This window comes from Cygnus olor, chromosome 19 (assembly GCF_009769625.2).
Source record: "Cygnus olor isolate bCygOlo1 chromosome 19, bCygOlo1.pri.v2, whole genome shotgun sequence".
Classification (NCBI taxonomy): Eukaryota; Metazoa; Chordata; class Aves; order Anseriformes; family Anatidae; genus Cygnus; species Cygnus olor.
Genome location: NC_049187.1, coordinates 2,899,540 through 2,960,487, shown reverse-complemented (window position 1 = coordinate 2,960,487; position 60,948 = coordinate 2,899,540). Strand labels below are relative to the sequence as shown.

At 44.4% G+C, this 60,948-nt stretch overlaps 1 protein-coding gene and 1 long non-coding RNA gene across 5 annotated transcripts; one reads left to right on the top strand and one right to left on the bottom strand.

The window, feature by feature from the left end:
- Positions 1-9,104: 9,104 nt before the first annotated feature.
- Positions 9,105-20,881, bottom strand: LOC121057495. Of its 2 annotated transcripts, XR_005813810.1 has the most exons (4): positions 20,730-20,881; positions 14,289-17,918; positions 10,328-11,424; positions 9,105-9,465 (listed from the first exon to the last, which is right to left on the bottom strand). It is a non-coding gene; the product is annotated as an uncharacterized LOC121057495 (long non-coding RNA). The 2 variants fall into 2 exon arrangements; XR_005813811.1 differs by lacking the exons at positions 9,105-9,465; positions 10,328-11,424 and having other exon boundaries at positions 15,003-18,102.
- TNFSF8 (TNF superfamily member 8) lies at positions 20,881-41,896 on the top strand. 3 transcript variants are annotated; one of them, XM_040531784.1, is made up of 5 exons: positions 24,331-24,481; positions 25,814-26,618; positions 31,971-32,016; positions 39,837-39,908; positions 40,285-41,890. In XM_040531784.1, the coding sequence occupies exons 2-5, from the start codon at positions 26,424-26,426 to the stop codon at positions 40,680-40,682; spliced, it is 711 nt and encodes a 236-aa protein (XP_040387718.1). In that variant the 5' UTR covers positions 24,331-24,481; positions 25,814-26,423; the 3' UTR covers positions 40,683-41,890. The 3 variants fall into 3 exon arrangements, with proteins under 3 accessions (XP_040387717.1, XP_040387718.1, XP_040387716.1); XM_040531782.1 differs by having other exon boundaries at positions 24,361-24,481; positions 24,616-26,618; positions 40,285-41,896; XM_040531783.1 differs by having other exon boundaries at positions 20,881-26,618.
- The last annotated feature ends 19,052 nt before the right edge of the window (positions 41,897-60,948 follow it).

The window sequence follows — 60,948 nt, the reverse complement described above, 5'->3', positions numbered from 1 at the left end:
GGGCACACCAAATGCCTGTCTGGTTAGTTTGTCAGCTTAAAGAAAACATCACTTACATGACAAAGCAATTTGGGAGCCTCAAGGGGGCAGGAGGGGAAGGGTTTCAAAAATGTTTGGGCAGCTAGACTTAAGGTCTCAGAGGTACTGAAGGAGATATTTTGGGGAAGTGAATGGGATTCATGGGGTTAGGCCAGTATCCATAAGGGGTGTTTTTGAGACATGTAGGTGGCAAAGCATCTTTTTCAGCTCCACTGGACTTAACCTCCCTCCTTCAGTCCAGGTGCATGCCCAGCCCTGCAGAAACCCCTTGTCATACCGCAGCCCCAATCTCAGACTTGGATTTCGTACTCAAGCTTGGGTGAGTTGGGGCCCTCGAGCCAGCTGCTGAAGCTTTGGGCAGAAGACAGCTGGATAGGGCATTTTGGGGAACTGAGGCTTGAGGTGATGGCAGCTTTTAGGTTACTAAATCCTCTGGCTTGCAGTGGGACTCGGACTACTAAATGCTGCTTTTTCTGTACCAAGCATGAGTGTGCAGCCACACTGACTGAGTGGCTAGAGCCTTCTTTTGTGATGTGGGAGATGATGAAACCTTTAATTCTTCTGTTTGCGTGAACCAGAGTAGGACCTCGATGCCAGCTCAGTTTGACCCCAGGAGAGCACCCTCTTCAGCTACACTATCTCTAGGTGGAGCTCCCTTAGCTCTCTTCCTGACTCTTTTCCATCTTGTTTGTTAATCAAGGGCATTAATTGCATCTATTGCTGGGCTAAATGTAACCACAAAACCAGGGCATCTTCTCTGAGCCTGCATTAGTGAACAAGTAGCCCAGACTATTGGAGTGACCTGTAACAGAAGGCACCTTCGGCTTCCCATCTTTCCTGTACAAGGAGGTCACTTCATTCGAAATTACAGTTTTGGCTTGCTTTACTTTAAGAGCACTTGGGTATAACCGGGGCTTGAAGAGCACATAAAACTAGCAATCAAGTACAGAGTGGTCCAGTGGCTGTCCCAGCTACCCCTTTGGCCTCAATTTTCACTAATCGAATCCAAAACTGCAGCCATGAAAAACCTTCTTGCAGCTGCCGCATTAACTCTGAGGGCTGTTAAACTCTGCAGGAGTGGTACTTTTTTTTATTTCTTTTTTTTTCTTTCTTTCTGTATTTTCATTTTATTATTTTTTTCTAAACATTCTGTGTGCTTAACGTAATGAAACTGTTCAGTCAGATCCTGATGAGTAGAAATGTAAGTTGAATAGAAATGCTTAGGTGTCACCTGTAGCTTGGTCTTCCACCCAGAAAAATGGTAAGGAGCTGTACTGTCTGCTTAGGGCAGAGTGCCGGAGGAGGAAGAGCCTGCTCTGAGCCCCTGGGTATGAAATATCTGGTCTTGTGGCATCAGCCTCATATGTACCTTGCTATACTTCTGCCTCCCAGAGGACACAAGCCTCTGGAGCAGAGCTGGGAGTGCTGAGACGGTGCTTGGCTGCTTGCTGCTGCTTCTCTGCACTTGGTCAGGAGCTACAGACAGATGGGAAACGGTGAGCAGACAGGAGACACCACCATATAACATTACAGATATAAGCTCTCCTATGAGTTATCAATCAGACAAAATAATTAAATGTATTTTATGGGAAGTGGGGGAAAAAATGGTTCGTGTAAAAGAAAGGAAAGAAGACACAAACCCCTTAGCAGCACTAGTGTTCCAGGTGGGGATACCCCTTGTTCAGGATTTCCTTACCATTTTCTTTGAAAAATGTCTGCTTAGAAACCCTCTTGTCTTTAGTCTTTGTTCATATGCCTCCTTCTTGGGTATTTCCCCAGCAGCCTCAACAGGTAAAGAAATCTCAGCCTGTAGTGCCATAGCAGCTTTGTGTGGGCACAACATATGTTTGTCCTGATAAACAGGGAGTGGTTGTCACCAAGAGACTGTAAGCAAATATCAGCAAAAGCTGCACATATGATGATTGTTCTTGGAAGGCTGACAGCCTCACTGTAAAAAAACACATCTTAATCAGACCTTCAATCTAGAGAATAACATGACCTCTCTGTGGTAAAGAAGAAGCTGGTTTAGGTGAGAGAGAAAGACAATTCTCAGAAAAAAAAAAAAAAAGGAAAGAAAAAAAAAGGAAAGAAAATAAAAGAAAAAAAGACAATGTAAGAAGAGCTCTGGCTTTCTGGGTCATCCTCAGATGCTCACAAACTCCTCCTGGCTCCAGCCCAAGCAGCTTAGGAGCAGTAACACAACCCTGATGATTGAACATTGAAGAGGTTTTCACTTGACTGGCAACCTTGGTGAGGAATTTCCATGGGGTTGAGAATGAGTCTCCATCCGGGCTCGTATCAATCATGTTCCTTCTGCAAGATGAATCAGGCCTATTTCATTCTGCAGTAGAAATGACATCCGAAGTGGAGGACAGGGCAGGAAAATAAAACCACCTGCAAGCGTTTCAACACCTCTGTAATTTGAAGGATGGTTTTATGGAGCTAGTAGGAGTTGGAAAAGAAAGACAGAGGAAGATGTTGCATAGTTAAGCAGAGGAGCTGATCTACCCAAGTATATAATCTCTATCTTTCATCCCTTCTACTCCTACATTTCGATACATGCACACTAAAAAACCCGCTTAATTGTAGTCACTTTTAAAGTATGGGGAACTTGAGACCTCACTGAGATTGTATCTGAAAAGTTACTCATTTGTGCCCTTTTGGGTGACATTGAGGCTATTTTTTTTAAGGTAAAGTCCCTCTTCAGGATCTCTGAAATTGCAACATTTCAGGCTTAGCTTTTCAATGGAGCCTTGTGATGTAGGAGGTTCAAGTCACAGCTGCTCCCCAAGCTTGACTTCCAGAAGATTGTAGAGTGGAATAGAGGGGACAGACCTGAAGTGGCAGCTATGGTGATGCTGCGCAGCGAGGAGCTCGCAGCCTGCCTCCTCCTGCCCACAGCTCCCAGGAGCCAGCCTGGCAGCCTCACTTTGCAGCCTCTGGATACGAAGATGAGCTTCCAAAGCACCATTTGCAGAATGAGTAGTAGTGATGGAGGCAGTAATGGTTCAGAGGTTTGCTGGCACAACAGGCAGTGCCACTAATAGCTGCTGGCATTCCCAAATTGAGAGCAAGCTCTGCTTAGGTTGCTGCGGGGAGAAGCTGATGCCTGGTGTGCCTCCAGGCCGGCCTGCCTGGGCAAAACCACTTGAAAGGCCTCTGCTGTGAGGTAGCATCTGGAAACCCTCAAGGATACATGGGTACCGATGAAGTCAAAAGGCACGATGATTTTACTCATTCACCTCTTTGTCAGGTACTTTCCTCAGAGGAAATCATTCAGCTTCCTGTGTTTTTACTGTAAATTATATGCTGTGAAGAGGAAAGAGAGAGCAAGACAGACAGACAGATTGGGGAAAAAAACAAAACAAAACAAAACCCCAACAACCAACACAAGGGTGGTTTCAGTACAGACAATCCCTTTCACTGCCACTTTTGCGGCTCCCTTTGCCGAAGGTGTCCCCCTGCTTTCTGGTTGTGCAGAAGGGGTTAAAAACAACAGCGAACCTGAAAGTTTGTCCACTGCTTAAAGTGAAACTACTTTCAGGACTGAAAGTGCTTGTTTCCTCCCCGCCCTTCCTCTGCCTCTACTTTTACTTTACTTACTGCCTTGCCCTTCTATTTCTGTAACTGGCAAAGGGAGAGGAGAAGCAACATGAAATAGGCTCTTTAATCCACGTGGAAGAAAAAATTCCTGGCTATGTCACTAGAGAGCAGAACTACCCAGATTTATTCTTGCAGATAATTTCCACTTTTTCAGCAACCCGATTGTAAAGGACTGAGCTTTGGGAAGAGCTGGGACTTTTTTATTAATAAGATGTTGCAGGTTTCCATGCAAACGGGGTGCTGCTTGCAAGGAAGGCACTTTGCCAAAACAAACAAACAAAAAAAAACTATCTTCCCTAGAAAAAAAGTTTTGAAGGGAAATTTTGAAGTAGCCCCCCTCCCGAAGTTTCTAGCCCATTATGACAGATCCATGAAGTGTAACTGGCTGAGATAAAGTGAAAAAAATCCATCATATTCTGAGTATGTCTATACCCTGAACCATTTGAATTTTCCATAGCAAACAAATAGTAAAAATGAGCTTCAACCCCAGATATGTCAAGTTTAATGTTCTAAGTACAAGCTGTGTGCATCCTCTACCTTGTAGTTTCCAGGACAGACTGCCTGGAAAAAAAAAAAAAAAGGCACCACACTGCAGTGCTGGCACATCAGTCAGATTAATTGCAGGTGTTTTTTTTACTAAGAAGCTCATCAGAACGAGTAACACAGGAGGCACCTCACAGTTTGGCAGCCACCCATTAGCCGAGAGGCCAGGAGACACCTTTGAAGCTCTGAGTGAATAGCTTCCAGCCATGGCTGTACCTGGATACTTGGGTCCTTGGGAGGGAATTCCCCAGGTTCACGTGTGTGAGTGCATCCGACCAGCCCGACTTTCCTTTCCAAAAGCCTTTCCAAGCGATCACAGTGCCAGCCACTGCCCTGAACTCTTCTCACTGAAACAAGCTAGTTTCTCAGTTGCCAAAATTTCAGGGCCCCTGAGCAAAGCCATAGTTCTAAGCTGTCCTTCTACCCCTGCCCCAGACTCTTGACCAGGATCTCTTCCATGAAGTGCCACTTCCACACCACGGCAGGAGAGCAGCTCCCAGCTGCAAGGGGACCGGGATTGCGCCTCGTACAGATTGCAACACTCACGTATGCGAGTGCAGATGGAAGTGTGCGCGCCCTTTAGCTGTGCTGCCGTACATACGACTGCCATCATGCCATCAGACCATTGCAAGAATTCAGGCAGGAAACTCCCCTGGTAAAACCCCAGGTGCTGGAGGATGTAATAAGTCACTTTAAGTGACACATCCCTGGTCACTTCTGCACCGCCCCGCAGTACAGTGCTACGGGTACTGTCCCTTTTGCGTTTTCTTTCCTGTTTGCCTTGCACAGGCTGGTGTGGGCTGTTGTGGCTTTGTCGAGGCCTTTGGGCTGTGCTTCTGCCTGGGCAAATGCTTTCCCCAGCAGCTGCGTGCTGCAGTTAGCATCCTGCACCCAGGCAGCCTTTCTCCCTCCGCAGCTTGGATGATGCCCCAAGTGCAGGGGAGCTCTGCCGTGAGCTGCCAAACAGTTTCAGCCTCAAGGCAGCTGTATTTCAACAGCCGATGTGTATGTGTATGTATGCATGTGTGTGTATCTATGCGTATTCAGGAATTCTTTGTCTGGATATGCACTTGCCCACAAATGCAGCTCCACTAGTGTGTGTGTGTCGTTGTTCACTGGAGTGTGTATACATACACATGGACAACATGCACCTCTAAATAAAAATGTGCGCACACACATATATATTTACTTATGTAATCATTGCAAGGCTGGTATGTGTTCAGCTCAGTGTCATGGGTATAAAGACCAGAAAGTGCTAACAGCTCAATATAAATTTCAGCATTTCTTCTTGCAATGTACAAAGGGAGCAGAAACCCTTTTGTTCCTGCTGCCTTCTGATACAGGAGCTCAGCATTGGCCCTGGTGGGCTGACAGCAGCCACTTGTGGCTGCAGCGTCCCCGCAGTCCCACACTTACAGCAAACAGAAATTGCCAGTACTCTAAAGCGGTCACATTTGGATACTTCCTTCCACTCCACTGTTAGTATATGATAAAATCACATTTATTTCATTATTATAGATTTTATTATTGTTATGGTGTGTTTATGAGTAGGTATTTTCTGATTTCTGTAGCAATCACTTCATTTACTTGTGTATATGCTTATATTTCGTTCACTTATGTATAAGTACATTACAGAAGAAGAAAGGGAAGGATGAACCAGAGAGGTGTCTCTGTCCTGGGAAGGATCTGTCCCAGACCAGAGCTTCCTCAATGAGCCTAAGGCCTGAGCAGGTGGGGAACATAATCAAAGTAAACACAGTAGTCATGTAATTGTAGCTTTGTTTAATGCTTCCCTTTGCTTCTCTCAGGGAAGGATTTAACGTTTGGTACCTTCAGAGCTTCTCTCCTTGTTACAGTTTGGCAATTCCTGTCAATTCTCATCTCAATAAAGCAAGGATTTGGGAGGCTTTGTAGCACGCTCAGTTCTGGAGAAGTCTGTTTTCTTCATCATAGCTAAACTCTCAGTAAACACCACCAGATCACGTTACCTATGTGGCTACCCAGGGAACCCTAGAGTATAGCAGAAATGGAGACACATGGCATCTCTGAGACAAGAGACCAGCTTTTCGGTTAAATGGGAGGCAGTAAAAAAGAGGATATCCCATCGGCTCTATCACAAAGGCAAGAAAACCAAAGGCAGCTGCAGCTAATGGGCAGTCTGGACCTAGCGAGCAGGAAGAAAGCAAAACATGGGCGTGTTCAGCTGACAGAACAGTCAAAATTGGATAACAAAATTGGATGACAAAATCGGATAACAGTCAAAATTGGATCAACAGTTAAATTGGATACATTGTGCGCACACTTGATTTGACGATGGATCTGGGGAAGAAATAGCTGGAAGGATAAAGCTTGGCTGACAAGTGACTTTGATTCCAACTGAAAAATCAAACTGAACACGCGATCAAGCCTAGGGCTTCTGTAGCAAAGAGAACTGAGCTCCACATACATTATTGGCCAAAGAAACCTCAACTGCTTTAGTTTCAAGTGGAAGGCTGCGAGATAATCTGCAGGAGGAGAACCCATTGTTGGGACCCTGCTCCCTCCCAGGTGATCACATTTCCACAGTGTTGAAGGTACAGCAGATTTCAGCAGGGGCTGTTGTGCACCTGGCTTTTTTGGAAATAAGCGCACCTTACTACATGAGCATCTAGAGATGTAAAAATCTGCACTGAGCGTCTTGTTTTATGATACTTCAGTATTGAGATAAGTACGTATGTGCATACAGATTAGGAATCAGTTTAAGAATATATGTATGTACCTTGAATCTATCTAATTGTTTGTGTCATTCCTGCTAGGAAATCACTTTATTTTAGACAAGTAGGTATATAATGATAGTTTTTAAGTTTTGGTGATCTGCATGTGTGAATATGAGTGGGTATGTGTATTATCTATATATGTGTATCCCACAGAAAGATGTCATCTCCTGTAAATAACTTGGCAAGAAATAACCCATCGGCACAAATGTATGGTGACTGATCCTTCGGAGTTAACAACAGTGTCTAAAAGCAAGAATATTCCATGGCATTTTATGTTTCAGTGCAAACATTTCACAGAAGGCTTCTATTATTATTATCGTTATTTGCAGTGCACTATTTCCTAGAAGCCCTGATGGAAGAGATAGCTTTTAAGGGGAGCATTGTACAAGCACCCAGCACCCCATCTGGCATTCAGCCCAGATGCCCTCTTCTCAGTACAGGGCCTTCAGAAAACAAAGGTTGGGCATCCTGAGTGTGCCATCCCTTAGCCCATGCAGGCATCTGCGTTTAGATATTTTTCCACTGACAAATCAACTGAACGTGACACTCCTACATTTCTTTGAAAAACACCATCCCCTTCCTGGGATGACATCTGATGTCAGGGGCAAACACAGGCGAGGTGTTTGCAGGGCAGCAGGGAGCGCGGCGCCCATCGCAGCTCGCCCCAGCAGGAATCAATAGGGAAGCTGGAGGGTGCTGGCTTCTGTATGGCAAGGCGAGAAAATAATAAAGGGAGGCAGGCTGTCAAAGAGGATTTTTAGCAACCAGTACTCACGTTAATCCTCTGACCTAGTTTCTGTAAGGCCTATATAAGGAAGAATACTCTTCGCTGCACAGACAGCTAATAAGCAGTGCCAGCATTTAAGACTTTGGAGTGCATCAGTTCTGAGATTCAGCTATCTCTTCCTGGAAAAAAAAATAAAGCACAGAAAGTAAACCCTCTTCAAAGAAAATGCCACCACCACCACCCCCCAGCTATCTCTAACAAAAGCTTTGCATCTTAGCAGCGTTGTGAGTTGGCACCACGGCCCCAGAGACAGTTCTGTGTTTGCCCACTTGCGTGTAAGCTGCCAGATGGACTTCATCATCAAGGAAAATTCCTCCCCTCAAATTACCACAGCTTATTTCAGTGGAGTTACTGCAGTGATACATCACTTTGAACCACCTGTAGATAACTCCAAGCAGCCATGAGTGCAGTCTGGGCATCACCCCATTGCATTTCCCTGGTAGACTCTTTCTTTATGGTTTAAAGCTGCTGACAGCCTGAAGCCTACAGCCTGTGGAGGTCCAAGCCAGGCAGAAAGAGCTCTCACTTCAGGCAGCCTGACCACTCTTTGGAAGTCACCTGTGATGCTGGGGGCACTCTGTTCCCATGTGGCCAGGTTTGGAGGCTTCTTTCCTCAGCTGCAGGACCTTCCCTTTGACTGCCAATGGGTCTGAAGATACTCAGCAAATCAGTACAAAGTTCATCAAGGTGGACTTCAAAAAGATTGATACGTGGAGCTGTTGTCCAGATCTGATCATTTTTAGCCAGTTTTCACATCCGAAGCATATTTCCCTGCTTACGTTGGTTTAGCTGAGTGTACAGCAATAAATGGCCCAGGTGCTTTTTCTATTTTAAGCCAAAGGATACATAGTTAGTCCTTGTAAGAGGCACAAGATTTTCTTGTCATTGTCCTTTCAAGAGCTGGTTTGTATGTTCTAGAGTAAGAGACAGGATAGTGGTTTAATTCTTCTTACCCACCAACCAAGAAAGAGGTATATCAGCAACTACACAGAAGTGCCTTCCCTAGTGAGAGCCGCAGCCTGTTTTTATAGCTTGAGGTACAGAAACGTTAGCCGAAACAGTCGGCTCCTAAGGCTGAGGATGTTTTCAGGGCCATTGGGAGAAAGTGAAAACCCATTGTGTGGTGCTGTGGTTGGGGAGAGAAAGATGGTTTGGTTCATAGATCATCTATTATCATTGATACTCTAACTTTCTTGCTTTCTTCTTAGATGAACACTTATGGGAGAAGGCTACCCTTATGTCTTTGCTTGTATAATTGCAAGAAAGCACAGCCACCAATGTGTGTGCTCCAGGGGCACGTGGGCATGGGGAAGAGTACAAAATAAGAGCTACTTACTGCCACTCTCTATTTTAAATATTTTCCTAATCTTTCTTCTTCTTAAGTTAATTTTTTCTTCTCAAAGAGAAACCTGATGGAAAGCACTTCCTACTGGAACCCCTCAGATGTGCTAAGGGATAGTAGCCCCACAGCTCCAAACAGGGATTTCCATTTTATCTGTGTCAAAACCCAAGCAGCGAGGCAGTAAATGCTGGGTTCGATGCATACAAATGCCAGAGCCAGAAGCATCACCCTCCTTCCTCGACTGCCATCCCCTTGCTTTAACCATGCAAGCATCTCCTCTCCTCCTTGGTGCTCTCCTCCTGCAGGCACAGGGATCAGGATGAGCTCAGCACGCAGACAGAGGGTGCAAGGCTCTTTCCTACAATGCCATTGTAATAGTTTCCACTGAATGTCCCCTGTGAATAGAAAGAAAAGAAGAAAAAACAAAGAAATCTAAAGCTTTTATTTTTTTTTTTTCAGAAATAAAATAGCGAGCCGGAGGGGAACATATGACACCATCACCTCCCTCCTCCTGCTCTGTCTGCGTTGACATGTGCAGATTGTACACTGCCTTGTGGGAGGACCTTTGAGAGGAATTTGCCACAGGTGCTAGTAAAATCTAACCGCATTTTTCTCGCAGCTTCACAACCCTCTGCCTCGTCAGTATGGCGAAATCCCTTGGCGCGGCGTGCTCACTGCTGCTGCAGGCAACCTCAGCGCGGCTCTGCCAAGAGCGGCGAGGGGTCAGGCGATGAGCCGGCCGTGGCCGTGCTACAGTTTTTTTTTGCCCCTCTTTAACCTTTCACAACACCTACCTGTTTATTAGGTCTTCGTAGCACTTAGGCATACTTGTGGGTTTCTGAAAAATTGCAAAACAACAAATGGCCCCTGATTCGCAGGAAACCATACAAAACCACACCAGAAATCTGTCAGCTAGTCTGAAGTGTGTTCGCACCGTGCCTCGCTAGGGATGGGGGGACTACTACAGATCAAAAGAAAAACTGACCTGGCCTCAGCTGAAACAAAAACAAACATAAAAATCTGCTTCAGCTATTTTACAGTGTAAATATTGTTGGTTTTTTTTTTTCAGTTTTTCTTTGCAAGTTTGGAGTTTTCTGCTCTTGGATAAAGCTGGTGATGAAGGAGCTCCCGAGCTGCAGCAGGGCAGCTCATCTTGTCCCTGCCTGGTGCACAGGGGCAGCCTTGGGGGGTACACGTGGGGGTCCTGGGCTTACTCCCAGGGACCCATGCCAATGCAGTCCCCTGCCACTTTTATACCTTTTGCACCTCCTCCTCCAAGTGCAGACACAGGCACAGACTCGTTGTCCCCTGGGTGTCACCAGCAGCCACTGCTGGGGGATGCTCTCCTTCTGGTCTCGCTGCCCTGCAGGATTCATGCTGGGGAGCACACCTTGCTTTTAGGCAGTCCTTATTCTTTCCCATGGGCTGGGACTTCAGGTGGGTGCTCCTCCACACAGCTGGGCTCTCTGTCCAGACATACCAGTGTGTCAGGGATGGAGCGCCCCTAGCAAAAACGACAGCAGCTGAGTCCCGGGAGAAAGCCAGCAGCTTCTGTACGAAGCACCCAACCAGGTACATAGCATGAGGTAGGCAAAAGTTTCTGAAAAGTGCCTATTTCTCTCTATTAATTACAAAGTTGAGTGCAATATGCAGATAAGTCCCACTGCAGATGTCTGCTGATGCTGTCGCTGCTGTCTCAGCCCTGGTGGAGTGGGATGGGTAGAAGGGGACTGGGCAGAGGGGACAGCACAGAGCTTTAGAGGATGCAACAGATTCTGGGCTTTGCCATCATCCCTAAGAGGGGAAGTATAAAGGAGCACTGGAAAATATTAAACGTCATGGATGCAGTGAGCCAGTGGTGAATCCCCCATTGTCACAGAATCATTGAAGAGCCCAGTTTGGAAGGGCCCTTGAAAGATCATCAGGTCCTGCCCTTTGTGGGAAAGGGAGAGGAGGTGAGCTTATCTAGCACCCTGCCCAACCACATCTTGAAAACCTCCAGTGACTGGGATTCTGCCACATCCCTGTGGAGGTTTTTCCTGTTGGTCTCACTATAGAAAATTTCTTATATCAAGACAAGATCTGTTCCAGTGCAACTTGTATTCGTTGCCCCTTGTCTTCTCCATGTGGGGCCTTGTGAAGGGAGAGCTTCCGACCTCTTTCTAGCCACCCTTTAAGTACTGGAATATTGTGGTGAGGTCCCCACCCTGAGCCTTCTTTTCTCTGGAGTGGAAAGACCCAACTCCTTCAGTCTTTTTCTCACAGGCCAGGTACTACAGCCCTTTCATCATCTTCATGGCCCTCCTTTGAACCCCCTGCAGTCATGTCAAAGGAGTACTCCAGGAAAGCAAGCCCTTCAAAACATAAAAATAAATGAAAGGAAAATTTGTTTTGTACGTAGCACAATTCGATTATGGATCTCATTGTCACAGTGTGTATCTGGACTAAAATAGAAATTAAATAACTCAGATGAATGACTGCTATATTTTGTCTATTGCTTATACTCTCGCCCAAGGCATCTGATGACTGTGCTTGCAGATGGTGTATTGAGCTAGATGAATATTTGGTCTGAGTCAGAACAGTGCTCTGACTCACTCCAGTGGCCAATGACTGTGGGTGGTGACCTCTTTTAATGCTTTGTTAAGTGTCCCTTGACAATCTGCATCTGCTTGCTCCAGAATGGTTTTATGTACATATGGGTCACACCTTTCCAGTGCCTATTGCTGCTGTTTCTGGCGTAAAGATAAAATTACAGTTGTCTCCCTATCCAACTAATACTGAAAACTAATAGTGTTGATCTCCTGCAAGGTCCGGGTCATGAACGGCTGAATTCACACTTATTTAATAGTTACGCATCCTATTAAAGTGAGTCCCAGGGAGGGGATTTTAACGTGCAGTTTTCAGGAAATTATTAGCAGATATTTTCCTACTCTTTCATTCTGCTTATGGTATTCTGATTTGTGAATACTATTTAATAATAATTTTGTGAGGATGGGAGAGCATTGCTCAAATCTGTGCTCTGAATTAGTCAGAGAGGGAGATTATATCTACAGTTATTACAGTGTGCATTAGTATCTTCATGAGCCAGTTAATGAATGAGGAACAATGTTTCTATCGCCTACCTCAAGTTTTGGCAAGAAACAAACTTGTCAGAAGTGTCAAAACAATTCAGCTTGGATCTGCCTAGAACACTGTTTAATCTTGCTTAATTCCAGTATTTCAGTACTTCCAGAAGTTTTCAGCACTTTGTCGTTTCACCACAACCATTCAGCAAAATTCAACTCACATTCATGAGTTGGCTTAGCCAGCCTGAAACTGCCTTTTCCAATGAACTGATGATTCATTGAGCCATTTTCTCCCAGCTTTCGAGCTGCAGCATTTCATGGAAGCTGGCTTTTTGCTCAGAGAGATGACTATCACAACCAATTCCACCGTAGGAGTGTTGAAAGCGCGGCCCGTCTAGAGCAGCCGTCTAGGAGTATCTTCTGCGGTAACCTGAACACTTGTGGTACCTCCTCCTCTTCTTTCAATTAACCTAACAGGTTTATTACCATCCAGCTACTCGGCTCACTATTTGCCAGGGTTAAACTTATCAGCCTTCACAGTATCCTTATGATTGGGATGAGCTTTGATTTGCAGGCCTATCTCATGAGCTGTCATTTTGCTTTCTGCTTGGCTGGTTTCCTTTCCATTATGCCACGCAGTCAGCTGTAGGTCAGGCTAAATATTTAGATTTTGACATCATATAGAAAGGGAGGAAAAAATTCTCCTCTGTGCCCTATAGAAATTTCCCCTTTGTGCGGAGGAGCTGTCACAGCTGCTGGTTTTATTCAGAAAAAATGGTTCCCAAGCCAAGAATTCCCCCCCGACATAAAGTGTGGTCACCAGTGGCCGTCTGCTGCCCCACAGGAGCAGTTGCCCCCATCCCTGTGGTCACCCATGAGGACAGGCACCTGCTCCTCCGGCAAAGCCCGGCCGTGCTGTGCCCTCCCCTCGGCCATCTCCATCCCTTCCCCAGCTTGGAGGGGTGTGGAGCAGACCAGAGCCTCACAATCTCTCCATCCTTGTCTTGCCCCCACCTTGAAGCTCATCCCAGGCACCCCCTTGCCCCATCTCCCTCCTCCAGCTCTCCGTCACTCTCAAGTGCTGCAGCGAGCAGGGAAGAAGAAGTGCTCTTGCTTAGAAGGTAGCTCCATCTCATCTTGCTTTAATATAGTCACCAACAGCACCACAGTTCCTCTGTGGGGTGTGTGGCTGTGCTGTGAATAGCCATCCCCTTTTGGTAGCCCTACACTTCTCAGTGAGGCCCAGTGCATTACAATGCTCCTAAATGAGATTGAGTGGTGGCAGAGGTAGGGAGCCCTATTCCCATGGACCCAGGGATTTAATCTTTCAGTCTCACAACCCCTCTCCAATTGTTACTGCTCCTTACTTCTCCTGCAGCTCTCCCTGTGTCCCACCTGCTTTGCCTGTCTGCTGGTCCCTGACCCCTTGCCCCGTGTCTTTGTGCAACGTCATCTGGCCCTTATTACACCGAGGTGTAGAAATGTGTCACAAAGCAAAAGTCCCTTTCTCCACCACCAAAGTGTTGCAAATGGAGATCAAAGGGCTTGATTGTTTCCCAGAGTTTCGAGCTGAATAAATACATTGAATAAATAAAATAGTATCAAGTGAAGTGTTCCAAAACAAAACATTTTTTTAGAAAAATGAAATCATTCGGTTCTCAAAATGCTGAAATGGTTTCTTTCAAATTTATTATTTTCTTAAATTTTCCGAACTGTTTTATCAGAATGGCCATCTTTCTGATAAGGAGTTTTGCTTTCAACAAAACAGCATTGTTTAGTGATGGGGAATCTACTGAATCCTTCCCAGCTGGTTGCACCCGTTTTGGACCACGACTCAGAAGACCAGTCCTGGTGTGGGAGCTGGCACAGACCAGCTGACTGTCCCAGGTCACATCCTTCAGGACAGAGCCACGCTGGTAACCAGGGCTGCCCTGAAGGCCACTCTAAAGCCTGTACTGGCCACAATAGCCACATATGGAGCATGGCACCCAGGACTCTCCCATGGGATGAAGTTTCCCCTTGTGTTTGGTGAACCTACTGGCATGTACCTACCAGCTATCACTTGCTGGGACTCCCCACCCTGCCTGGAGCCCACATGCCTGTGGGTGCCCCAGGACCTCCATCCAAGGAATCCCCACTCAGGTCATCCCTACCTTTCCCTCTCCCCGAGGCCAGACCGGTGCGTCACGGGACAGTCCTTCATCCCCAGCCCTGATGGGTTTTGCTGCCCGTCACCAGGGATGCTCCAAGCAAGCAAGGGCAGTTCATGCACTTCAGGCTGGAAGACGAACAGCCTGATATAACACGATAACCCGAGCTCAGTGCTTGTGCTTCCTATCAGACCTTGTATCGCCTGTTTAGACTGCAGATTCACAAAAGTGTCTTGTAATGTGCTTGTACAGCAACCAATACCGCACGTTTCCACTGCTAGCTGTTACCATGACACAAGCAGGGCTTTGTTGAGGCTAAAAAGCTTTCTTAAACAAGTGCACTGATAGCTCTGTTCAGCTGCTTATTGATGGTTTTATGTCTCATTGTTAGTTTAAGCCCTTGAGGTCTTTTGTGTCTCTGCTTGCCTTTTGGCACACAAAAAAAATGTGTATAGCGATACAGATAGTATCGCAAAGCAAGAATAATCACAGCTACAGATTAGTGGTTCGCCTGTGCTCTGTCCCCTTCGTCATAGATGTGCTTGAGTGAATGACCTATATTTGGTTTGTGGCTATCCCATACCCGGTGCATCGCAGACTCAGGCGCTACCCTCTGGTTCTTCATATTGACTAATAATAATAACAACAACTTCTTTGCAAGCTGTTTACCACCCACATGCACCTACCCCCAAAAAACCCAGAGGAAATAACGAAGTAGCATTCTGTTTCTATTTATAATCAGAAAAAAAAAAAGATGATTCCCAGTAATAAAGCAGATAGATGTTTATCTGCTACGACAGAAATGTTGAGTCGATTTTTTGAAATTCCAAACTTGAAGTTTCCTTTGCTTGTGTCAAAGCTGTTTCATCTTCTCTCACAACCTACACCACCTCCTCCTCTTTCTCATTATCTTCACCAGACTCCTTTCCTCATTCCTTGGCTTGCCCAGCCGGCAGAGACTGCCCGTGGGCACGTGGAGCCTTGGCCCCAGTGCCATTTCTGCAGGCTGGCTGAGTTCGCAGTAGAAGCCCCAAGGATCTCGTTTTCAAAAAGCATCTGGCAAAGGCTTCACAAAGACATGTGATGTCCCTGATGCATTAGTCACTTCTCCAGCTGCTGCCTCAGTTTTTCTGTCTGTAAAGCAGCAGAAATTATGTAGATCTTTCTTGTAAAAAGATAAGAGCTCTGGGGTGGAAAATGCCGGAGACAGGCACGCTGCTATAGACCCGAAGGCATTAGCACGTCCTGCTCACTGCTGGGTTCAAACCTGTCTCCTTGCAGAACAAGCAGACAAGTTCAGAGAGTGCACGGCTGCCTTTCCTTGCAGAGCGTTCATTCCCTCACCTCCCACCCTTCTTCCCTTCTGCTTTTGGCCTATGAAACTAAGGCAAAGTCACCACCATCTCACCTAAAACAATTCTGCTCTTTCAAGGGATGTTACCAGACAGTGAAGCCGTATGTCGGCCTGGGGGAAGTGTGCTGCTTCCCTCCCTGTGCCGCCGGGGAAGGGGACACAGGGAGTGACATGGCACTGGTCACACAGCGAGGCTGTGGCACAGCCCGGATGTGAAACCAGATTTCCTTTCAGCATGAGTTTTACCAACAGGCCAAACTCCTCCAGAAAATAGCTAAAACAAAACAAAACAAAACAAACCAGCTTGTCAAGACACATCCTGAAACTGCCTAATTACATTTACATTTGCCACAGAGGTACGGGATATTTTTGCATCTGAGTGGGTGTCTCTAACTTTCAATTGTTTGCTGTGTGTTCTTTTTTTCATTCGAAGCACTACTTGAAGTTGCAGTTTCCCATCCTGCATGTTCTGAGAAAAATCCTCTGTTACAAGTTTTCCCTGCTAAATAGTTATAATGGTATGAGGGAGTATATGATCAAAGGTCTAGAAGACGCCTTTACTTAGAGAAATTTAAGCAATTTGGTCTACTTATTTAATCAAACTGAGGAATGAAGAAAATTTGATGCTGGGTCCATGTGAATTTAACTGGGAAAAGGAAAGTTTGGACCACTGGAAGTGAGGGTTAATGATGGATGAGGTGAACAAACCCCAAGGCTTTCCTTTTTTCTATCTTCCTATCTGTCTGCTTCTGTCAACCCCATAGGAGAGAGAGAAACAAATCCATGAGGCTGAGCTTACTTAAATACTGGCATGACTCCTTGAAAGAAATGGCAACTCCATCATGGCTTGAAGTCTTTGAAATGAAAGCTAGATGTCTTTTAAAATGAAATCTTCCAGTCTAGTTGAGTTTCCTGGTTCAGTTGTGCTCAATAAGCTAGTTCCTATGGAATTCAGCAAGAGAATTAGTTCTGATGTATTCTAGATGACAGAATTGGTTCAGTAGGTGAGACACAGCCTTCAGAAATGTATCCAGAAAAAAAAATACATTTGCTTATGTATCACAGAAAATGCATTATATCTTGTGACAAATTTTCTATAGTAAAATATATGTCTCTCAATGTCTTCACCTCACTGCTATTTGCTTTTGTCTGCTGTTTGACTATCATGAGTTTGAGACTAAAACTATGTTAATTTGCACAGCCCCTGTTGCACCACACTTACACATGTATGAGTAGCTGGAGCTACCAAATGCTTGATGAATTTCCTGGCCTGACTTAAAAATGATCCAAGCTTTATTCCCTGCTGGAAGAAACCACTGTCAAGCAATAAGAAAGAGCACCATTGGAGTCTCAGTATTTTCCAAGTCTCTTTAAACCCAGGGATATTCTTTACTCTAGAAAGCATAAAAGATGCAGACTTGCCTATGCTGTGCCTGCAGCATCCATAGATTTCCCACCATAAGAGGGAGAATTCTTTATTTTTCTCTTCCAGGCATGTATTCAAGGCTGAAGCTACACTAACAAGCCCAACACAAGGACCAAACGCAAGTCCAAAACCTAGGAGCTAAGGAGGGTCAGTAAGCCAATCCATTTGCACTTAAAGCAAACTGGGGGTTCACACGGTGCAGAGAACCATCTCTTTGCAACCAGTTATCTTGACGTTGGCTGATAGAAAAAATACGCACTTTCAATCATTTTATTCTCAGAAAACAGAAGTGTAGATAGCAGTTCAAAGTGCTTTTGGGACATTAAGCTGCATGCTTATTTTTTTTCTGACTCCATGAAAATTTCATAATGAAACCCCCAAAAAACTAGGTGAAATATATGGCTTGGTCTGGAAACCATGAGCAATTCTGTGGTTTTGCTTGGGTTTGTACTGAAACCAGTCAAAACTAGGTAGTTTCTTCTCACTGAATTTTACCTAAAGATTTTGAATTCATTCATACCTGAAACTGAGAGTGAAATTCAGGGGGCATGAACCCATGTAGTCTAAAAGAAGGAAAAAGGGTTTGTATGAAACCGCAGGTCAGGTTTGCTAACTGAGCTCAGCACCACTTTGAGTTGCTCGTCATTGTGTTTGCTGCTGACTCATTGAACCATGGCTGGTGTTTGGTGGACTCCATGACTCTCTGGCTACTTGTGAATTGTACCTGTTCTGCTGTTTTCAAGGTAGCACCTTCAAAGGCATGGCTGAGCCTCCACTTGCAGAATTCCATCTGTTTTGTTCTCATCAGCTGGATACCCTTGTGTTGGCTGGCAGGTCTCCATTGTGAAAAAGTCTGGGGAAAAAGTATGGAGAAGTAGTATTGACAGAAAACCACTTGCTGTTTGATACAGTTGTTCATGTTGATGAGTTTTCTTGATTGTCCTTGGAACATCTCAGTGTCTAGCTCTTCTGGACAGGATGAAAAAACTGCTTTTCCATCATAAAAACCAGTGGAGTGCTGTAGACCCATTGAGGCACTGAGATATTTGCATAAAGGCATCAAAGAAAGAAAAAAAAAAGAATTTGGTGAAAAAAAATCAAGAACAGACAGACAAGATTAAAATTTTCAGCCTAAGCCTGCATAAATTGAGACTGACATTGCTGAGGTTCCTGGGTTACATTAATTCAAAGGAAGCTGAAGTAGAAATGATCTGAATATCAATGGAAATGTACAGAGCTTTTGTATGCAGTGACTGAAATCAAAGACAGAAATACCAAATTTAATTCCAGGGAAGGCAGACAGAACCGGATCCATGTTGGAGATGTCCTTCTTGTGGATAAGAAATACAGCTTTGATAAAAGCTTTGGACATTTTTAGGGTAACTGTTCTAGTGAAAATACTGTCAGATGCATTATTTTGCCTGATATTTACCTTCTTACGCACAAAAAAGGACTGTAGCTCAAGGCTATGGTCTTTTTAATTTTGCTTTTTCATTCTCCAATGACTCATACATTTTCTCTGGCTTAAGTAAATGGACAAGCAGTTTTTTCCAGAGGCAATTACACCCTGGCAGTTCCAGGGCAGCCCCAGCTGCCTTGTGACACAGCAATGCCATGATTTCCCCATCCTCCTGGTACTGCTCCTCCCTGGATGCACCAACCCGAGGTAGCTGTCCTCGATCCCTACATCATCCCTGCTTGATAATGGCCTTTTATCATTTCATTCCTAAATGTGGTGTGTTTTCTTTGATTGGGCTGCCTCCTCAGAAAGGTGGTGTTTCTCCCACATAGTGGGTGTGATTTTTCACAATTCCAGTAGTTAGACTCTCATCTCCTGCCTGCTCATGGGGCTCATGATCCTACATCACAAGATCCCCCAGTCATTTTTCTTAGAGTTAGAAATCTGACAGGTACTTAGACCAAACAACTTGTCTAGGCTGTTTCTATAATCTCTCCATGATATTGGCTCGGAACACAAGCACTACCAAAATGATTCACCCTGTATAACTCAACTATGTTTGGCTGGGGTGAAACACCAAGGAAGCACAGTCTAGCTCACACTGATGCCTGTCTTTGGGATTGACACAGTGAGCCCAGATGCATTTTTGTCCAATGGGTTTCTGAAAATCTTGCGCCTTGTCAAAAAGCAGAGCTTGTGAGAACCAAGTTTGCCTGATGCTAAACAACTCTGAAAATTCACTGAAAAAGCAATGCTCATCTGGAGATGTAAATGAACACAACTGTAAATTAGTGTAATTGTAAATAAGTAGGGCTTGACTCTGAACATCTCCATTTACAGGTGCTGATTGCACACAAGGGCTATATGGCTCCAAGGAGGGACTGTGTTGTTCTTCTTACGGGGGTTTTCATTTTTAACTATGGGAGACTAGAAAGCAGCTGCTGCCTGATAGTAACCAAAAGCTGCCAGTGGCTTCAAGCTGACCTTGTTGAATAAGCCACAAATAAAAAGCTCCATATTTCATCATTTAACGATTACTGAAACATCCTTCTTGCCCCATTCTTAGGATTTCTACAATTCCACATCCTGAGAAAAAATGTGGCCTGGTGGTTAGGTCACTTTCTGAGGAGATAGAGGCTTTATTTCCTTCTTTTACCACCATTTATTTTTTTACTTTATTTTATTCATTTATTTTATTGTTTACATTTGGGGGGGAGTAGCATGTATGTACAGTATGTATACAGTAGCATGTACTCCACAGTGTGCCTACAGTGGAGTAGCAGCATTTGCAAACTCTTTCCTTCCTCACGCTATAGGGACTGGAAAAACATAAACAACTTCCCAGGCTCCTCTTTGAGAAGATGAGTGATGATATTTTACTCTTTTGAGAAGGGTGAACTACAGAAGTCTTTCAGCTTTCCAGAATTATAAATACGCTTTCACAATGCAGTTATGCTCCTGTTGTGATATATGAACTGTGCTTCAAGCTAGATGTGACTTTGACTTTTCCCTGGTTCACATATCATTTCCCAATAGGGTTTAATGTACAGATGCCACACCGAGCAAGTTATGTATATTTCCCTTTTTATAAGACACAGGGAGATTTATTAGCCATCAAATAAAGACCAGCTTTCACGTGGTCTTTATTTCTAATTTGTGTATGTTACACTATCAGCTAAATTCAGGTGTGATGTAATTCTGCCCTTCTAGTGAAGTTTAACCAGAGATGATTTGATCCCCCGGAACGTTTCACTATTTTTCACCTGATCTCCAAATTACTCATCTCTCCTCAATCAAAAGTTTTCGATACGCTCTTCTCATGCAAGGAACACAAATAATAATAGTCTTTGACATAATGCAGACCAACTAATCTTTAGTTCAGGATTCAACTTCTTAACAGTTACTAAAAGTTTCATGTTCATGTTCATATTCATACACAGGAAAATTCCTGTTCTTGCAGACTAAACTTTCCAGAGCAATGCCCCTCCTAGGGCATTTCCTCCCCTAGGCCCTTATGTCGATGTCTCCAAAGACACCTCAGTTCCCCTTTCCATCTAAGTGGCACTGTCATCATTACCAAACCCATTGTTCACCTGCAGCCTCAGTTGTCTATGTGCTTCACCCTTCTTTATTTTGGGTGGGATGGCCACACGCAACTGCAAAAAGCTACTTGAGTGTGATCCTGTCCCACAACTCAGCTCTCACCTGATGTTTCTTTGCATGGCTCATCAACCTGATTCTTTTTCTTTTTCTTTTTCTTTTTCTTTTTCTTTTTCTTTTTCTTTTTCTTTTTCTTTTTCTTTTTCTTTTTCTTTTTCTTTTTCTTTTTCTTTTTCTTTTTTCTTTTTTTCCTGAAAACAAACAAACAAACAAAATAACCAACAAGGTATTTGGCCGATATGAGAATGACTGAGTAATATTGTATGGCCTTCACCTGAATAGCATGCCAGATTATATGATCTAATGGCCCCTTTCTGACTTAAAAGCTATGAATCTATTATGTATGTTGACTGTAAGATCCTTTTCTAAGATGCCCAGGTCTCAGTGCTGCATCTCTCTGCCAGCCCTGGGATGTCTGGATGCGGCGAGTTGCAGTGCTGCCTTCTCTTGCAGCACAGGGTCAAAGCATGTTCTCTGCAGACCTCATCCAAAAGTCCTTCAGTGCTGCAACTTTCAGTGCTTACAGCTATTTCGTCCTGCCATGCAAAGTGATACACTCCTCCTTCTTTTAAATGTAGACTCCAGAGTAGGCACCCAGAGCCTGCTCTGGGTGGCTCCATTTTTGATTATGCTGGTCGAATCACTCAGAAATGGCCTGGTGTTCAGGAAGTGATGAACACCATGCTGGGCATGAAGATTCTTCCCGTGTTTTTCACTGAATAATTGGAATTTCAGGTACCTGAAATCTCCAGACATGCTTGAAAAAATCACATTCTAAAGAAGTCTGTTCTTTTCATTTAAGCTATGTTTTTAATCATCCTATTTCTTACAGCTTTGTGATTCATCCATTACCTCCTTCCTGTCACTCCCAAGCCATTCATCAGAATGCAGAGGGGATTAGTACTCCAAAAAGAACATTTCTGTTTTGATTGACTCTTGACAGCAAACATTGCTGAAAGATACCAAAGATTTTCCAGGACAGTAGGCAGCTCCTTTCTTTCGGAAGGATGCTACATGGGCAGAACTGGTACTATCTGGGAAGAGAATAACTCCTACTGAGCAAATGCACTCTCTGACAAATCTGTGGAAGTTATTGTACTTCTATAACTGTTCCATTTGTATTGCTTTATTACTGCATTTTATTATCTATCTTAACACCTCTGCTTTCTACCTGCACTTCGAGAGAGATGGATGGTGCATATCACCTCCAGTATAAAAAGATGTTTTTCCCCCATAGCCAATTTTCAGCTAATTTAATATACCTGTGTTTCTATTGCCTTACAAGGCTGAGTGATATAATTCTTTTGAACAACAAAGACAGTTGCACAGCATGAATAAACACTATGTAGCTTCCCGAGGAGATAATACTGTGCAATGGCAGTTCTAACCTTTTTTATTTTCTCTTATTTTCCTACTGTCTGATGTCTATTTTTATTCAGTAATTTTATTGGAGAAACAAAATGAGAAAAGAACGTTGCTTTTCTTGGAAACCTTCCAATGTGTTGCAAGAGCAGAAGAAGGCCTGGATGAGAGAGATGCAGCAACTCCCTCAGAAGACTCTTTTATGGCAACTGCCAACAATATCATCACAGCAGTATTAGTGTGATACTGGAGTGTCATTTACTTCCTTCTGTGACCAGCCTTGGATCAGGATCACACAAACAGGCACAGTTTTTAATAAATACTGTTTAAAAAAAAATCTTTCTCAATCCTTGAATTGCTGACTTTCAATGGAAATTAAGCATCACTGGGATTTTGAATATCCTCTTAGTTCCTCACCCTGGTGGAAGCTGGTGGAGGGCAGAACAGTTCTGGAGACGCCCACAATAACCTGCCCATCTAGCAGGGTACATACTTTACCATGTCTCAGTAAATGAAAGGCAAGGTGGACCAGACCTCTGCTGATCCATGTGCTACTCCTGCGGGATCAAGCACTGAAGCATTTTTCAGGAGTGAGGAGTGCTCAGCAGAAGGACCCTGGCCCAGGCACCCATCTCCCTCAGCTCAGGCTGAGATGAGAAGTACAAACATAACACCAAAGCACAATACAAGAGAATGATTCATCGGAGGAAACTTAAAAACCTGTGATTCATACCTTGAGTACTAATGATGTTTTGCAGTAACCTCAGTTTACTGATGTTGCATTTCCATTTCAAGTGATTTACAATTTAGCTAAAGTCAAAGAGCTCTTTCTTTAAGAGGGTCTCTTTGAAGGTACGAGCCCAAAAGCATATTTGCTATCTAAAACCCTTAATTAGGGGGATGAGGTGAGGAAACATACACAATAATAAAAGATACATCATGGTACATATTCTGAGCTCTCTTAGATCGTGGAAATCTAAAGACAAGGCTCTGGCACTAAACTATATGGGCGAAAACATGATTAATGGTTTTGATGAGAAACGGACTCAGTTCCCACTGAGGATCAAAACAGAAACTGCTAAAGGCATTTGTACTCTTCACGCCTCTGGATTTTAGTGGCAGCTGGGCACATACATGTCTCTGAAGAATTGGCTTTTAATGTCTTTCAGAAAAGTTTTCAGTTCTCACAAACTTCAGTCAAAGGTGAATTTCCATTGACCACATGGATGGGTTTTCAGTTCTCAGTAAGTTTGTTTGGTTCCTTTCAGTGGAGGAGTAAATAAATAAATATTAAAAAGGGGGCTGGGATATTTCATATTTTTCTGCTAAAGACACTCACTTGAAAACTCTACCAAGAAATCATTAGAATTGCTGGTTTTGTGGTTCACTTGTTTTCTCCCTCTTTGTCCTTTTAAGCAAAGCTCTTTACTGCAGAGGATGCGGCAGGTGCCTCATATTAGAGAGTCAATGCAAACGCAGGGCAAGCACCTGCTATTTAGCCTCTCAACTGGAGCTTGTGAGAATGGATGCAACATTGTTCAGAAGGCATGAAAACAGTGAGCTGGGCTCTGGAAATCAGGCATAATCAGGCAGCTGGCATGATGGGGTTTGTAGAGTGAGGTTGTTGGACATAAAGGGTAACAGCATTGCACTAAAGTTATGTCTGAAAGTGTATCACCACCCTCAAGACAGGGTACACGGCCACTTTACCCCAAGAGCAGCTATTTGACAGGGGGGTGAGGTGGTTTATTTACTGCCTAAGACAAAGCTACAGTAGCAGAAGCATCCACTCAACCTGTGGTGTTTTCCTGCTGTAAAACTACTGGCTACCTTAGCTGTACATCTGGCTCGGCTGAGCAGTATTTCCCTCTGACAATTCAAGGCATTTCACCCTCCTTGGTGAAAGAAGGGGAATCATCTGTTGATCCTGCTGTTACCTGGGGCATTCTTAGGTGTTTGCTGTCTTGGAAATCTGTACTGCATGATATCATTGCATGAGTAGAAGCTCTGTGCCTGCCATATATTTTGTATGTGACCTTCCCAGCAGATTTCAGCATTGCTGGCTCACTAAACACTGCAGCATTCAAGTGCCATGCTAGTGGGCTGACTGAATTTAGTCTAGAAAGTAACAAGCCAAATTTAATCTGGTTTGCACCTGCTTGCACAGAGGCTGAACTTTTCCCATTTTCCTTTAATGGCCTTCATTGATCTCATTTTATTGTTATCACCACTGCAGTATCTGATTGTCTACTTATACGTAAGGTTAGCACAAGTGTTTTACATTTGCATGAAGAGCTGACTATGCATATCTGTGTGCAGCCACAGACACCTACAAGTTCACAGAGGACAGTACTCTCCTCATGACACTGAAGATGCTGGGACATTCTTAAAACTACAACATCATTACTCTCCTGCAAGTCATCTTCCTTGCTGAGGTATGTATCTGCTCTACTATGAGCAAGAGATGCTTAATGTCTTTTAAAGTATAATAGATGCCGTCAGTCACTGCAAGATCTTTGCCGTTTGGATCTTCCTGCATTTCACAATTGTCACATTTTCACATTGCTAGGGAGCAATGATGCTCTTTGGGAACATCTCCATGCTCTGCTTTCCCAAAGATGGGTTTGAAGCTCTGCAGGACTGGCTGCTGGAAGGGGTTAAAAGAGCCTTCAGGAATGTGCAATTCTTTTCCTTGCAAATCAAGACTAATTTCCAGTGCATAGCAGGGTGATTGAGAACCACTGCTTCCAGGTGCTGTCCAAAATGTTTGCTGCCATGAAACAGGACTGACAGGGTGAAGATCCACCTCATCCAACCTCTCAGGCTTGAGTGACAGACTTCCTGAGGAAGCCCTGACCAAGTATCTTACTGTACCATCTCGTCTTTCAGGAGAGGAGGCTTCTTCCCTTTTTCTCTGATTAAAATAGACTGTGCCTGTTTCCACAGTGATAAGAGATGCTCTGAAAAACACTGTTTGGAAACCTATACAAGCTTTTGTACTGCTGTGCTCTGGTGATATTTTTTAAAGCTAAGTAGTAATAACAGTAAGATGCCAGGACTCCTTACTGTCAGGGGTATAAAGCAGAATTGGATTAAAATAGAAAGGTACCACATCTGGTTTGGTAGTCCCATAAGCCAAAATCAGAGGAACCTGGATAATTACACTCAGTAAATAACTTTACCTGCTTTTTCTGTTCTGATATCTTTCTCAAGGCATTTGTTGTTGTACTCTACTGAAAGCAAGCTGTTAAGATAGATGGACCATTGGTAAGATCCTGTTTGCTCATTCTGATGACCTTATATCACTGAACTGGGAATAGCTAAGATAAATAATAATCCTAGTCATCCTGATCTGTTACACAAGTTATTTGGTTTCCGTAGTTATGAATCAAAAGAGGACATGCATCTAACTGTGAAAATTTTCAGAACACCAAAACGTCTTTAGAGTTGGGCTAGCCAGAAAGCAAGGAGTCATCTCATGTAAAAAACGCAGGGTTAGGTACTACTGGTGATTCCACGCTGGAAAGGAGTGGCGGTGCTTCCAGTCAGAGAAGTCTCGATTGGGTTTGGTGAGAAACCCCATGGCTGGGTGCTAGACCAAGCCTGGAATAGAGAGGCTTGCGGGCAAGGGATAAACCAGGATTAATTCAGCAGCTGCATATAAGTCAAGGCATGGAGGCAAATACAGACACGCTCTGCGGGCACATCCTGACATCATGCTTTCAGTTACTTTCGTGTGACCACTTTCTGTCTATGCCTTTGCCTAGAGCTTGCATCCTGCATCAGAGACATCTTCCTGACAATTTCTGTGAAATGTTCAAGCATAATCTCACCCAGCATCTGTAGACCTTCAGAGGCAGGAGGAACAGCCACCAGACACAAAGCCCAGGTCATGCCTGAATGCAGAGCGCCGGCGATCACGGCACTGGGATGCTGCGAAGAATCACAAGAGGTTACTCTGTGCAACAGGAAGGCAGCGCTCTGGGGTGAGGTACTGTACCGAGCTGTAGCTGCACTGAGTATAAAATGAAACAAAATTTGCATAGCTCTCTGTTTCACAGAAAGCTAGCGGCAGGGAGGGGGGGGACTGATCTTGGTAACTGTTCACCTTCTGACATCAGAAACCTCCAATGCAGCATACAAGACGGCTGTCGCGAAATCCCTGATCAAGAACATGAAGCTCCTTCCCCTCTTCACAGCTGTGACCTGCCTCACGCCCCCAGGTCCTTCTTTCTTCATACCACAAGTGATGAAGTTTTTTTTCCAGATCACATGAGCCAGGATGAAGGGGGAAAATCCTGCCAGGAACAGAGATGGGCTGCAACCTGAGCCTGATCAAGGGGAGATACAGAGCAGTACCCTGAGAGCTATATAAGAATGTGCTCGGCACAAGAGCAAACACTTTTTCAGGTGAAGGACTCTCATGAATCAGCCATGCATGTGAGTGAAGACACCGTTTCAAGGAGGCTTGGAGCCACTAACAAAACATGTTTGTATTTCATCATCGCTACCCTCGCCACATTACTCGTCTTTGCACTAGCCACCATCATGGTCTTAGTCATTCAGAGGACGGTAAGCGATTTCTCACTTTATTCATTGGCTTTTTCTTTTGTTCTTTTTTCTTTATTTTCTAATGTAACCTACCTCTCTCCAAATAATATTCTGTAGCTAGCAGATTGATCTCTGCCACCTGTAATGAGTACACACACACAAGGTAGGGGACAAATCAAAGAGGGAGAGAAAAGAACTTTCAAAAAAGAAATCATTGCTCCATGGGCAACATTATTTCTAGCATGCAATTTCTTCTCTATGAATGGAAGTGGGAAACTCATAATTCAAGAGTCAATTCACCCTATGTCCAGCCTAGTTAAGAGGAGAAGTGGAATGAAGACACATCAGTGACTCACTGTCTGCTGCCTGGCTTATATGTATCCCCTGTCACTTCTTTGGAGAGCTACCGCTGTCCAAGATAGTCTGGTCTGGTCTTGCCTGGTCTGGCAGTGTCTGTTAGGGATGGACATAACACGAGCCATCTCGCTGCGTGATGCTTTGTGGTGCTGTCTGCTAGGATGCCATGAGAGGCAGTGAAGCAGAGCTCCCTTGAAAGACCCTGAGCAGTGGATGGGGCAAGGAACCTCGTGGTGCCTCACATTTTTGTCAGTCTTGCTCTCAGGGATGATTTTTTAATGCAAAAATAGTTACAGCAAGGATAACTGAAGGATGTAAGTGAGACAAGGTCTGAGAAAAAGAACTCTTCCCTCTGACTAAAGACATTTCCCCCTTCTTAAAATAAAGAGGATCTGGGACTGAATGGGGAATCAGTGAGACAGGTCCAGCCACGACAGAGGTACAGGCTTGTGAATACAAAAGGTGCATTTCTGATCCTACCAGGAATGTTGCTACAAATTTTACCAGAGTAAAATATCACATTAGAAGTTTTATAGCCTTTGAAATCTTAACACAAAAATCTAGATTCTGAAGCATCTCTGCTATGATTCATAGAATGAAAGCACCAACATAGAGCTGCTGAATGATGCAGGCCAGGGAAAACAAAATATGTTCATTCAGCACAATATTTTCTCTTACTAAATTGATCTTGTACAATTTATGTATCTGTGTATGCACATTACCCAGAAATTAAACCATTAAAGCTTGACTGATACTTCTTTAAGTTGTACCAGCAAGGAGTCATTTACCTGAAATCAGCGTTCTTCCAAAAGAGAAGCAGTTTGGAAACAGTTAGAATGAGACATGGGGATTTTCAAGTGATAAATAGTGGGATATTAAGGGAGATCTTTAAAATAACAGCCTGGGTAATTACAGAATTGCCGCAGTTTTCCTGTATAATGAGGCTTTCATTTGTACTTATTATGAAAGTAAGCATTAAATTACTTCTCCATCAGGATAAATGCAGTTACACCAGTTGCCAGAGGAACAATATTACTGAAAGAGTCAAGGTTTTCATTTAAAAGAGTAATGACATTACTGCTGCTGCTTCGGAAACGGTGTTAGATTTGGAAACATTATTCACCCCCCCCCCACATTTTCCAACACCCTAAGAAATTTCCTTTACACCTTGTTTTCAAGAAAGGCAGTACAGCACAGTGTCAGACCTGGGAAGTGTCATTTTTTTGGAACTACATTCAGAGCTGAAGTCAGTTCAGTTCCCAGCTTTCATCTGCAGAAACACTTTGCATTGGGCCATTCACTTACCTATATCTTTCAGAAGTGATTTTTATTTTTCCTCTCAGACAAGAACAGTTGCTGCATAGTGGACCTTTGCCTACATTTTCCCTCTTAACACTGTTAGAAGGGCCATGAGGCCTCCACGCTTCTGCCTGCTGCGGTTCGCTGCTGCTAAATATATATACAGATAGATAGATATAGATGATAGATATAGATAAACACACACACACCTAAGTAGATGTCTATGTGTACAGAGAGAGAGAGAGATAAAATCAGTGGAAGAGTAAAGAAAGGACTAGAGAACTGTAATTAGGACACACAAAGCCCAGGACACCTTGCACTGTACTGCAAGGTACGCTGTATTAGACACCTAGGCCATGAGGTGTAGCACTATGGACAGAAGTCTGGGACAGTCCGTCACTGCTCTGCATTTTGTAGAGCATATTGTCACCCTCCAAGTGGCATGGGTAAGTCATCTGAGCACTGCTCAGGCACTAGCTGACTGCTAGGAGTCAGTGGTGGTCTTTGTGTTTGATGGTCTCCTCCTCAGGCCGCTGGAGTCAATCATAGAATTATTAGGGTTGGAAAAGTCCTCCAAGATCACCTAGTCCAACCACCACTCTACCACCAATGTCACCCACTAAACCATGTCCCTAAGCACCACGTCCAACCTTTCCTTGAACACCCCCAGGGACGGTGATGCCACCACCTCCCTGGGCAACCCGTTCCAATGCCTGACCACTCTTTCTGAGAAGAAACGTCTCCTCATTTCCAACCTGAACCTCTCCTGGCGCAACCTGAGGCCATTCCCTCTAGTCCTGCCGCTAGCTACCCTACAAACCCCGTCAGCAGTAGGGCTGCAGGAGCCACGTCCCAGCGCTGCCTTTGCCTGATTTATGGCAGCTTACAGGTCTGTAAAGAGCCTTGCCGAGAGCACGCCCACCGGAGCCTGATGGCCCCCTCTGGTGGACAACCCTGACAAAAACGAGAAAGAAAAAAAAAAAAAAACTGAAAATAGCCCCTGCCAGCAATTTCCCACTCATTGAACACGAAAGTACGTCTGTTTTGCCCCCCCGGCTCAGCCAGCCACAGGTAACGAAGTTTTGAGGCCCGGGGATTAATTAATGTCCTCAGCTTCTGTTGCTGGGACCCATGGGACACACTCTTGCAAGAGCCCTGGGCCTCATGAAGCTGGTCCCAGGCTCGTTTCTGGGGGACTGTGTTTTGGGGTGCGTTGTCTTGGGCTTTGTAGATGTGGGCACGCATTTCGGAGACTTCTGGTTAAACAAATACTCAGTCCTGAGCTCGGTGTTAGAGTGACCCGAGGGAACGGCTTGGAGCTGGGACAGGGGAGGGTCAGGCTGGGTGTCTGGGAGAGGTTCTGCACCCAGAGGTGCTCAGGCACTGGGACAGGCTCCCCAGGGATGTGGGCATGGCACAGCTGCCGGAGCTCAAGGAGCATTTAGACAATGTTCTCAGACATAGGGTCTGGTTTTTGGGTGGTCCTGAGCGGAGCCAGGGCCTGGACTCAATGGTCCCTGTGGGTCCCTTCCAACTTGGGCTGTTCTGTGGTTCTGTGACTATAACAGCACTGATATGTCTCAGCTTGGGAAAATTTCCTGTAAAGTAATTAAAGGAAGGAAGAAAGACGGGACTTCCACTGGCACCTATCATTTTCTCTAATGAAGCAAACACAAATTCTTCTGCTTGCCAGGTCTGAGATCCTTCATCAGCAGCACCCAGATCACTGCAGACAGGGTGAATTCATTGTACTGAATTGTTCCCGAGCTGGTGCTCTATTATTTAACCTCTGTGAGCTCCTAGGATGTGCCCCTTTACATTCCAGATTACACCGTTACATGCAATGTGCTGGCTGTCACAAGAGAAAACAGCAATGCTAGTAATACTTCAAAGCAAGATCTAAAGTGTTATTTGAATACCTAGTCACTTGCCACTAAAATACATTAAATTAATATCTGCTGTTTTCACCCACTGGGAGACTTCCCAAGTGAGGGTATGATATGTTAATTCATTTTAATTCTTTTTATGTTGCCCTGGCTACAAATCAAGCTGTGTGCCATCAGCCTCATCCTGCATGCTTTCTCTGAGAGAGGGCTGCAAGGTGAGCACCTCACTGATAGTAACATCTCGGTCACTTTACCAGCCTCTCTGCAAGCAGCCATGGCTTTCCTGCCTGATTTCATTGAGCATAATCTTGTTGGGGAGATAGCATCTTTCTCCCTGTCTTACATGGGTGTGGGAGAGAAAATGAACGACTCAGATATTGCAGGTTCCCAAATCACGAAGCACCTATGCAATCTCTATCTGCAGGATGCAGCATTTTGCTACTAGACCAAAGGGTAGTTTTGGCTTGCCTGGAACAGACACAGCTCTACACTTCAGCTGTGGTTGAAAGCATGGTCACGTTAGGCCAGTCTAATTAAATGTATTTTTAAACATCTAAGGCCACAACATTAAGTACCAGAAACAGACACAACGTGACTTCTCTCACTGTCCAACCATCTTCTTTCTCCTCATGCCACACATTATTCTATTTATACCCAAAAATAAAGCGCTCATGTTTTAAGACCCTCGAGATCTCCAGACCACTGTGGATGATGGTGTCTCCTGCCACGTGCATGGGCTGCCTCACTTCTCCTGGGAGGTACCAGATGTTCTGCCAAAGCTAGTAGCAGATTCCCAACTTTCTAATCCTTGGACATGCTAAATTGGGCCTGGCCAGGTTACATGGCACAATTAGCCCAGGTAATTGGATTTGAGAATAAAAGAGTCAGTTTAGGGTAGCCTGGAAGGGAACAGAAACCACTCCCTGATACTGAAATTAGCAGCGTGTGTGAGCTAAGGGACATGACACAGAGTTTCAAGCGCTGCGGCACTCATAGTTTCTTTCCACAGCTGTCAGGAAAATTTGTTTGCTCCCTGGGGGTACTGATGGACAGTTATGAGCTGTTAGAGATATAACCTGCATGGAAGTAAATACACAAGCAGGCACAGGCCCGAGGAATTCATGTTTGGAAAGCAGAGAGGTATGCTGAAACAGAAGCTAGACCACAGATGAAGCCTACTGTATTTCACACTTGGAGCATGTTTCCTGAGAAGTTTTCAGGCCATGCTGATGGAGGACAATTTCTCATTCCTTTTTGACCTTTAGATTTACATCTCAGCAAGAAGTAGGAGAAGAGCTGAGGCAGGACAACAGTGCTGCTCCCAGACCCATGCTGGGGCTCTGCAGCTTTTATTTTCATCCAGCCAGGCTTCCCAGGGCCAGACGCTGGCTCTGAAGGATGTCCAGTCCCGCTCTGTCATACTTTCTCCAAGCTTTGCAAGCCACAGGGAGAGCTTCAGGGCTTCTGCTTCCAAAACAACCCCAACAAAAGCCACACACATTTCTTACAGCACTGAGAAAACAGCTGTGTCAGAAATGTAGATTTCTACTTTCAGGAAAAAAAAAAAAAAAAAAAAAAGGCTGTGATGTGAAATGACTGAGGATGAATTTGCCTGAGTGCAGAGGTTGCTGGAGGGCTGTGCTCCACAGCACTCCCTCACTGGGATGCTGGGATGCTCTGTAGGAGCCATATGCCCTGTAACGCCCGGCTCTGCAGTGCCTTCCTGGGATGCAGTGGAAACTTTTAATATCAACTTGTAAAGTAGGGTCCCACTAGAACGCAGGTGTACCCTGCTCCCAGAATAACTTCCCCACTCTCATTTCTCTTCCAGGCAGCTGATCCTGCCACAGAGGGCATCACAGAACCCATCCGCAAAGGTAAGACACCCAAATTGACAGCCTGTGCAGTGTTCCATCTGTAATGCAAATATTGCCCAGGATCGTGAATAAGGCAATTATGCACATCTCAACATTTCACATGAAGTCACTTCTTGGTGAAAAGCCAAGGCAGTGGAAAAAAAAAAAAAAAAAGAAGAAGAAGAAAAAAAGCTTTCAAATTACTCGGTACCTCCGGAAACCAGGGCATAGCTAAGGAAATAACAAGCATTTCTGAATCTGCCCTGAGGTGTCTTTGCAAGAGAGCATTTTTGCCAGAGGATGTGAACATCATTCTGTTAGGTCTTATTTTAAGGGCTGGCTCTGGTACATGTGGACATAATGTCCCTGTCCTTGAAAGGATTGGGTGTAAACATGTTAGCACATATTTCAAAACAACAGGAGCTCCTCTTGAACCCCTCTGGTCTGGAGTAGTTATGTGTTTCTTACTGGCTTGCGGGAAAAAGGGAGGAGGGAAGGGGTAGGTCGAGGAGAGGCAAGTGGAAAACAGCAGCAGCAAGAGGCAAGGAGCAGGGAATTTAAACAGGCAGAGTACGGACATAGGGAGACCAAAATTGGAGAAAACTTTTGAACTAGACTAGCAGAGACAGCCTACCAAGATTCTGCTTTTCCTTAGCATAAATCAGAGAAGCTCTGTTTATTTCATTTCTTTCGCCTTCCTGGTTCTACGGTCCTTAGCACCAAGTATTTTGACTTGCAAATACGAGTTCCTATTTAGTCCCAGAAGATAGGAGATAGCATCACCTCCTACTCCTCAGATGGGAAAACTGAAGCACAGTGTTTATCTAGAGGTGTTGGCACAACAGGAATCTAAAAAATCAAGGTCCAGAAAACCTTAATTACATAACTATATTTTCTGCACCTCTGTTTTTGTGCACAGGTGACATAATGCAGCATTTGGGCAACATACACTGTAACTAGCAGAATTCTTGAATCCAGGACTCTTCTGTATTGGGCTTTTTTCATACCACACGAAGTTGTCCCTGCATGTCCCACTGCCCTTCCTGAGAACTTTGCATCAGCCTCACCATCATTTTTGTGTGTTTTCAAACTCCTGTAAAACTGGAGGGATTTTTTTCTCCCCTCAGGATGTCCCCTTGGTGCATTTTTTTCTCTGTGTGTATCTCCTCTATATCTCCTTAAGTTTTTCTATGGCTTTCTGGTACTTTAGCTTGTACTTGAAGATCCTCAGAAATAAAGCAGTGTCTTAACACGCAGGGCAGATTTGGATAAGGGAGTTTGGGCAGCCCTATCACAGCCTCATTCTAGTGCATCCCCAGAAGTGCCCAAAAAGGAGCTTTGCAAACCGAAGTGGTTGCAAAGCCTCAGCCTGGCTGCCCACGTCCCCTGTGGTGACAGCAAGTCCCCGGTGCCCACGGGGCGGTGCAGCCCCAGAGCAGAGCCTCTGCCTCACAAGCCAGCCCAACCTCAGAGAAATCACCAGAACGGAGCTGGTTTTCAGGGCTGAGTTTTACCACCGATTAGAAAGAGGTAGTGAAAGCCATCGGAGCGGTGTCTAGTGATTGACAGAGGAGGAGCCACTGAGCATATATCGTAGGTCAGGGTTATTTTAAAGCAAAACACAAGCAATACTGGCATTCCCAGCGTAGGAGGGAGAGGTCTCACATTGCAAAAAAAAAAAATGTTGCATTGCAATATTATTTATTTTCAAATCTCAAAATCTGTGCCAATTGTTCTTTCTCCTCATCAACACCTGGCAGGTGCCAGGCTGGAGGAGCATGTTCTCTCCAGGAATTTACAAGACATGTTTCCTTAGCTAGAAAACATTTTGCCTTTGGGTCAATATCAATTACAGGCACCCTGTTGCTCTGAATTCTGCTGCGAAATCTGCGGTGATGCCATTAGTGTAAGACAAAGGAGGGCATAACAAAATGCCACAAGGCAGGAAGGGCTGCTGAAAGCTGTCTGCAATGTGTGCAGGTGCTCGATCAGCCTACCCCTTGCTGCCTGTCAGGCTCTATTGCACAGCTGTGATGGGGTAATGGAGCATTAAAGTGTGAGCAAATTACAATGGCCTTTTATTTTTCTCTTAAAATGCATAAAGCGGGGCTAATTGATTAATAGATCCCAGTGGGTAATTTACAGCAGGCCCCTCGGCACAGAGCTCTCATCCGCTGCCAGGCATTGCTTGCTGACTTCTAAGCAGGGAGCCTTGGCGGCTGCTACAAGGCCCCATCCCACAGCTGCAGAGCAAGAACAGAAAAATAAGGAATATTGCAGGATGGTGATGGTGGTGAGGCTGGAGTGGCTGTGGATTTAGGTTTGCATCTGTGCCTGCCCCTCGGATAGCCCCAGTGTTGATAGTGCAATCTGGGGGGTGTTGCACACCCTGTTTCGCAACGGGACTTGGAAACCCTGAGTTGAAAGGAGGCCGAGAAAGCAAACTGAGCATTGCTGAGTTGCCAGTTGGGTGCTCAGCCTTGCTCCAACCCTGTGTCTGTAGAAATGGGGAGGCTGAAGGGGCCAACTTGTCCAAAGCCTCTCAGAGATGCTAACAGGGGATGCAGGAGTGTGCAGGTGGGAACGTCTGCGCCTCACTCAGGCAGAGTGCATTGCACTATGAAGGGACAGTGGTCCAGATGTGGCTACTTCCCCGAATTAATTTAGTGATCTCAAAGCAGGAAAAACACTGTGATTTGCATTTAGATTTCCAAGGAGATTGTGTTCTATTATTAGCTATACACCAGTGGGCACTAAAGCAGATCTATAGGAGTTTTGCCTTCCTGACTCAGCTGTCTGTCCTCAATGGATGGGTTTCCAGAAATGTGCAAGCAGTAGCTGAGATGCAACGTCAGCTAATTAAATGTTTGTGTGAAAAACGATAGCAATTTCCTGAAAACCCCTGTGCCATCGTTGCTGAAGCAACAGGGGGAAGGCATTAAATTCATAGTGAAGTAAATGTTTGTGAAATGTTGTTTCTGGGGAAATATTTCTCTGCAGAAACTCGTCTACGTTCATAAATATGGGATCACAGGTTGCTGTAAATATCCATACAGGCCAGCAGGGTATGATTGGTAGGTTCATTTTGGTGGAAAAAAACAAGGCACAGAGAAATTTATGATCTGCCAACATCTGGAGATGTTCAGTCCTCCTCCTCTCCACACTGTCCTCACCAAGCCTCATTTCCCTTGAAATGCTGTAAACCTGGACTGGTGGCTTTTCTTTTTATTTGGAACTACAGAGACATGAAACCAAATCTTCTCTCATTCACAAAATGAAAAACCTGCAGATACATAGGTACACGTGCACTACGCGTACATATAAGGATAATTCAAAGGAAATTCAGCACCCCATTCACAGTTGCAAGGGGAAATAGCTTCCCAAATAAAAAATCTGGTCCCAGGAATTAAAGATAATACAGGTGACATTCACCTATACATTATTTTCTACCCTAGGGTAAATCAGGCTGAAGCTGGTGAAGCAAACAGTCTTTCCAGAACTGTGGTAATATATCTGAGTGCAGACTGACCTTCTATGCCTAAAACTGGTCTCTTCTGTCCGGGAATTGTCCCAGGGCAAACTACTGAAGCCACCAGGGTGTTAGTCACAAACCCCAGGGCAGTGGGTTCTTCAGAAATGGACACTTGACGTTTACACCATGTTTTTTTGCTTTATCAGCTACAGTACACGTGCACGTTTGTGCGTATATATGTAAAACTGTATGAGGGTCTGTCTGCTCTCAGCAAGGCCAGGGCAGATGAGCTGTGTTCCTCTGTTCAGAAAATTTTGTCAAGCCTGGGCTTGCAAATGCCAGAAAGATTGCAGAGGCATGCTCCTTGGCAAGCATCCAGCGGAAACAGCACCCAGCCTGATTCCAGTTAGCCATAACAGGGGCTTATTTAATTAGTAACGAGATGATTAGTATTGCCAGAAAATGCTGAATGTTAGATCCTCTGCCTCTCCAATACTAAAAATGCAAGTTACAGATGATTATATATATACATATACAAATAGCTCCATGAAATTATGTGACCCATGCAATACTGGCAAGCAGGTAAAAGCCTTGAAGAGTTTTGGCCTTAAACTCTGTGCAAAAAACCCTGCAGTAGTCAGGTTTGTTGTGATGAGGAGTTCATAAGATGTTATTCCTAAATCCGAAGGAAAGAAAGGGATGCTTCTGAAGTCTCCATTTTTTGGAAGGAGGCAAAACTGCCAGCTGAGTTCATGCCCCTTTGCATGCCCAGGACCAGTGTGGTTGTCCTTGGGCTCCCGAGGACCAAAGACACTCAGTGCATGCACAACAAGCGCAGCCACAGGTAGAGCCCAGGAGAGGACATCACCCAGCTGGCACTTGTCACAGCACCACACAGCTGGGAACCTCCACCAGTGCCGGCCAGCAGCTGCTTGCAGAACACCTAAACTGGAAGGGGGGAGGTCAGAGAGAGCTGTGGGGTGTCACAGAGGGGCTGCAGAGAAATAAAGCACAGTGAGTTCTGCTGGCTCCAGCACTCTGAGAGAAACATATGAAGTCACCTTGCCTAATTTTGTCAGCATTTAAATCGGTAGAGTGTAAGAAAGGATTGAAAGCTGTTTATTGTCTTCTTTACCTTTAAGGATATTTTTCTTATTTAATTTATCCTTAAGATAAGATCAGGTTTTTGACCTGTTTGTGCCTGTCCACACTCAGCCCCCAGCCAGCCCTAATGCTGTATGCCTTGCAGAGGAACCTCACAGTAACACATGGGAGGTTGGTACTAGGAGAAGCCTCAAAAACAAACAAACAAAACATCTAAGGGGCTTTTCCTGCCTGGGTAGCAATGCTTTGCTCTGTCATGCCACTTTTAGCTCTTGGTATCACTGCCCTGTGCCTCTGCTCCTGTTATACCCATCTCACAGGTGGGGAAACTGAGGCAGCAAGTGGTGAGGAGAGTTCCCTAGGTGGAGCCACATCTCCTCGGACCTGGCTCAGACACAACCACATGTCCTGCAGCCTCAGGTTCCTCCTGGCAGGCAGACACAGCCTCTATAGGTCCTACTGTTTCAACGCAAGACTCCTTCCATTTTGCACCCCAGGTGGAAATCGTGGAGGTGTCATTGAGGCTGCAGCTCCACTGAGCCATTTCACAGCCCCTTTGGCTCGGTGGGGAAAAGCTTCGTAATGCACACAAAAATTGCTTGGTCCTTTCCTTCAGGGCTGCCCCCTCTGGATGCTTATCCTATGGTAAAAGGGGTCAGGAAGACAAAAGTGCATTGTCGCCTAAGGGCTTCCTTAGGACAAAATAACCTAAATGGCTTCCTGCTACGAGTCCTCCTTTATCAGCAGGTTTCTTTCAAGCAACCTGATCTGCAGCGTCCGTGCATCACAGCGGACATGAAACCAGTGTGGGCTCCTTGGTACTTAGACCCAGTTGTGGCTTTGCTTTTCCTCCTTCTCACAGTGTTTTTAAGCTGATATAATCCTATTGACTTCTGTGGGATTACTTCTGATTTACACTGCTACTAGTGCAAAGTCAATTAGGCAATGTGATTGAACATATCCATCGATCAGTCCTGAAGCTCTAGTAATTTCAGTCTTTGCCGGCTTGTGCTGAAATGTTTCAGATAAAAGAAGTAACTTGAGAAATAAAACTAGAAAAAGGTTACAAGCTGTCTCAGTGGAGCGAGGACAGGAAATGTCTTTATACATTTTTTTCCATAACTTGCCTTCTCAGAAACACAGCTGATGTCACCAAACAAATGGCTTAAACACACATGTACAAAACTTGCTGACATCAATGGATGTAAGTACAGCTTTGAAAGTGCAAACACAGCCACATGAGTGAGGGGTAGGTTTTGAGTGATGCCATGAAAATCCTGAGATAGCTCAGGGCTGATGGGGCTCCTGGCAACATCAAGGTGCTTGCATGTGGGTACAGCACTTCTGCTTGCCTAGCAGAAGTTGTGGGGCTGCAGCTTCCAAGGTCTGCTTGAGCAGCAGGGGATTTTCTGCTTTGTAGGGTAAAGCCCCGAAATGGCACTGAGTTTCTCTAAAACTACTCTTCTTTCCTGCAGGACATCAGTAATGCAAGTGGGCTCAGGGCACTGGCTGTGCATTGCCAGAGACTCTTGCTACCACTGTATCAGCATTAGCCTGAAATAAGGGTCAGAAGAGTTTTCTTCAATTCTACATCTCCTTATTTCTGTACACTCATTAAAACACTGTGTTGATATGACTAACATCAGAGAAGTAGGCTTTGGTTTTTCTCTGGGGATTTCCAGCACAGACAAGGGACTTTGATACACAATTTACTCATTCTTGGAGAGCAGGGAACACCTGCTCCCCTCAAAAGTGTTTCAGCTTATGGAGCCAGAGAGAGATTACAGTTCTTTCAAGACATACATAGCCTCCTCCAACAGTACGAGTGCAAAGGGAATGCTGTTACAAATCACCAACCAGTGGGACTTGTGTGTGGGACCCGCTTTTCCCTCATTTATCTATCCTCCTGACCAAGTATCTCTGAAAAATCAGGCTAAGCAGACACTGTAAGGGTCTGGAGATTGTGTTTTCTTGTACCTTTAGTTTCAGGAATTCTGTGAAAGTTAAGATTCTTGACTCACTCTGTATTTAGTAAACTTCTATACTGTTCATGTAAGGAACAAGATATATGTCATCTGATGTCCTGGATGTTTAATTCTGTGTATTAACTGGTCCTTCAGGGACCCTTCTGGGTGGGTGACATACCAATTTTGTAAATGGAGTCACAGGAAAATAGAGATGATTTGTGTTCCCTGGGATAGAGTTGTATAATTTGGTTGGGCTTTACTGAAATTTCTTCGTATTGCATTCCTTGTATTCAGCTGTGGAATAAAACACAGGGAATTCCCAATCTCCCATCTGAGCTGCTCCTTCCCCAGCATCAGCAGGGCCAGGATATGTAAATAAGGAGAGGTCAATGCAATGAGGAACAACCACCCACCTGCCTGGTTGCCCCATGGGGGATGGACTCTTTTCCTGAATGTACATCTTGTCTGTGCATCCACAGGCATGTGGGCTACACAGCGCTGTACTAACTCTGCTCTTTATAATCACAGAATAAAAGAGGAATAATCAGTGCCATGCATTCAATGCTCAGTAAGGAGGAGAGGCTTAGGAAAAGTAGATGGGAAAGTGAAAGGTGGCTGGAAGGGAGGTGAAATGGGAAAGGAAGCAGCAGGGGGAAAGGGGGCAGGGTCAGGGATGCAAAACTGGGAGGGAGGAGCTGGGAGGCAGGAGCTGGGATGCAGGAGGTGAGATGCAGGAGTTGGGATGCAGGAGCTGGGATATAGGAGCTGGGGTGCAGGAGCTGGTATGCAGGGCCAGGATGTCGTACAGGGATGTGGTGTTGGGATGTGGTGCTAGGATGTGGCACCGGGATGTGGTACCGGGCTGCGGGGCTGGGCTGCAGGGCCGGGGTGCAGGATCTGGGCTGCAGGGCCGGGCTGTGGCACCGGGCTGCGGTGCGGGCGCCCCGGAGCCGCCGGCAGTGCCGGGCGCGGCCGCGGGAGGGAGCCGGCCCCGCGCACCCAGCGCAGGGACAGCCCCGGCCCGAGGGGAGCCGACGTTTTGGAGCGAGAACCTCGTCCTACCGGCACTGTAGGGTGTTAAGAGTTTACCGAGGGAGCTACGGCGCTATGACAGCCCCGTGCAGGTTAGGTGGTATCAGCCAAGGTGCAGGAACCAGCTCCCAAACACGCACTCCTCTGGCTGCTGCTGTGTGGTTTGCCAATAGTCCGGCTGTAACAAGAGAGGTGCCGAATGCCAACAGTATGTTTTACAGTACAAAGAAGTCAGGAGCGGTCACCTAACGTGTTGTTTCCTTCAGGGAACACCTCTGAAGACTTTTTAAGAATCCTACAGAATGTCCCGACCAAGGGAGCCGCTGCGTACATGAGAGGTCAGTGAGGTACCCTATCTGATCACATCAATATTTTCTTTAACTTCAAAAGAAATAATAGATACCTTCCCCACACAAACACACAAATACGCATCTCCACTTCCCTTAAATATTGCAGAAGGCCATTTTTAACCACATCTCCCTGTCTTGGCTTTCCCAAAGGGCTGCACAGTCCGTGCAACTTTTCAGCACCCCACTTCCACCTGTGAGCTCTCAGCCACCAGGCCAGGGCTCTCTCTGGGAGTTTCCTATGGGACAACCTCAGAGCAGGTGTCTCGATTTACTAGAAAATACCTTGCTGCACATCCCATAAATTTAAATTTAGCTCAGTGGAGTTCATCAGCTCATTTTACAATTTCCATGCTTTTCTTTCTAGTGTCAAGTCCAGTAAACGGTTCAAAACTGAGCTTGGTTGGGAAGGGTGTATGTGAAGACATTCAGTGCAAGAGCGAAGAGCTGGTGATACGGCAACAAGGCCTCTACTTGATCTACTGCCACCTGAACTTTCATTTTGCCAACTGTTCAAACAGCCCCACGGACCTCAAGATAGAGTTCCTTGTGAACGGCAAAGTCAACCGGCAAACATTATCCACATTGTGTGCATCAGACACGTGCCAAGAAAAGACTTTCAAGACCTTGTTCCAGCTCCATTTGACATACCTGAACGTGGAGGACCGGATATCAGTAACACTTAATCATCCTAAATTCTTGAATGAAATTTCCCTTCCCAATGATAATGTTCTTGGGGTCTTGAGGTACAGTGATGAAATGTGAGAAGTTCTCTGACTTTCCACTGCTGCCCAGACTTTCTCTGTCTTTCTCTGAATGACAGCAGCCTGCTTTTACTAGGCTACACCTTGTTTCACGTTTCCTATCTTACCTCATTGCTAGGGTAAACAAGGAACTTTGTGTCCCAGAATGAAATCTAAAACTACAAGACCCACACCTGGCAGACGTAGGGTTGCTCTGCTTTGGCTCAGGGTAGGATTGGTGTTGGACTATCCAGCACACAACCCACAGACATGCCAGTGGTTCCTCCAAACAATGCTGTGCAAATACAGGCCAAAATGCAACCACATTATGGGAAGAGTACACAATATCATGGCTTTTTGGCTAATGTGTTGCTGGCAAGGTGCCTATGCTCAGGAGATGGAGAAATCCTTTTGTCTAAATTTTATGGAATAGTCATTGGCAATGTCATTTAAAAAAAATTAACTAACAATCAAAGCTTGTAATTAAGGCTTTCTTTTCAACTAGAGCATGCAACCACAACTCTGGAGCAGGTTTATGGATAGAACAAAGAAAGTAAAGATGAGGAAATTGCTAACTCCCAGGCTAGTAGCTAAAACACTGGGACAGAATGTAGGCAATCTGGGACTCACCAGACATTTCTAGGCTGTATTCTGCTATGGACTTTATGCAATTTAGTTCCAAGTGTCTTCCTTTTCACTATTTATCCATCTTTTCTATTTAATATTAAGCTCTTTGGGGCAGAGACTTTGTATATGCACAATGCTTAGCCTCTGTTCTCACCTGGGGCTTTTAGACTTTTCCATGAAGAATATTAAAATAATAATCTTGTGCCACATAACAAAGAAGTTTATTACGATATATTTTCCTCAAATCCTGTCCTGCTTGTTTGGCAGTTTCTTGAGTGACACGACGGCATGCTGGTGTGTAAACACACCCAAAGACCTGCACTCCTGGAAAATCCGAGATTTAGATCTGAGGTTCAGACTTCCCCAAAGATGAATTCAGACAGTCCAGTGGACATAGGTCATTTTATATTCTTTGAGTTAAAAGTTTAGATAATTAAGTATACTTAAAATAATCCCAGGCCCTCTTATTCTATGAATTTCAGTGACACAGACTTTTACTTGATATGTAATTCTTAAAGTGAGGGGAGGGATCAAAAAGTTACAAAGGGCTCATGCTTTCCTTTTTCTCTTCATCACTGAGGTTCTACTAAGGCCTGTTTTATTTGGAACTCAGGTTTTTCCCTTGGGTACCTGTACTTTCTTCCTTTTACATGATTAAGCTGGGTGAACAGTTTGCACCAAACCTTTTAGTCATGAGTTTAGTTAAAAAATCAGTTTCTGGCACCAGAAACTCAGGAAGTCTTTTATTATTCAGGCTTATCTGATGAACGGTTTGTGTTAGCACACTCAAATTACTCCTCATGGAAGTAATTTCCTACGTGTGTTATTTCACTGGAAACTCATGGTACATACTTGAGGTTTCAATCCATTGACCAGGTGATTTCAAAATACACAAAAACCTTTCAAAGGATCATGAACAGTCAAGCTCATTCACTGTTAGGGATACCTGCTTTCTGTTTTGACAGACATTGATGAAAACAAAAATTCCTTTGCTATCTATAGTTGGGGAAAAAGAAGGAAAAAAAAAAAGAAAACTAAATTCATGTTTTCTTTTTCTCTTTTCCCCTTAAAGAAACGAAAATTATTTTTATAAGAATTCCCTTGCCTTGCCTATGACATTGTAACCTCCACTGGGATCACCTTACCCGCCTGGCCCCTGTAAATCTTTCCCATCTTGGAACAGGGTTTTTAACCTCTGTCTGCCTCCACCTCGATACACACCACTAATACTCAGAGAAGTTTAAGATAGTCTGGCAGTTAGGAGTCATAGCTCCTGAATATCGAAAAGGCAGCTAATGAATGAAAATATGCATTTACTCCCTCCACTACTGCCTTTCCCTGAAAGCTTTGAATTGAAGGAGAAAGCCCATTATTTAAAAAAATAAATAAATAATAAGAAGCTCTCTGCATAGGATGATTTTATTCTATTATTTTGCCAGATGGAGAAAATCCTGACAAAGCAGTGCTAAACCTCTCAGCCCCAGGCTTTTTAATACCGCAGGATAAAGCAATCTGGCCTCTACTTCATTGCCTCTGAGAAATAAGAATAAATTAGAGCCATAAAGAGGGCCCATTAATAGCGTGCAATTTTGCCATCAGTTATAAAAATGTTAAATAGCTTTCACTGAAACAGGGCCCCGAGCCAAGCAGCACAGACTCCTTACTTTCTGGCAGACTCCACATCACTTCACTCTTTCATCACTTTCCTTCTTTTATTTCCTAGTTCTTTGAGGCAGATTATTTTTGAAACAATACTAAAAAAAAAAAGAAAAAAAAATCCGAGCGGATCCTACACACACCACCACGTCTTTTCAGCAACAGCAACACTTTGGGGAAGAACTTGTTCCCATGGTGTCAGCTTCCCTGCTGGCAGCAGAGCCGCTTTGCTGCTGGGGTCCTCGCCCAGACCTGCCCTCCCCCAAGCGCTGGAGCTCCCAGGCAGCAGCAGAGCCTGCTCTGGTGCCCCACCACAGCCCCCAGTCCATGGCAAAGGGCAACTGCTGAAGGCACTGAAGTGACGGAGAAATTTTGAAAATTCCTCCCCTGGTCCTCAGATGTGGCAAACCTGTGGCTTTCTGTGCATATGCTCTATTGCTAACCTGACCAGAAACAGGAAACTGCAGCAATCTCACAAGGAAGTCTGCTCTGATGAGGTTTCTTGGCCCTTCTCAGACACTGAAGAAATTGCACTCTTAAACCATGTTCTGCTTGGGGAAGAAGCGTCTACAGGAGTTAATATGTGCCGTTATTTGTAATCCTGGTTGATAGAAAAAGTACGTATTACTGGGTTTAATTCTGGCCATTGTTAATTGCTGTAGGAAATGTTCATAGGAACTTAAATGAAGTCAAGTCAATGCAATACACTTCCATCCAAGCTCACCCGGGGGCAGCAAATCAAAATCAAATCAAGCTTAATATCAGAGGTTACAGAGTTGGATCCAAACTTCCCCAAAGCTGCAGAGGCTTTTAATTCAGGCTTGCAATTACACTTCACAGGGCTCATTGACATCTCCTGTGAAATTGGCCTGAACCCAAACTCCTCAAAGTGCAGATCCGAAAATGAGGTCACGGCTTGTCTGACACACATGCACTAGTTAGGCTGAACGAGTGCTGATGGATGGACTTGGAGTTTTGTATTCGCTTCACTTCTGGTTTTGTTTCATTTTATGTTTTTCCACACTTCCCACAGGGAGGTAATCTTAGTCACTCTGAGAGAAATTCCTTGCTGTGCCATGGGCCAAACAAGGGGCTGTGTATTACCCAAAAATGAACAATCCTGTTTGAAGAACCTCACCTGGATCAATGCCGCGCTGGCCTTCTACAAAGTAACTGCCTGACTCCTCATGCCTCTTACGTACCCAAATTCCTTCGGAGAGCAAACAACATTCTGCAGAAGCCTCAGCCACTAGCTCATGCTTTTAAATTAACATGTTTTTCTTCTGAATATTATTCTTCATAATTCAGTATTAGATATGAAAAGTGCAAGCAGGTCTATGTCTTTTCAAGTACCCTATCATGCAATTAAAGTAAGAAAGGGACTAACCAGCACAAATACCCAACCAAAAAGCAAAATAAATAAGAAGCCTTTGATCTTGGGGACCTCTAACTGCGCCTGCTGACAGGTCTTTCCAAAGTGGAAGTGATACAACATGTGTTCAGTGTGAAGAACAAGGGAAAGCAAAGGCATCTTCCGTAGGAGGAACAACTGTAACGACGCAAATTCTTACAAGCAACACTTGTGACAGCAGGAGTTGCACTGAGTGACCTTCAAAACCTCTTCCAGCTCCAGCTTTTTATGGTTGTAATAGGCTCAACTGCAAGAAAACATGATGGGCTGTGAGGATACGGAGTCTTGGAAAAATGTTTTGGGGAGCTCAGGTTTAGGACCCCCTGATTTCTGTTTTCAGAAGTAGTCCCATGAGCTTGAAGATTTGGGGTTGAAAAGGGCAGAGACCAAAGAAGGCTGGCACAGCAAATTCCAAAATTCAGATGCCTTCAAGGAGAGTGAAGCTCCAGAGCCCCCAGCATGCAGGCTCTGCTGTGAGACCTTTCTATCACAGCGAGAGCCTTCAGCCCCTCCGCACTCACCATCACCTCTGGGCTGCTTGTACGCAGCAAGCACCCTCCTGTGCTGCAAGACAAGGATGTCGTAGACCATGAGTAAGATCAGTTTTTCCTCAGACGCCATATCCTGCAGATATTGGCACACCATTTCCCTTCAGCCATGTCCACACCATCTAAATTTAGGATCCCTGTTTCCCTATATAGCTGTCTTGAAGCAAGAACGTCCAGGCAGTGAGTCAGAGCACCCAAATTAGCTGCCTATTTTAGACACTGTCAACTGGTGACGGAGTCTTTACTCAGCCCACCAAGCCCTGGCTCTCAACAGCTCCATTCAAGATGAGATGATAAACGATCATTTAATCTGTGGCCTGATAATTTATGGCACTTTCTACAGCTCCAAGCAGAGCACTACCTGGGCTGTGAGGCTGGGTGAGATTCCTGGAAAGCCTGTGGCTCTCCTGCAGAGCATGTTTGTAAGATAAAATGCCAGTGCCAACTGAGTAAGTTGTTAGATGTATGAGTGCAAAAAAGAATAAGTCTTTCCCACTTAGGCCGTTTCACTACCACTAGTGCATGTTGCTTGGACTTGTCCAGAACTGATGGGGGGAGCAACGTTTTGGAATTAGGCACCAATTCAGTATTTAAGTTTTGAAGGGAGTATTTGTTCACCTAAAACTGTTTTTTAAGTATTTTAGATATATTTTTTTTCACACCTGCAGTTTTATGTATTTCCTTGTTTTCCTGTTATTCTGCTTCTTCCCCTTGTTGATTCTATTTTTCATTCTCTCTCATAAAAATGGATGGGAAAAAAAATTTTAATGTAAAGGAGGAAAAAGGAAGGAAACCGCAGAAACATGAATTGGGAAAAAAACTGATTGAACCGTTAAATGAGGTCTATTGATACTCTAACTTTGAGGATGTGAGTGTGTGTTGGCATATGCAACAGTTTAAAAATAGGTATTTCTAAAGCTTACGCTTAAGAGGAATAATAAGTTTAATGCTTAAAAATGAGAATATGCAGTTTTTTAATACTTTATATGAATGTAAATTCCAGGGGCTTCAAGGAGTTCCTCAAGCTTGACAGTGGTAGAAGAGCAGAACTTCTGCCTTTGGCAAGCAGATTGTGTGCAGAATATCAGAGCCTTTATATTTAAAGGGTATTTTTTCATGTATAAACCTGACTGTGTTGTGAGACAGTGCATCGGGAGCTTTAGCAATAGACACATGAAATGTCAAAATAATTGTATCATGTAAAATGACGTAGTTTTTTTCTTTTTATGTTGTTAATTATTCCAGTTTAAATATTGAGTTGGGGATGGGGAGGGAGTGTTTTCCTGAATAAACACGTCTGATTCATAATGCAGTGCAGCGTGTCTTTAATCAAACACATCTGGGTGGAAAATGCCTGAAAGCACAGTGTCGGGGTGATACGATGGGAATATGAGAGGCGGATCTGGCCCCTGAAAACGTAACAGAAGCCGCGAGCCTGCGGTGAGTTCTCAGAGGCAGAGAAGTTTGCATAAAGTGAGCAGGGTCCTTCAATGCTCTGCAAATTTTTGCTTTTCTCTGCTGACAACAAAACGTCTGTATGAAGACTGACTGGCTAAAACGTTTTAGTTGGGTGCTAATTAAAGGTTTGGAATCCAGTCCTGGAAAGCGCTCAGTACTCGTGCTCCGGCTCAGGGGAGCACTGCAGGGTACACTTCCCTACAAGCAGGTGTTTAATGGCAACCAGGAGGCTCTGAAACCACACGGCCACTTAAATACTTGAGTGTTTTTAAACAGGAAGAGACACAGTGCAGGAGTTCAGGTGCTTTTGTATGAGAAGCTTGAGCAATTTCGGATCATGGCATTACAGGAACAATTCACTACTGTGCATTTTTCTGGTGCCAATATTTGTAAAGAGTCACTTGAGCTTTTCCTTGGACTTTGATCCTACATTACTGAATAATTTTTTTTTTTTTTTGAGCTCCAAATAATTTCAGTTCAACTTTAAGGTTGTAAAACTCAGTAAGCACTAAGGACTTTGGTGTGCATTTTGTTTAGGTATTACATAAAGTCACTCCAAGGATAACAGGAACTGAGGAGTCAAAGATCAAAAGAATTATTAAGCTGTTTTCTTAAAACTTTAAATTAAACTATTAATGAAAATTATAACAACCATAAATTTGCATAAGAAAATAAAATAGGCATGAATCAACCTGCAAGTTCTCTTACTGTAAATGCTGTGCAGATCAAACAAAGGCACTCACTTGTAAAAGATAAAGAAACTGAAAAATAGCTTTATAAATAATCAATACCACAAGGGACACACCATGTACAATCCAAAAGGTGATTTTTTTTTGTTTTATTGAAGTCTGAGATTTACCAATGGCAGGACTGCAATGAAACAAAAATATGATTTATTATATCAGACTCACCAAGATGTTATTAATTGTCAAGGACAGGCTTCACTAGCAGCAACTACCAGAGACTGCCAGCTTAAGTCTGACCCCCCCCCATTGAACCCCCATTAACAGATGAAGGACGAGACGGTGCCTGCACCCCGGAACCATCCTTTCCCCACAGATTGCCCGCAGCTCTCACACCATGTTTTCCATTTATCATTCTTAGCATGCTGTATATATATAAATGTCCCATTGCTTTTAAAGATCAGATTAAAATCTCATAGCTCACAATCATCATGGAGCATAGTAACCACGAATGAATTCTTTGGAGATTTAGGGAACAAATAAGCCTTTTTGCTCATTTTTAGGTTATGCCATTCTGTCAGAGTGACACACTGTTATTTGGCTTTTCTTATTACGTTCCCAAAGTAGACATGATTCAAATGTCCCTTAGTTGAGGTGTCATAGCTGATTTTAGGGGATTTACAGTCTATCTCACATGTTCTCTCTCCTGTTGCTATCTAAGCCATCCACAAAACCAAGTGAAAGTGAGTAAATGTGGGGAGGAACCATCCTTAACTGAAGTGTAGGCAGTGCAAGCTAAAGCATGAAAGATTGAGTAGTTAAACATGAATGAAGAAAAGCCAAATCATAAAGTGCCTACTAATTTTGTGAGATCGTTCAGCTACTCTGGCTTTACACACTGTGTTTCTGTAGAAATCATCTGGTTTTGCAACACAACCTGTCAAATGGACACAATGAATGCATTGAACAACAGTAACTACAACACATAAACCAACACATAAACCATCAGACTCAAATCTGCTCCAGTTCATTAGCAAAACTTCTGGCTTCTAACAGCAAGAAAATTTATCCTTTAATTGTTTTCAGAAGTTGATAGGCTCAAGTTGATTTATCCTTCAGAATTCTAAAATATTCTCAGCCTTCTAAGACCAAATATGCCTCTGTACTTGATGGGAAACTGTATTAAGGAAAGCTTAAACTCATATCATTCCCTTTTCCTTTCCTTTCCTTTCCTTTCCTTTCCTTTCCTTTTCCTTTCCTTTCCTTTCCTTTTCCTTTCCTTTCCTTTCCTTTCCTTTCCTTTCCTTTCCTTTCCTTTCCTTTCCTTTCCTTCCTTTCCTTTCCTTTCCTTTCCTTTCCTTTCCTTTCCTTTCCTTTCCTTTCCTTTCCTTTCCTTCCTTTCCTTTCCTTTCCTTTCCTTTCCTTTCCTTTTCTTTCCTTTCCTTTCCTTTCCTTTCCTTTCCTTTCCTTCTCTCTATTTCCTTCCTTTCCTTTCCTTTCCTTTCCTTTCCTTTCCTTTCCTTTCCTTTCCTTTCCTTTCTTTTTTCTCTTCTTTTCTTTCTTTCTTTTTCTCTTTCTCTCTTTCTTTTTTCTTCCCTCCCTCCCTTTCCTTCTCTCTATTTCCTTCCGTCTTTCTTTCCTTTTCTTTCCTTCCTTCCTTTTTTTTTTTTCCTGAAAGAACAGGATCCAAAGGAGAAGAAGAAAATTTGTTTCTCGATTCTGTATTAGCAGGTGCCTACCAGAGACTCAAAACACACAGGTGAAGTTAAAGGCAACCGGCCTTTAAAAGAAGGCCAGTTCTCATAAAAGAAAATTAAATTGATTTTCTTCCCCTCTTTTTTTTTTTTTTTAATTTTCCCCAAAGCTTGCAGGGCTCAGTCCCACAAGGTAAACCAATGTCCCAGAAAGTAAAAGCCATGAGTTTTCAACAAAACCACTTTTTCTCTTTTTCTGGAAAGCACCAGTTTCACCGAAACAGTTATCAGCAGAAGTTGCTAAGACCAGGCTGGAATTTCTGGTCAAAACCATAGAAAGACCAAGACACGAGCACAAAATATCCAGGTGGCCTGGCTGTCCCCGGAGGCAGGAGGCTGTGGTGGCAAAGCCTCGTGCCAGGTCCCCTCTGCTGGAGGACAGCCCCAGGAATCAGCCTCAGTCCTGGTGCTGTGCTCCCCATTATGACCAACGAAGCATCCCTGCTGCTCAAATTTCATGTGCTTGCTACAAGAAATTCAGCACGGGTAAATAATGTACTTTAGGGGTGTCCTTGTCCTCGGCAGCAGAGGAGATGCTGCCCTCCCATTTGGGGATTATTGCTGCAACAAAAGCACTGCAGGGGACGGTGGAAGGGTCAGTGGTGCAAATAGTCCTGATTTCACGCAAGGGAATGTGAATGCCTTATCCATGTATCAGAGGTCTAGAAAATAGGTTTCCATTCTTTGGTTTGCAGTACTTGCAAAACTCAGGAGCGATCTTGGAGCCAAATTCAACAGTTACAGACTGTAGTTGTTGGGCTCATCTGGAAAATCCTATGCAACTCCTCAGCGAGGGCAGTTCCCATCCCCCCCGGATTTTGCAAACCATTCCCTTGGAAGACTGCGTGGAACAGCATCAGTCACCGAGCAGCGCTGGGACTACCCACCCTCACCCACATTCCTACATATGTTCCAGCTATGCCTCACTCTCCTCCTGGCATCAGGCTCTGATTCCTGTCTTAAAAGCAAAGACATTTACGGAAAACGTGTGCCAGGACATATTTTCTTTTTTATTTTGTTTTCCCACAGAGGAAGGTGGAAAGTGCAAGCTATTGACCAGTGCTTCCTCTTTCCTTTTCCTCGAGTGCATCTCTCTCTTGTGCCCGTTTGCTCATGCCGGCTATGGTCTCTGCCACCTTCCTCTCCAGCACTCTCGGGCAGCGTCATGCAAATGAGAGGTGCCACGTCTTGAAGATGGAGGCAGGCAGAAACTTGTTAGCAGAAGGGCACTGGGACACCAATGCCTGCTTCCTCTTCTTAGGAAAAAAAATGTAGCAGGAGTAGGAGAGAGAAGAAAATAGTTTAGTGAGTTGAACGCAATGTTCTTTTGACTTGCCAGAGCTCAGGATGGATTTTGGCTGGGGTTTTCCAAGGAGTTGAAAAATAGTTCGAGTAGAACATACAGCTTGCTTAGAAACTTTCTGACATTTGACTACCAGCTCTTTTCAATCTCATATTTCTGTGCATTCCCAGCTCTGTCACTGTCTCAGTATGGCTGTGCCTATGCTGACCTCAGGGCAGAGTTTGTCTTTGCATGGCGTTGGTCACAGTGCTGGATGCTGCCGGTACAGCACCTGTGGGGGTCAGGGTATGTCAAGTCCCACCCCTGCCACATGGAGCAAGGCTGGTGCCATCCTGGGAAGGATGCTGGGACCAGTGATGTTGCTACGGGGCCAGCAGTGAGGCTGGCCAAGTGCATCTGTTGGCAGATGTGTTCATGGCCTATATTAAGGCTTACTTTTCCTTCACATCCCTTGCCAAGTCTCACACTGTGCCTGTTTCTGGTTTGTCTCAGACCATGCTTTGACAGCATGGGACAGCAAGGCTGGAGTCAGGATCCTGCTAAAAACCACATTCAGCATGCAAATGCATCATCTGCAAGCTCCGGCAAGTCAAGGGCAACCATTTGAGGCCATCTCCATTTTCACAGGCACTGCTTGAGGTGCATCTTTGCCCTCACTGTTCTCCAAAAGCACGTGCACAAAATGAGCAACCATTTTTGAAAACATTGGCTCATATCCCATCTCAGTCTTATGCTTTCTGATCCACAATAAAATGTGCCTAACATTATATTAGCTCTGCATCATGAGACGGGCGGTCCAAAATTACAGTGGTGGCCCCAACAGAGAAACTTATGATGATGACAAATGTATCCGTAGAAGACACAGGTTTAAAAGGTCGATTTTCCCTATGGGGTGTGCATGAACCACCACCCGGCATACAATCCCTGTGACAGAAGTGGTACAGATCCCACAGTGCCATTGGTCAGGATCCAACTACTCTATATGAAAACACAAAATAACTACAGCAACTTGACAGCTTAGATAGACTGAAGATAGCTGGGAGATGTTTCAACCATTCATCACACATAGGACTTCAACCACAAGTAAAGAGATGTCTTCCAAGGAACAAATCAAAAGGAAAAATTCTGTAAAATTTAATTCTGCTAACATTTACTATTGCTATTAAGGTGAATTTTAAATTGCAGTGCATTCCTCTGTTCAAAGTGTTGCTATTTAATCATCATTTCTATTTCCAATATATCAGTTTACTCAAAATAATTTAATCTTGACGGTGTATCAGAAATTTGGACTCATTATAATGAGTTGGAAGGAATGGGTAAAAAAAAATATAACCTTGTGCTGAAAAATAATTATCTGTATAGTACAGTGGAAGGTCTTTCTCTTCTAATCAGCTTTTAAAAAATATTAAGAAAAATTACTTAAAGGTCCTAGGCAAACATAAGCACTGGAAAGACTCCCACCAGCTTAACCTGGAGCTGCTGAACGCCCTAAATCTTGCAAACAACATTTATGCAGTTATTCATATGTTTCACTCCAAGCATGACTCTCATTACCTTCCCTCTCTTTTCCCTTTTTATGACTGAAAAGGAAAAATGCTCCTCCCTTCACAGCCAGCAGCTGTCAAGTACAGCATGTAGCCCAAGAATGGTTTTGGTTTTCACACTTTCCTCCACCAAGTCCCCATCCTCCCTGGGTTGGCGGCCCTGGAGCAGAGCTGTCTACGTGCAGTGCGAAGCCACCGCAACCCAAGCTGCAATCAGATCTGGAACAGCAAATCCCGTAGCCGACTCTTGGCTGTGACACGAGCTCAGCACCTCATTTGTTTATGGCAAGTCGTTAATGAAGTCACACAGCCTGATTTTCATTGCAGTCAGGCCTGGACATCCCACAGCCATGGTGAGGAGGGGAAAATCCCTAGGGCTGTTCCTTTCCCCAATGAGCCAGATATTACCACCCAGAGAATTTCTTTGGGAATGCCGGTATTTTTCCTGTCACTCCTGTGGCTTTCTTCGGCAGGAAAGGAAGGGCTTTTAGCAGCCTGACCCTCTTGTATGTCAGCAGATACAAATGGAGCCACAAGATAAAATGGCAAATATGTATTACTAATGCAAGGCTCTAAAAGAGACCCAGTAATTTTCCAAATAAACAAATAAATTAAAAAAAAAAAAAAAAAAAAAAACAGAAAACAAAACAAAAACTCAAAGCAAACCAACAAACAAAAAAAACAGGCTCTGATTCATGCAGCAAATCATTTGGGTAAGGAACAGGAACAAATCACTGAAGGCAGACCACTGGGAGGTGATTTTACACACTTTTCTTTCAGGCATTGAGACAGCCTGGTCCCAATTCAACAGCCAGCCTTTGGTGGCAACTTGCACTTCATGCAGGAGAGGATCCAAGAGGTCAGTTCAAAACCTCTGATCACCTCCGTGATGGAAAGAGGGGTATGCCCAAGTCCTGCACAAGTGGAAGCTGTGATTCAAATGCAAGCAGTGAAAAGTCCCCCAGTCTCCGAGACAGTGACACTTGATGCTCCCAGGTGCCACTGCTTAAAGCAAAAAGTGATGGGAGAATGAGAGTATCTTATGAGACATGAGCCAGCAATTGCTGTTCAGTCTGCTAAGAGGATTGTTATATGCCTTGTCTCTTTTCAGGTCTCTGTGACAGAGGGGGCAATGATACCATCCTTACCACTTTTTTCCATAACTGAGCAAGAAGCTCCATTAAAAAGGAAGGGGCATGAGGAGCACCAGGAGGAAGATCACAAGCCTAGAAACCGGAGCAATTTGCCTTGCAGTTCCACGCTCCCCTTATATGCCTGGCTTCTTGCTCAGAAGCGAACAAAACAACCTACGTAATTTCCTAATAGCATGGTGACAACCTTGCGGTGCAGATCTTGCGCGTTCCTATTTCACATGTGTTTAGACATGCCTTTGAGATACAGCACCTACCTCCTGCTGCCTTCCACCACAACCCTGATGCCCTGAAAGAGCTTCCCCCTTTTAAAAGGGCTTGAAATATTAATTAAAAGAGTCTTCACATTAATCAAAGGTCCAGACAAGTAGCCAACAACCCACCTGACATCGCTTTACGTTAATATTTTCATCAAGATCAGCACAAGACCTCAAGGTCCTATTGTACTTCCCACCATAGTTTCTCTCATTTGCACCTAAATCTGCATTGTGCACAGTAAGGAGCCCTGCACATGCTTCCCGCTGCTCTCGGCTTCATTCTGCAACACACAGAGGTTGGGTTCTTTGGCACATTTGACTGGGCACCACCAGACATTGCAAAATAAATAGCATCTTGCCAGGCATCTGAGTGACTCCAGGACTTGGGCCAATCCCAGCAAACAATTAGCTTGTTTCGACAGGGAGGGACAGCTCTGCTTCTGGGATACACACTTTAAGAAAAGAAAGACTGAACATCATTTAAAGAAACTACGTGGGACAGCCCTTGGGTCCAGATCCATCCTAAGCAGGGAGACATAACTCAGCGTGCCCTCACAGTCGACCCACCAAAAGGAGAGGGTGCAGGGGGTGGCAGTAAAGGTGTATTTCAGCTCTGGAGACGTGGCTTTGCTCCCTAGTTCCCCCGCTGAGCTGTCAGAAATGGACAGCCTTTTCCACACTTGCTTTCCCACTGAGGGGACCTTGATCTGTGGACAACCACACAACTGGAAGTGCTGTGGGAAGGACAGAGCTTCCCCTGTCCCAGCGACACCCACTGTCCTCCTGCAGCTCCACAGTGCTGCTGGTGACTACCCATTCCCACATCTTCCCTGGGATCCTTCCAGGTCCTCACTCTTGTGCATCTGAGCTGCTGCCAACCACATCTGGTGCATGGGCTCTTATGGAAGGGAAGTCCAATCGCCGTCACACAGCCTGCATTGCCTCCCTGGAGCTGCACCACCCTGGGGAAGCAAATGATGCACTTGCCCCAAAGAGGTCAAAAGGAGGCTGAGGTCCCCACTGTGCTCTCGGCAGCTCTGCTCAGCACACCCTGCCAAAGGCACAGAAACTTCGCTCGATCCCTGAATGTCCCCTACGTGCATCGCTGCATCTCTGCAGGGCTGCCAGCAAGCCGTGCAGGCAGGGCCCCTCTAAACTGTGGTGACTCAAGGCAGCTGCTGTTAGTCTTCCTTCTGCTTTCTCCACCTCTGCTCATGGTCATCGTTTCAGAAGGAAAAAAATGAAACAGTGATGTATATGATGTTGCTTATTGCTCCCTACCTACACTGCTGACCGCTATTGCTTCATTCTTATCCTTGCGCTCTCTTAATGGCATGTGGCCATCTCTTCTCTTACACTGAGCAGTTATCACTGCAGTTGTGTCTTAAGGACACACAGAAATCTCCCCAGAAATTCTCAGATAAAGCAAATTATCTCATATATAAACTTGTATGCAGCGATAACCAAACCTGTCCCAAAGCAATAGTCAGAACTGTGTGCTGAAAAAACATTGTTTTGCTGGTTGTATCTTACAGATATGCTAAGCAAAGCTGAAGCTAGCTCAGGAAATAACAGGAATTTAGCTACAGAACTAAAGCTTGGTTTTCACTTTTTACAATATCTGAGACATAAGCACCTTGATACATTCCTTTCTTTAACTGACAAGCTAAAGAATCCTATTTATACTGCCTGGAAAGGATCTTCAGGGGTCTCTAGTCCAACCTCCTGCCCAAAGCACTACTGCCAGCACTAGCTCAGATTGGCCTTGGCTTTCTCTACCCAAGCCTCGACAGCTTCATGGGGAAAGAATTCAGACACCTCTCTGATGGCCTGCTCCTCTGCTCTATTACTGTCTGAGTGAAAAAGGTCCTCTTACTGTCCATCATCAGGTTCCTAATAAGCCCTTCATGGCTGTGAATAGCTCTTTGATATATTACCTGTCCATTACCAAGGCTCTTCATCTCCCCTTTGGCAGACTAAACCAGCCCTGCTTCCTCAACATCTCCTTGTAGGCTGTGGAGCCCAGGACCCCGAGCATCCCTGTAGTCCCCATGATGCTCTCTCTGGTTCTCTGCATCCCTCCCGAGCCAAAACTGGACACCGTATTCCAGATCTGGCCTCACCCTCACCAAACAGAGCGGTGGGTCTAACAACGCCTCTTGGTGTGCTGGCCGCACTCCTCCAGACTTTTATCATGATATAAAGAAACTATCTTTCTTTGCCACCCACACCTACAATCCAATTTGGTATAGTGAGGCCTGATTGAAAACTTCATCAAAAGCAGTGGAACACCCTCCATGTATTTCACTGGATCAGACACTCGTATTTTATTGGCTTTACCACAAATCGGATGATGCCACCAGATGCCCACAGAGCACAAATTTGAATTTGCCTTCCTAGGATACTCGGGCTTTCCCCTCCCTCATCCAAATAAGCAGCGTCACCCAGCTGGGATTGCACAGAACGTTACGTCTTGCTGCGTCCCTCTCAAGCCCAGGTACTTGGAAAGTATTTTTAAAATCCCTTTTTTCCCTTGGCAGCTTTGAAGCTCCCTGCGGCTGCAACACCCACATCATTCCTTGGCGCCTCATTCGCCAGGGCGATGCAGAGCAGGTTCTCTGCATGGAAGCAGCCTTCTCAGCAGTCTCCGGATATGGTGGTGGGGAGGAAACACCACTTGGAGTGGGTGTCGAGGAGAGCAATGGGACTTTCATCCCACGTGGTCACAACCACAGGTTTCCAGATTTTCTTTTCTTTTTTTTTTTCCTAGATGCATCTTTACAGAAACCATATACAGTGATGGAAGCGGGAAAGAACTGGACATGTGAACAATAATGCAAGAAAATAATGCTTTGTCATATTTCTGGAACTTCCCTCTCCTCCCCAGCAGAAAGAATGGGATTTTTTTCTGCCGTAGTTCAAGACCTTTATGAAATAAAGAGAGTTGTCCCTTCCTTCCTAGGCTCCAGTCAACCAACAGGATTAGAAAAAAAAGAAAAGAAAAAATACTGCATTTTTTCTTAAACATCTTCTGACTTAATCAGTTCTATAGGGGCCAGGTGGAGTCCTAGAGCCCTGGGCTCATCAGCATTTTTCCCCAGAGCATCTCACTCAGGAAACATGCAGTGAGTGGCTGTCTCGAGGTATCCTCCCACTAAAGGTCAAAAATCACTGCAGGGACGTTTCTGAGGCACTAAAGCTTCTGATTCAGCTCAGACAGACCCAACCCCCTGGTTGGCGCTGAATGGGGAGGGGGAATTATTGACACCTCGCGGCACCTGTAAGAGTGGCTGGTGAAGACCGAAAGCACCATATGGACATTGGGGCTGGCAGCCTCAATGCTGGGCTGACCAGACAGGGCTTGCTTCGATACAAGACCACAACCAAAAGGTCTTGGTGCTCCTGGGCTGCTTCGGGAGCAGCACAGGATGCCAATTGTGAAAGCAGAGAGGCAACTGCAAGCAGAAAAAATACAGTTTTTCTCTTACATTTCTTAGGAGGAGTCCTGTTGAGGACCACTGTGCAAAGACCAACACCTGCTAGCACAAGCAGACACACTGAGACGGCAAGTTGTGCAGCTCTTGACCTGGGATCAGAAGGTTGTCCCCAGTCTTGCTTCCTATGAGTATATAGCAGATCTGCTTGAAATGGTATGAGGGGAAGTATCAAAAGTTGAAGCCATCCAGCTCTGCAAAAAATGACATTTGGAGAATCCCTAAGCCTGGTCCCAGACCCAAGCCTTCGCATTTCTGCATTTAGTCATTTGTAGCCTAGGCTTTTCTGGCAGAGATGATGGATGGCCAGGTGAGAGGTGGTTAACGACCAGAAGCTGGCCTTGCCTTGGGGTCTGGTTTCTTTTATAGCCTCAGAGAATATTTGGAAGAGCTCAAACTGACAAATGCAAGCTAGAATCCATAGAAAAAATATCAGAGGAAAGTAGACAGAACTGTACATTGGGTTCGTCTTGCTAACGTCTGTTGATTGCACCACAGTCATACCAAATTTAACATGAAATAGCTTAAAATTCTACTTCTATTTTTAGCACAGTCCTTTTTCTAAGCTCAAAACCAAAGCTACTGCACAGGAAAATAATGCAACAGCTGTTTTTGGCCAGTGACCTCAAGACATGGTAAACAACTGGAAATGTGCTTGTGCAGTGCAGCTTGTATTACCATAAATACTCGTTTTCTCATGGTCACTGTTGCATACTATGACAGTCATAGGTTTTGTTTTGTTACTGCAAGAATACTTGGAATTTCCTTTCTGTGGGCAATGCTCAGACTTCTGAGTTTGTTTTCCTCCAGTACAGAATGAAAAAAAATGTAAACTTTTTTCTGAACGGAATTTCTTAATTTGTCTAAGGTTGAATTTCATAAGAGTTGAGATGCTTCTTTGCAATTTTGACCAAGCGAAAGGGAAAAAAAAAGTGATTAAATTAGTATGAAAGTAAGTCCAAGTAAGTCAAAACAGGACAACCAATCATCATTGTAGTTAAACCCATGTATGACTATTCTTGACAAAAATAGTGCTATTCCTCCAAGAGTTTTCAGTTCATTCAAGCAAAATTTTCCTCCAGAAGAAAAATATTTCTATCACAATTATTGTGGTCAGATCTGACATGGCACAAATTGAAGGGCCAAGGGATGGAGGTGCCCTGGGGCTGATGGCTTGGATCTCATACTCTCTGAACCCTGTAACACCAGGCTATCTCTGGTGCTCATATTCTCTGCCATACCATGATTTTGACTCAGGTGGCAGATGAGCTCATCATTGCAGCACATGGCAAATGCAGCAAGTGGCCTGCCTGGGGCTGGCAGACCTCTGTATTAACTCCAGAGAAGGGGTTTCCCAGCAGACCAAGAGAAGAGTCCCATGAGCTAACTGGTCTTAAATTACAACAAATTTCCCTTAGAGTTGCCAGCCCAAGTTTCCTTTCAATTGCTACCACCTCTCCGTCCTGGACAGTCCTTCCTCCTTTTCATACAGATGCATTTTGTTACTTTTGTGTTGAACTGCACCAACTGTGGTGCAACCCATTGGTGCTGCATGTATTGCATGCACAGCATGAAACAACCCCTGTTCAAACTGTCTTGCAATGGAGCTGAGAGGCAATACATGATTTTTATTTTTTTATTTTTGAAGTTCAGCATTGAGGCAGAGGCCATTGTGTGGCAGTCAGGTTTTTAAAAGCACTTCAACACCTATTTCACTGTCAGGGATCAAGAATGATTTCCAAAAGCAACTAAATATATTACATGAGAACCATTCCAGATGAACGTTACTGCATTTGCACCAAGGATCAGCATCACATTGCCACACCTGGTTTCCCAAATGAATAAAAGAACAGTACAGAAAAGCGAGCCCTCCAAAAAGATGTGTAAGTTCCCCTCTCCACGGTCAGCATGGCAGATGGCATGCACTTTGTGTTATATGATCTGTGAAGACATAAAAAGTAATTTCCACACTACAGCTGCACCCCTAAACAGGTTAATTTCGACAACACTGGTATTGCAGGTGAAAACATTATTAGCATTTAAGAAATGCCTGTTGCTGAAGACAACTCTTTATGTAATAGTAATAATTTATTATGGAAATCCCCAGGCGCTTTACAATTAAAAAGCCCAGTTTCATAGCCCCTATTTTCCAAGCGTAAATTCAAAGCCCAGACAAGCAAAGCAACTAGCCAGTGCAGAATGAATGTTTTTAAACTGCAGGTCAGTGCTCTGTCCTTTTCCTCCTCTTGAAGGCATTTTATGCAACACCTGTAGCCTTCAAAGAAGTTTGCAGTCATCTTTTAGCCACATACTTCATCTGTGTTTATGCCTCATGCTGTTTACATTCTCCAAACCTCTAGTAGTCCTCGCTCAGTTTTCCTAGAAGACCTTAATTGAACATGCTGCTACATAGATGCTAGAGGAAAGTACAAGATAGCACCTTATGGTGTTATTTCAGGTATTATTTTCCATGGGAGCTCAATAGAAAACCACTTTGAGACCAAATGCTCAGCAGCTTTGAAACACACAGAGTTGACTAGCCTTCTCTGAAAGTCATTTCCAAAGATGATGGTCCCCCAAAGGACCACGTCCCGCCAAAGAGGTGATTTGTGCACCTTGGCTGCACAAGACATCGTTGGGTTGGCAATGGAGCCACCCTTGTCCCTTGCTGCAGAGCTGTCCCCTGGCACCTCAGCGCAAAGTGGCTCATAGCACATCTTTATGTGCTGTAGGTGCCAGGGATTGTGCAAGAAGTGGCAGTGATTTCCAAGGCCAAGATGACTTCCCTGCCACCAGAACAGTCATGAGAATAAGAGCTATTAACACTGTTTATATTACCTGGCTGCTGCGAGCAGTCAAGCACGGTCAAACCCATGAATGAGGAAAGAACTGAACCGCTTGATACCTGCAAGAAACCCTCTTTGAAATGTGGTGTTAAACACAATTTGAGAAAAAAATATAGAGGAAAATGAAAGAAAGAACAAGACAGCCCTAGGTGAAATAAAAGCCTTTATTGACTTACTAGCTTTTTTGCCTACCAAATGTCTGTAACTTCCATTAAAGACAATAGTTAGTCATTCCTGGTATTAATACCTTTTGACCCAAATGTCCTTTCATGACTTGTTCTAAGAACCAGTCCTAGACAATTCCGCAAGGGAGATTTTTCCTTGATTTCCCAAGGCTTTAGGTAGCTCCTGCAAAATCCAAAGGGCTCAGTGATGAAATATCACACTGGGAGTTTGGGGCTAAGGTCCAAATGATAGAGGAAGAACATTCAATGGTATAAAAAATCGTTATTGGAATGACCCAGAGGGCAAGGGAGGGGGATGGAGCAGGGAAGGGAGCAATTTGGGAAGACAAGAGAAACAGTGTAACTCAAGAAAATGGTGGACAGGTCCATTGGAAAACAAAAAGGAGGAATCTGCTAGCCTGGGCATCTTAGTGGGAACTGCTTTGTGATCTGGACCCATTTCTTTCCTCCCATTCATCTGGGAAGGCTGCTCTGCTAAAGGCTCAGTGGAGCAGGAAAAAGGAAGTGCATGGAATATTTCATCCAACATCTACTCAAAATGAATGCATGTTGACTATTTCTGTCAAGATTGTTTTGCTGAAAAGCTATAGAAGTCACTACAATGACCCTCCTGTGGATTTCTACAGCTTCATTACCTTAAGGTCACTGCCTTTTCTCAGTATACAAGATGATTTGATATGTTTTTCCCAACTTGCTATACTTCACAATTTTAGATTACAGGAAACGTTTCTGGGAATGACGTGGCAGCCTACACAGCGTTTGTACAAATGGAAAAGCTTTATTAGCCGTTATAGACATCTACTACAGCTTTCCAAAATAATTCACCAGCCAGCAACAAAATAAGAGATTTTCTTCAATAGTAACTGCAAATAAATGGACATTAGTCCTTCAGCTACAGCCAATGCCATGCAACCTATACATGACACAGAGAGACTAGAACATTGGCTATGTTTATTTTGCAGATTTTGGAGAGCAGCGGGGCACAGAGGGAAGCTGTGTTCATCTTACTTGCTCCACCTGTGTACAGCATAAGGGAGGGAGAGGGTGTGATTTGTGCCAGTTCTCTTATTCCAAGTTGTTTAATAAGTCCTAAACATCAAATTCTTTCTAAGTACTTCAGACTGATCCCCTAAACTTGATTTGCTCAAATTCTCCAGAAATTTCTGAAAGTCCTGGTTCACATTTTTCGGCTTGGTAGTAGAGAGACGTAAGGACAGAAAAAAAAAGAGACTAAGGAGATGAGGCTAAAATCCTTCTGCATACATCTGGTTAATTTACCATGGCAGCTCCACAGCCCATTCACAGTCCATCTGCACTTCTCCACAACCTGCCCTGCACCTGGCCCCTTCCCACTCCCAAAGCTGGGCCCAC

Bases quoted from the DNA above. Each gene is read 5' to 3' on its own strand.
- TNFSF8 (XM_040531782.1), top strand. From the start codon at position 26,424: ATGTGCTCGGCACAAGAGCAAACACTTTTTCAGGTGAAGGACTCTCAT. The intron at 26,619-31,970 runs GTAAGCGATTTC...TTTCTCTTCCAG, and splicing joins TCTTAGTCATTCAGAGGACG to GCAGCTGATCCTGCCACAGA. The intron at 32,017-39,836 runs GTAAGACACCCA...TGTTTCCTTCAG, and splicing joins CACAGAACCCATCCGCAAAG to GGAACACCTCTGAAGACTTT.